At 38.0% G+C, this 60,948-nt stretch overlaps 3 protein-coding genes across 8 annotated transcripts in view; all 3 read left to right on the plus strand.

Moving 5' to 3' along the window:
- The window catches only part of bod1l1 (biorientation of chromosomes in cell division 1-like 1), a 14,776-nt gene extending 12,104 nt beyond the window's left edge, over positions 1 to 2,672 (plus strand). For all 4 annotated transcript variants that reach the window (XM_017307248.2, XM_017307249.2, XM_017307247.2 and 1 more), the window contains exons 29-31: positions 58 to 190; positions 441 to 512; positions 1,775 to 2,672. In XM_017307248.2, coding sequence (XP_017162737.2) covers positions 58 to 190; positions 441 to 512; positions 1,775 to 1,895 — 326 coding nt within the window. In that variant the 3' untranslated portion in view covers positions 1,896 to 2,672. The remainder of the gene's footprint in view (positions 1 to 57; positions 191 to 440; positions 513 to 1,774) is intronic.
- Positions 2,673 to 12,004: 9,332 nt separating this feature from the next.
- On the plus strand, positions 12,005 to 15,581 carry nkx3-2 (NK3 homeobox 2). Its single transcript, XM_008420529.3, has 2 exons — positions 12,005 to 13,909; positions 14,492 to 15,581. Exons 1-2 carry the CDS (start codon positions 13,537 to 13,539, stop codon positions 14,914 to 14,916), a joined length of 798 nt encoding a protein of 265 aa, XP_008418751.1. The 5' UTR covers positions 12,005 to 13,536; the 3' UTR covers positions 14,917 to 15,581.
- A 5,020-nt stretch (positions 15,582 to 20,601) lies between these two features.
- rab28 (RAB28, member RAS oncogene family) lies at positions 20,602 to 59,291 on the plus strand. Of its 3 annotated transcripts, XM_008420530.3 has the most exons (9): positions 20,603 to 20,788; positions 20,905 to 21,048; positions 31,306 to 31,402; positions 34,621 to 34,709; positions 36,555 to 36,684; positions 51,646 to 51,749; positions 51,836 to 51,913; positions 56,742 to 56,843; positions 57,974 to 59,291. In XM_008420530.3, exons 2-8 carry the CDS (start codon positions 20,974 to 20,976, stop codon positions 56,835 to 56,837), a joined length of 669 nt encoding a protein of 222 aa, XP_008418752.1. In that variant the 5' UTR covers positions 20,603 to 20,788; positions 20,905 to 20,973; the 3' UTR covers positions 56,838 to 56,843; positions 57,974 to 59,291. The 3 variants fall into 3 exon arrangements, with proteins under 3 accessions (XP_017162725.1, XP_008418752.1, XP_008418753.1); XM_017307236.2 differs by having other exon boundaries at positions 20,602 to 21,048; XM_008420531.3 differs by lacking the exon at positions 56,742 to 56,843 and having other exon boundaries at positions 20,605 to 20,788.
- The last annotated feature ends 1,657 nt before the right edge of the window (positions 59,292 to 60,948 follow it).

Consider the following 60,948-nt stretch of genomic DNA (forward strand, 5'->3'; position numbering starts at 1 on the left):
CGTCTCTAAACTGACTTTTGCATGTTAAGCTTTAAATTTTAACAATTATTTCTATAGTTAAAAAGGAGAGTGAAAAGGAAAAGGAGCAAAATGATGAAGAGGGGGAGGAAAGCGACAACAAAGAAGACGGGGAGAAGGGAGTTGCAACCAAAACAACGACTCGGTCTGCAGCTCGCCTCGAAGCCGAAAGGTAATTTTAAGTTTTCTCTAATAAATTAACTGTAAAGATCAGCCTCAGCCATGGGTCCCTTTTTCTTAAATCTGCTGGAAAGAGCGAAAGCAAAAACGGACCCGTTCATCTGTGGTGGTACACAAATATCTGATCAGTGAAGGTCTTAATATCTTCAGACTGAAGAACCCATTGACGTCGTTTCATCACATTTAATGAGAGCAGGGAAGATTTAGCACTAAAGCAATAATTTTGTTTTACTGCTCCTCAGAAACAAGCCAAGTAAACCCTCCACCCGGGCGAGTCGACAGAGCGGTAAAGAGGAGACCACAGCTGGCACACGGTGAGTCCGTCTCATTGAGGTTCAGCAGCACCAACGAGCTTTCAGGAGCAGGCGACCAAAAGTGACTGCAACCGGATGCCGTTTCTCCCTAAAAAGAACATTTTATTCAAACGCTTTCCTGGAACCTCGCGTTATTAGTTCCCAGAATGAAAAGAATAAATCTGTCCCGTGAACTGTAGGAAAACAGGTTAAACCCGAGCCGAATTTTTTGATCGGCTTGCTAATGCTTTTTGGAGTCTTTCAAGTGAGAAGCTGTCTATTCCTGTTTTTTAGGGAAAAGAAGTCAAAAATTATTTCTTTTGAGTTTTTCCTGAATTTTCTCTCAGGGGAAAAACCCGCTAATCTTAACAATTATTTGACGCATTCATCTTCAAGTTCAGCTTAGAAACATTAAAAAAGTTCAATACTTAAAAAAAAAAGAAGCAGTTTTTGTTCCAATATTTTTCCTGATTTATTTATTTTATTTTTGTCATACTTTTTTTTACATTAAAGTTGTACATTAATGCTGGAGTCAAGACCGATTTAGCTACTATCAAGATGTCTGACATTTATTTCTTCTTTTTATTCAAAGAATTAAAAGAGTAATATGAATCCAACATGTAATAAATTGATCATAGAAGGTGTAGAATAACAACATTCAGTCAGAAATGCATACAAAGTTCAGGATTTTATGCAAAATAACAGTTTATTGGCATTATTAGGCCATCACTTGTATTCAAACTAAAGTTTAAAATAAAGACATGAAATGAAGAGGCTGTGTGTTATTTGCATTGAATGCACTGCAATAAGGCATGTTTTATGCAGGTCTAAGCATACATTGAAGACCACTGCATTAAAGTCACATATTTCATTAAAACTAAAAGTAGACTTATTTCCTCACGTCAACAAAGTCAAAAAAATATTTTTTGTCATTGAAGAAACTTTATGATTCTGGTTGTGATTGGAAAGATTGCATTTTTATGGTAAAATACATTTTGATTATGTGATTCTTTGTGTCTTTTGAGATTTTTTTTTTTCTGCTGGTTTTTAGAGCAGATTTTTATTTTCTTTATCACAGTTATCTTTCTTTACTCTCGATCTGAAACGGCTTCTTTGAGGGAATTGGTTTCTGGCAAAACTTTGTTATTGTTGTTGTTTCAGTCCATATTTTTGGTGGAAAGTCTTCAGTTTGTGTTCATGTAGCAGGTACTGAGCGACTTCTTCACAAATAACCGTTGAATTAACAAACGTACCTACACTCCGTCCTTGTTTCCCTCCTGCAGCGGGACGAGGGCCCAGGGTTCAGCCAAGGGGGGCCGTAAACCGGAGACTAGCCCCCCTGCTGTGCGAGCACGGGGAGGACAGAAATCAGAGGAGCCCCCTTCGAAGAGAGCCAAACGCTGAGACCTCTGACAGCGGTGGAGCAGCGCACCCCCTCAGTGTTGTTTTTACTCCGCTTATTCAGAGACTTTCGCAGTCAGTCGGCGTTTTGAAACTGTTTGTGCTTCATTGACTGTCAGTATCGAAAGCCTCTGGATGTTATTATGCACTCTGCTCTGATGGCTGAGTGTAAACCAGAGGATCAGTGAGGAATCCCTCAGAATGCTTTCTGCTGCCGCGCGCCCATATGGTTCGGATCACACTCATCATTCCACGGTTTATTCAGTAATTCCCAGTGAACCGGAGCATTTCAGACCAATCAAAGGCCTAATGTGCAGCCGAGCTGAGCTTTGAGATAAATAGGCAGCATCAGAATTAACTGTCAGTCAGCAGAGAGGCCACATCTCAGTCAGACGTCTGTTACCCCGACACACACTTGGTGCTAAAAGCACCCAATCTTTGCTGTGCGTTTTATTTCTTGTTATTCATTCTGTGAATGAAAAGTAAACAGATTTCCCATCACTTTTTTCTTTCTTTCTTTTTTTTTTTTTATATAGCCACTAAAAAAAAGTATTAGTAAAAGAGAGCTGCAGGAGTTTTGATGTAACTGTTGGCATTTTTAACAGCTGCTGCAAATAAAATACAGTTTTTATGCCATAAATCCCAATAAACACATTTGTTTCAGGATTGTAAAGTAGTCGGTAAGAGATTTGTTTTGGTTGTTATGTATATTCACTGTTTTTATAATTTTTTTAGTTGTTTTGTTTTACAATAAATTCTCATCTGGACCTTTTTTGTGAATATCTGCAGATATTTACGTAGTTTTCTTTTTGTATTTATTGTACTAACTTAAGAGAGAAAATATAAGCAACCACTCTATTCACAACATTAACATATCAGTTTATGTTTGAAATGGGATAGGAAGAAGTGCAAAATTATTAATTTCTATCCAAGTATCTCAAAATCAAAGTTGTTCCCGTCTCATCGTGTTGAAGGAGCCATCAGGCATCCTACTTGTTAAAACATTCAACATTGGTCTTAAACATGCCTAACTTTAACATGAAATTACAAGTGACATTTTGTTTTCCTACTGCAAAGAGACATTGTACAACAGACACAAACATGACATGTCCATCAAACCCCCAACTAAATGCCATTTGTAGTAAAATGTCTTTAAATCTTATTTTAAAGTGGGTGATGTTATACATTCCTGTATTTATAGACTGAAGCTATTCCCCAGTATCACTCCACAGATGCGTTCAGTCGTGTATTTCTTTACACACATCAGACAAACATCGCCTGATTAGCTCATAAATGCCTCATAAATTTTCACTGAATTCATAGTTTACAATGCCAAAAGCTCTCGTATACTTTTGAACTTCTCCGTGTTTTGTCACAAACTTGAATGCATTTTACTGGAATTGGATGTGAAAAACCAACACAAAGCTGTGCACAAACGTGAACGGGGAAGAAAATCATATCTGGCTTTCAAAATTTTTACTAGTAAAAATCAAAAGGGGCACATTTATATTCCATCCCATTTAACAGATATATTGATGAAACATCCTTCACAGTAACTACAGCTGCTTGTTTTGGTTTTATTGTCTCTGTAACAGGACTCTCCCCCTATGTGTTTGCAGTGTTTCCTGCATGACTTGTGGCAGGCAGACAGCAAACAGGACTTCTTAGAGCCCTGGATCAGCAACAGTTTTCCTCTTTGCACTCTTCCACAGCGGTTGGGCTTTTAGTGGTGAGAACTGTGGTTCTTTTGAGCTCCTACGCGGTCTTGGCTTTCTCTCTCATTGTCCAGCCTGTATGGAGTTAATTTCCTGCCAAAATGTTGCAAACTAATAAAGCATTATAAACTGTCCTCAAACACTACACACACATAATAAATTTTCTGTTGTAAGATTACCTAAGTCTAGTTCTAATAAAACATATTTCAAATAAAATGAAATATGTAGAACATATTTTATTTGTGTGCAACATTTTGGCAGGAAATTAACTTTGTAAGCCTGTCTGCTTAAGCGGATGTGAGATGGTATGTAACTTTTATTTTTTTTTTAAAGAAAGTTTAAAAAAAATATTTGTTAGAATTATCATTGTCGTAATTGTACAATATGAGACAAATCTGTGAAATTTTTTTAGCTCTTCTGCTTTCTCCTTGTAGACCTGGTGTTAACTGAATAAATACACTGCTATATCAGAAACAACCAATCGGAGCCAGTGGGTGGGTTTTAGCGCTGTCACTCACACTCATGTACGTACTGCTCATCTTCCTTCCCCTCAACCCCTTCTCTCTACTGCTGCAGCTTTTCCATGTCGGCAAAGCCTACCATGAATGCTAAAGCTAGCTGTCCCCTGATGACGGCTGATGAAAGGTTCTCCTGTAACTGTAAGTTGCTTCTCCGTCATTGGTGCGAATACGTGAGCTTGATTGACAGCGATGAGACCTTCCTCTTGGTTCTGATTGACTGTTTTTGACTGGAACCGGTGTATTTATTCAGATGGAAATAGTCACGCTGGGAGGAGGTGGACAGCTCAATCAGTCCACCTCCTCCCAAATGTTGCAAACAAATAAAGCACAGATTCAAGAAAGAAAAGGGAAAGAAGACCACACATTATTTTCACACATTATCCCTCTCCTGTCATGATATAGTGACAGTCTTAAAATGTAAAAAAGTATATTTTCGTAAAGATTACATACTGTAGCTTTAAACTACATACTGCAGCTGTTTCTGATGCTGTTCAGAACAAACCTCAAAGACTTTCACATAAGAGATGGATTTATACAAATTGACTCTTTCCTGATTCGGTGACTTCTGATGGCTATCATTAGCACTGGGTTTTATTTAATGGTATCAGATTTACAGGGGCCGCCGACTACATTTGCTTGAAAAAGTTAAAGGGGGCTTATTATTACTTTTATGAAGATTTAGTTTTTCTCTGTGAAAAGATCAAACGGCGACGCTGATTTATTTTTATTAATTTGCCCTCATTATGTCTGAAACATTATACTCTGTGTTTCCCCAAATGGCTGTGCTGTGTGCCGTGTGCAAATAAGCAACGACCTTAGCCAATCACCTCTGTGCAGAGGAGAAGAGAGGACATTCCTGCCTGCTAATGGAGGATAAAACTGACAAACTCCGAGTGAAATATTCCACCATCATTAACACATTAGAAGCCTTTAATCGCTGCACCTGAACCTTTAGGATCCAGGAGGGAGGGGATGAAAAGCCAGAATTGGACGTTTTTTCCAGCCATTCCTGTGGGCTTGCAGGTTTTTTAGTCGTTAAAGGTGTACCTCTCTCAGGTATTTCCTGATTCTGCAATCCAAGCTCTAAAATATCAGACCAACAAATTAAATTAAAAGGCTTGGATTAGGTTTTGCTCAACCACAAGGTTTGGCAGACAAACACTGCACCTTTCACTCACTCATGTCATTACTGCACGTTATTTACATTGTAGTCCAAATTTTTTTTTGGATTTTTTTCTTTGTCATCCTTGCCAAAGAAGGTTTTCTACACCTATATTTAGGGCACACAGACAGATTTATGGGTCACCATTTTTATAAATGGATTATAAAAGGACCTCACAGCTAGAATAGGATTTAAAGGGGAGCATAAAACGCAGCAAACCGGGACCAAAATATAAATCAATGAATTTAAATTATTTTCTTCAGACTGGAGCTACTTTGTAAATGTCGATTCCATTTTTTACCCATTCCAACCACAAACTTCTATGAATTTTGCTCAGATCTTATGCAATAGACGCAGGCGGGGGACGCTCAAGTCCTCGAGAGCAACCACTCTGCAGTTTTCACGTCCATCCCTTCTCCAACACGCCTGATGCATGTGGCCTGCTAACGAGCCACTCGTCTGAGACAGGCGTGTTTCAGAAGGGATGCATCTGAACGCTGGAGGATGGTAGCTCTGCAGCACTGGACCAGGGCAACCCTACAATAGAAAAGGATACGTGGATCTCAGTATTTTAGTTCATGCAAAACTGAAAAGTGTGGCATTCAGCGAAGTCAATACTTTGTAGAATCATCTTTTGGTGCAATTGCAGCTGAATAAAAAAATGCCTCTACACTTTTGCATTACTTGAGACAGAAATAACTGCCCATGTCTCTCTTTTTTTTTGTGCAAAATAACATAGTATCAGTCAGGTTGGACGTAAATGTTCTGTGAACATCCATTTTGAGTCCTGCCACAGATTCTCAGTTGAATTTTGGCCTGGAGTTTGACATGTAGATCAATATGTTTTCATCATAACCATTCCATTGTGTCTCTGTAAGATTTGACTTGTTAATTTCCTAATGAAAACAACAATCTCTGCCACAGTCTGAAGTATTTTTAAGCCTCGAACAGCTTTTCTTCCAGGACTGCCATGCATTTACCCTCGTCCGTCTCCTGATCAACTCTGACCAGCTTCCCTGTCGCCTCTGAAGAGAAGCATCTGAGGTGGCATCATGATGCTCGAGATGGTGTACCGAGAGCAAACTTTACTGTGATGTGTGGCTTCATTTCAATGAAGGTTTTCTTCTCACCACTATTTCAAAATGGCCACATTTGTGGAGTGCAAGACAAATCATTGTCCCTGTCAACAAACTGAGGTCTCTGCAGCTCCTCCAGTTACAATAGAGCTACTGGCTGCCTCTCGGATTAGTGCTCTTTTCCCCTTTTAATTCAGAACATACATGGGTATGCTCTTTCCAATTTCACCTGAACTACAACGATGGAAACAGAAGACAAAGTGCAATATTAAACAGAAGAAACTGCCTCACAGCTCTTTCCCCTCCTCAGCAGGTCTGCAGGTGGTAACTGTATAGTTTATGCAGCAGAGCTGTGAAAAGATGGCGGTTTCGCATGGCTGTCAACTAGAATCGAGCTAACTTTTGGTTTGAGCGCCGGGGATCCCCGAAGGCGACTGCAGGGGGAACAGAGGGGCTCTCTCCTGCCCCTGTTTGTCTGCTCTGGGAGTGGTCTTTCCTCTACTGGGGATTTGCCCCAGCCCACTGGCACTAAATGCACTGCTTTAACATGGAGCCACTCCTCTTACAAAACATAAAAGTTAACAGGTGTTTAATGTCAAAAGAGTTTAATACACCAGTCTTAGAAATAGCCAGCGACAGGCAGCAGGGAGGAATGGTGACGTTGAGGTTTTTAGCTTCTTTTTTAAGAAGTAAAGAAGCACAGAAAAATACGTTAGAATTTTGTTTTCTCACGGCAGTGTGGAGTGATGTTCTATGCAAAGTGTCTGTAACTTTTCTTTTTACAGTCGTGTAAACAATATGTGTTACTTCTTTGCTTCATAGTTCATAAGAAACGTATTATTTAGGCTTTTTTGTTTTACTGCTGCTGGCACTTTCAAATGCCATTTTCAAATGCTTTATATGTTTTCTATTAAAGCCATTTTCTTTTCAAACACAAATTTCTTGTTTTATTTTACTCTGGCCAACTCAATATGCAGAGTGCAAAAAAATCTATTAATGGAATAGATTGAATTCAAGCAAAAGAACTATGCATAAGATGGAAAATGAACCTGAAAACACCCTGCAATAAAGAAAAGTTAAGAATTTTCTTGAACAGTCTGTTCCAAATTTATGGAGAAATCCAGGAGAAAAAACAAGTAGTCCATTGGCAAATAACAAAAACATTACAAAAAATAAATTTTGTAGCACAAGTGTTTTTCTATTGATAAAATGCAAGAAAATACTCAGAGATCTTGTAAAATGCACATATTTTATTGCTTTTAAATTGAGAAAAACTGCAGTTCTATATCAGTTTTGGGCAAAGTTATTAAGAGACTCTTCAGAGGGCTTGAAGGGCCACATGTGGTTCCAGAGCCACAGGTTGAAGACCCCTCATAAAACCATAGCTGCAATGGTTTAGATTACAGCATATTCATCTGAGACAATGTCCTAGTCAAAGCCTAGACCTAAATTTGGTTGAAAATCTGTCGCACAAATTGATATTTACAGAATCTCATCATCCAACCAATGTGAGTTGAGTTACTTTGCAAAGAAGAATGAAAAAAAAAACCCACATATGCCAAAAATATTAATTTGGAAACATTTTTGAAAATTATATATGATTGGCTGTCTACAATTATGTTCTACTTTGTTGGCCCCTCTAATATGCATTGCATGTGGTCATAATGTGGCAAAATGGCAAAGAGTTCATGTGATATGAATCCTTTTGCAAGGCACTGTTTGACATCCTCAGATTAGATCAATTCTGCAGCAGCGTTGTTAGTCATGAATAAATGTTTAGTTTTCTTGTGTCTTGTTAACTCTGCTGTATCCGAAAAAAGGAGGTGAGTTGGCTTCAGCAAAAAGTGAAAAATGATCAAAACAAAACAGAGACAAATCTTCACCTGTCATGTTTCTGTTTTGGACAGCCTGGGCAGGTTTAAACTTTTTTCTTCTTCTTCTTTCTGCATTCCACAGAAAAGGTGATTAATCAGTTCCACAAACTCAGTCCCTGAATAAGCAGATCGAGGCGCTGCTGTTCCTGGGACACTTCTGAGAGAGATAAATGCAGCGCTTGCATTCATGAAACAAAAACTGCAGCTGCTGTCTCCGACTCCCACTTCACAGTGTGAAAAAGAAGAGAACCTTAATATCTCAAGAATTTCTAAATGGCCCTTGAAGTATCCATAACCACATCCACTCCCGTGCCCAAGAGTGATATTTTTTTTGCATGTGACATGAACCCGGTGAAAGGATTTGAAGGACATCTTTATTTAGGCGTGAGCGGAGGAGAAAAGAGTCCTGAGTAGGCAGCCAAAGGCCCTTCAGAGCCCGGGAGCCTTTCATGATGTGCTTGAGCTGCATGCATTATGTGTTGCATGCCAGAGTCTGATGGGAGCTCGTTTGTCAGCACGACGGAGGTGAAAATAAACTATAAATCATGCCTGTGCTATCTACACACATTAATTGGACTGTAACAGTGAGGAGCTTCTGCTCTTGTGTCTGCAGTTCTGCAGCCATTGTTGGGCTGCTTTAAAAAAGCTTCCAGGAGACAGAGGATCCTTCTCTCCGCTTGAGTCTTGCTTCCATTTGCTGCTAAGTGTTCTGTCTCAAGTGCTTTGCCATTTTAAAGCTCGGTTGCATGCAAGGATCATTATTTCTTTAAAAAAAAAAAAAAGAAGCTTTGGTCGTAGCTTCAGCGACTAAAACTGCACTTAGAGCTGGCAGTAAGCCCCCACTTTCCAGTGCTGAAGTTGATCAAGTGTGCGATCAGACATCTGATGAGAAATCTAGAGGGCGTTTGGGAGCATTTACTGCAAATGACTCCTGGCACTGCCCTCTCTAATATTGCTCCATCTGATCACAATTTGGCATCAAAAGGAAGAGGGAGGCTTGGGTATAATTTGGGGCATTTCTCCTTTCTTTTTTTTAATACTACACAAGAGGAAAAAGAAGAAAATCAAAACCTGTCATAAACACAGCCTGAAGAGGGGAGGAAACAGACATTACCAGAGTACATGATGTGCTGCTGCATCGGGTGAGATTTTTTTTTTAAATCAGAGGATTAAAGTTAACAGAAGTGACAAGAAAACATGAGTCAGGATGGCAGAGGTGAAAGTAATGGCGTAATTTGCCATTAAAGTTTATTTCTTTACTGGAAGCGTGGCAGGAATCTCACCTCAGAGTTAAACTGAATGTGAGCAGCCAAAGAATCTGGAAATATCAAAGGATTCATGTCATCAGTGGTGGCGGTGGGGGATAAAATACACAGTTTCCTGGCATTGCCATTATGAAATAAATGTCTAATGTTTCCAGTTTCATTCTACTGTTGACGTTTCTTATTCCTACCACCAGAGGGAGCCAGCACACACAAAAGACCCAGTTGGTTCAGGTTTTCTGGAGAAGGGACCTCAAGAATTTCTCAAAAGGTTTGGGTGGTTTATATTTTTTTTTCCACTCTTACGTATATTGTTGACATTTTTGAAAGATTTGAAACTTATAGCCTAATAAAAATATATGTCACTCCATTGTAAACGATGCGGAATCTTTTTTCTAGAAAGATAAAATTAAATAAATTGAAACATGACAGTGAATAAATTGAAAATATATGTTTCATCTTAGCAAGTGTTCGTCGTCTGTTTCAACTACAGAACAAAAAATATTACTATACTTATAATCACGGCTCTCATTTTTGGTTTTTAAGTAACATAAAAACGACATTTAAAATCACAATAAATTGTTTAAATTGCTGTAATGTCATAAATGGGAAAAAAAGAAAAGAACATTATTTGTGGCCATTTAATAAATATATGCAAATCACACGCATTATCATTAATAATAAAAAATGTATGCCATCACAAATCTTACAAAAACGTGTATTTAAATAAGAAAAACTTGATCATAAACCAAAAAAAGTTTTATTTATCTTTTACTGCTCCATTTAATGTTTAACATAAATATACAGTGTGTTCCTGTATATTTACAGCAGTGTTCCTGCTCTGCTTTTATTTGATGTGAATATTTAATACTGGAAGATAAGTCTGTGGTCGGTGTGGAGGAATCTCAAAAATAGATTAAACGGGTGACGGTAACCATTACATTTTGAAATTAATTCATAAGTTTTCCAATGAGAGTAAAACACTGTTGGCTCATCCTATCATCTGATTAAGACAAGAGAGCAGCGCGACATTTTTATTATAATTATTTTTTTAAATATAAATTGATTCACTATTTAAGAGAAAGGGGAGTGATTGTTGGAAATACTACAATAAAGCAGACAGTAAGCACCATGACGTTTTTAATTCGGTTTACACTGAACGGCGATGCCGGCTCAAGAGAAGAAGAAGAAGAAGAAAAAGAAGAAGAAGAAGAAGTAGAAAAAGAAGAAGAAGAAGAAACCAAGCTGCTGTTTACATTTCCTGCCACTTACTGCTGCTCTTCCTCGCAGTGAGGTTCAGCTCAACCAGCGGTGCTCTGCTCCACATCACCAGGATGGCCTCACATTGTTGGACATCTCCCACTTTTCCCAGTTTATAAAGCGGCGGCGGGTCAGGGAGTCTGGGTTTAGAACAAGAAAAAACAAGAGTATTGCATTAAAAAAAAAAAAGTGTACAAAGAAATGACCAAGAAAAAAAAAATCTAAGCATATTCCAATAGTGGTCAGTAGAAAATGGGTGTGATGTTGGCCTTGGACGGGATGAGGAGTTCCTGATAGAACAAGGGCAGGGTGTGTGAAGATGTCCAGATGTATCTGCGGTTTGTGTTTCCCACCAATTTCAGTTGTATTTTTTTTAATTTTTTTTATTTTTTATGTTGCGGTGACAGACTTTTTATTCCCAAGGAGCCTGCAGTCCTGAGACAATGACTCACAAATCTATGCACCATTATAATTCGTGTTTATCCCACACAGGAATCCAACGTAATATAATTATTGTTTATATAAGAAGTCTGCCGCTGATTTGGAGTGAAATTTTCACCATCTGGGATAAAAAAAATGCAAAGTTAGTTTTACTATGTCTGGTCAGACAAGACATTACGGACGTAAAAGATGTCAGAAAATAAAAATCAGAGAGGTATATTATATTGAGTGGCCACTAGATGGTATGATCTGTCGGCTTTGGACGAGCTGACCTCAGATCATTTTCTTTGTAATTCAGCATAAATTCAAACTCAGCACGTCTTATTATCTATTTAATTCCCATGAGTTTTGTGCAGGCTATGGCATCAATGTGATGCCGACTTTATTTAAGGAGTGCTGGGTGTTTTTCCCCCTGAGATTTACGTTTCAAAAAACTATTTAAAATATTTTCTAAAAGACGAGCAGCAGGAAACGAATTAACATCATTTTTTGAAAAATTTACAAAACATTTGAAGAACACAGACGGTACTATTGTGTCAAACAAGTGTAACATATATACAATTTAATTTAAAATTGTGTTGTTAATAATAATAATAATAATAATAATAATAATAATAATAATAATAATAAATAATAATTTTATAATTTCCCTCAGTTTAATTAATATATTTCATTTTAATCAAACAGGTCCAGGTTCTGTTTGTATGTGTTAATAAAGGCTTAATAAACAAAACTTAAATGTGGCACAATAACTCTGAATAATAATAATAATAATAATAATAATAATAATAATAATAATAATAATAATAATAATAATAATAATAAAATCATTGGCCTCCAAACATGAGGCCAGAAATGATTCGCCTAAATCAAATGCCTTTCCAGAAAGGCGTGAATGAAGCAAAGCATTTGGATCCTAATTATGCGGTCATTTTATTATGCACTGCGCACTTACACAGGGAAACCCTGCGGTTTGCAAATGCGCCTAGTTTTTAATCAGACGCGTCCTGCTGTAATTTGGTGGCGGTTTAAGCTGTGAAGGGCGGAGAGTGGAAGGTCTGGATGTGGATCTTCAGGACAAATATTCACATTTCTAGATTCCGGGATGTCGCTTTAGGCAACATATAATGTATTTGTATATTCTTATGTTTATAGTCTATTAAAAAACTCTGTTTTTCCTCTTTCTAAAACATTTCCTCAGTGCGCATTTTTACGCATCTTTGGGTCGCCACTTATGATCTGACGCTTTAATGATATTTCCCCCTCCTTAATTGAGACACCCCGCAGTCTACAGCTGCATTCAGGCCCATATTATCAGTGCACATGTTAAGGTCTACCTGTTTTTTTTTTGTTTGTTTTTTTTTGCTTGTTTTTGCAGCAGCACTTTGACTGCGATGCAGGTTAAACAAAACACAACAGACACCGAGTAATCCGGAAAGCATCTCCCGCTTTGTTGCGTCAATTCTAGACTTGCTTCCCAGTTTAAAGAAACAGTCATATTAGGCTACCCACAGCTGTCAAAATGATGAAGTGAAAATCTTTCACAATAATAATAATAAAAAAACTCCTGTGCGTTTATTGTAAGAGTGATGTTGGATTAAAGCGATGTGGAGAAACCTGGATAATGCTTTCACATATGTTTTATTATTTTATTGTGATATTTGGATTGTTTTATTTTTCTCTCTGAGCTTTGATGTGTCTATCCCATAAAATGCTCAATTCTGACAATTACTGATTGTTTTTACATGATTTCAAAAATATCCAAACTCAACCAACAAGCAAAATCCATTCCTGCAAAGATATAGTTTGATCGCTGATTTGGAGAAGTGTTTTGTTAAAGAAATAGATGAAGATCCAGCCTGCTAGTCACTTCAGGGTCCAATAATTTAAAAGAAAAAGCTTCCTTTAAACTTTTCTTAACTTTCCCCCACCCGAGTGAAGGCAGCATGACGTCATGTACGCAGTGACCAATCATTAAAAAGGCTTTCCTCCAGTTTAGCCAATAGCCGTCAGAGGGGAGTGCATGTGAGTCACAGGTGAGGCTGTTTGGTTGAAAAAATGGGCAAAAAGGGCCGGAGTCTGGAAAGAGTCTGAGCTGATGGCAGATCTGTGCGGTGGATAAGCATCGCGCCAGCGGGTTTTTTGCAAAATCTCCTCTTCTTCTGCGGGAATGAGAGCGGAAAGCAGCGCTGGAGGGAAACAGTTCAGCTTGAGCAGAACTCTTGCGAGGGAGCAGCCTAAAATGTGGATGAACTGACATTTCCTCCTCCGCCAGGGCTGATTACTCAACTTAAAACACCGAGCAAAGCGTCGCTCCCCTTGGAAAAAAAAAAATGGCCGTTCGTGGCAACTCGCTGATGCCTTTTTCCATCCAGGCCATCCTGAACAAAAAGGACAGCAGCAGACACTTACCAGAGCTGGACGTATGCTTCTCCAAAGCGGCGTGTTGGAAAATATTCGGAGAGATGAACGACGAGTCCGGGAGGACCGACGAGGCGTCCTGTGTGCGGACAGAGCAGAAAAGCTACGACTCGGACTCCGGACTCAGCGACGACAACGACGGAAAGACTCCGGCCATGCGCAAGGCGGAGAGGGACGGCGAGCCGGGGTCAGATGTGCCGGAGGAGAGCCTGCAGGAGGAGACGGACCATGAGTCTGCGGCTGCGGAGAATGCAAAGAGTGACAGTGAGCCCAACAATACTACGGGTGGGTAGGCCTTTAGAAGACGCGCATACGTGCGTAAAAACACCTAAATGTGTCACAGGGGCTGTTTTTGAGTTAGAAGCTGCAGATTTTGAGTCAAACTGCGTAACAATTGTTAATAATAGATGTTTTGTTTTGTGGGCAGAGATGAGTCGACCACGACGGTCGTTTAGGACACTGAACCTAATTTGCAAAGACTTCTCCACATCCTGCTCGCTTTTACGCACGAATTCTTCTCTGTTTACGCTTGATTATAAATGGGAAGTCTGGCACATTTTTAAGCCTCTCACTATGATATCTATGTTTTCTGTATTAATATTCATTTATACTTTAAGATAGAATTGCGGAGTTCATGAGACGTCTTTTTGTATTATTATAATATTCTACAAATCTTCTGGATTAATTGGAGATGTCTCCTTATAACGGAACAATCTTAAGATAATTCAATTCAATTTAATTACCTGAAGTCAAATCATTTGTTTATTACAAAAAAAACACACACACACAAAAAACAAACGAAGGACGTAAATTATTGCTGAATATCAGAAATTACATGCACGTCCAATTTGTGCGTCTTCTCCGCAGACTCCAGCAACACAGACGAGAAGAACCTGGAGCAGCCCAAGCAGCGGAAGAAGCGCTCCAGAGCCGCCTTCTCCCACGCACAGGTCTTCGAGCTGGAGCGCCGCTTCAACCACCAGCGGTACCTCTCCGGGCCCGAGCGGGCGGACCTGGCGGCCTCCCTGAAACTAACAGAGACACAGGTCAAGATCTGGTTCCAGAACCGCCGCTACAAGACGAAACGCCGGCAGATGGCCGCAGACTTGATGGCATCCACCCCGGCGGCCAAAAAGGTAGCGGTGAAGGTTCTAGTGCGGGACGACCAGAGACAGTACGGCCCCGGGGAGATCCTGCGGCCCCCGCTGCTCTCCCTGCAGCCTTCCTACTATTACCCGTACGCGTACTGCCTCCCTGCGTGGACACTGTCTGCGTGTGCGGGGAATCAGTGAGAACCCTGAGACTTTTATTTATTATTCATTTGTTTGCTTCTCTTCCCGGGAACCAACATAACTTTACGGTTTGTTTTTTTGACAAGAAGAAGAGCCCTGAGGGGAAAGTTAATCAGCTCTGCGTCCCTGATTTGTCATCGGGTTGTTCCTAGACTTTTTTTTACACTCTCAAATACTTTAAATAATATTTTAGTAAGAGTCTGTGTCTGATCTGCAGATGTACTTATAAACTGTCTGGAATGATATGAAAAACTGATCTATGTCATTTTATCTCGATGCTGGGACCCCCTCAAGAACCATACAGACTTAAAATGACACCTTATATGATTTTACATGCGCCTTCCTACCTCTGCAGTGATTGGAAATAGATATATTCCATTGACATTTTTTAAAACGAGCAACTCTCTGTTAGAGATTGTGTTTGGGTTTTTTTTTATTATTAATTTTTTGCTGTGTTTGTAAAGGTAAGATATTTAAGCACTTTTGAGCATATATGTCATTTTTCTTCGTGTAAAATGCATGCAGCGCGCATGTGCGGGTTCGGACTTAAAAGAAGGGCTTGTTGGGCCTGAGAGTGGCGCGAAGCGACTTCTGACTGAAATTTGCATGTTTTTGTGTTGAATGGTTGTTTAGATCGAATAACATTAAAACATATCAGGCATTAATTATTGAATCTGGATGCGATTTTTTTGGTTTTGCGTTCTTTTACTGGGAGCAACGTAAAAAACAAGGATGTTTTCTAACATTTTGGAGCGTTATTCCATTTTTACGCACACATTAATTTGCAACGTGGTCAGGTAAAATGTACGCATGATCAGTAATACTAATTACCAGTTCTCGACATTGTATTCTTTAGTTTATTCTATGCCCATCTGAGGTGACCAGGGCATTGAACTGATTTGGTTAAATCATTTTCATGCCTTGAACTGGGTTTTCTGTCTCCTCCAGGGGAAACTCCCGGGGCTTGATATTAAAAACAAAACAAAAACAATGATTTACTTAGTAAATAAAGTGTAATTTATTTCACTCTCTCGTCTCTTTACAACACAATCCCTCAGATATTTTATTTCACCTGAGCCATGGTGGCTTTCCTCCTGTCACACCATGATGAATAGCTCTGCAATTCCTGCACAGGCCGAACTGACAGCTACCTTTACGGCTCTATGTCATCACAAGCAGAGGAGTATTCCGGGGTTAAGGAGGCCCATGTCACTTCCCCTACATTTAAGAACAAAGAATAGGTTTCTCGTTTTGCCCTTTGATCGCCCCCCACCCCCCACCTTTATGATAAAGAAACGTTTAACCGCCTCTTTCTTCGCGGATTGAGGTTTTTATATTGGAACTGAAATATTGCAGGAGTCGCGTAGGCTTGTTGTTTCGAGTATATTTACAGCCTGGGTGTTAAGTTGAGGTCAGAAGGGAGCTGCCGTGCAATACTCCCTCATCTTTGACCTTGTGAAGGCTTATTCAATCCCCTACTGACGCTACTTGAGAGCATTGGACCGCAAATCAGTCAAAACGTACTGAAATCCATTTAATATCGCCTGCTTCAGATGGCTGCGTATCAACCGTTTTCCTTCATTTTTGTTGCGCAACAGTCTTAACGCACCGCTGATCTGTTTGATGCAGGCATGCGATCCAAAGCAGCCAACGCATCCTTGGTTGCTTCGGATTTCGAAATGACACACAGTGATGATAGTGACGAGTGGACCGTCCCACATATACCATGTATATGTACCTGCATGTCTATATATATGATACAGGGGGACATATAGGAGCTGGTATTCCTTTCATCCTTGTATTTAGGAGGGAAACACCCCTGTTGGTGTCCATTAACATCCTGTCTTCCCATTGTTTCTTTATTGCGTAAGAATACTGTGGCACAATAATAGCCCAATTTGGACGATAAATGTGCAAATACTCTTACAAAAAAATTATTGGCCGACTTTAATTCCTGCTCAAAATATTTGGGATTTGTGATTATTATTTCCTTGTTTCGCTGCGATACATATTTGTAAAAGAAGATGAAGAAGACAAAAATAAACATTTACACCCCAGGGATCAGCTCTGGTTTGGTTTATGTGTTTATCTTAATTGCCCCTCTGTATATAAAAAAACCCCGAACCTCCTATGAAACCACAAATTCCATTTAAATACTCCAGGTTCAGTTTAACGTGCGTAATTTGGCGCATCATGAGCCTGGGGTCGCGTAATCAAAATTGTTGCTCCATATAAATTATGAACGAGGGATTTAAATCACATAATTATTTTACTGGTCATCATTATTTGATTTTCTTCAACGTTGTTTTTTCAACACAGAGGTCATATAGTCCCGGCACGAATCGGATTGTGAATGTCTTCTTTATCCTGGTGCATATAGTTACGTCTCTGTCTTAATAAGAATCTCCATCCATTTTCTTTCACCCTTGTCCCTCAGTGGGGTCGGGAGGGTTGCTGGTGCCCATCTCCAGCTAACGTTCCGGGCGAGAGTAATAAGAATCTAATTAGTGAAAATTATTAACACTTCTTTATGCTAACTTATATAAAATGAACATATATAATCAAGAGCCCTGGACTTGGGAAGGAGAGCCGCCGTCAAGAAAAATCTGAGAGAAAAGGCAGTCAAGTGTGAAATATTTTTTGTCAAAATGTTTTATCTACATACATTTGAAATATATTTTGATCAGCTTTGAATATTTGTTTGCATTTATAGAGTCATTTGTTTGTAAGTATATCGGTTTATCAGATAAAATAACAACAAGCTGCAGCAGAATAATAGATTTTTGAAATTGAGTCACAACTAATCTTTATCAGTCTTCGCAAAAGCCCATTCACTACAAATACTAATTTATTATTTTATCTAATTCTTACTTCTTTTTTTACTGCAAATTGTTGTTTTATTCCAGATTAAAACCTCATCACGTTTTGAAATGAGCTTCTAAAAAGCATGCCATTGCGCGATGACCTTTCCTTTCCTTTCCTTTCCTTTCCTTTCCTTTCCTTTCCTTTCCTTTCCTTTCCTTTCCTTTCCTTTCCTTTCCTTTCCTTTCCTTTCCTTTCCTTTCCTTTCCTCCTCAGCCATGTGCTTCACAGTTGAGCAGGAGGAGAGTCCTCTTCATCCCCCGTGATTCAACCTCTGGACCACATGGATCACAATTTCAAACAACACTGTCTGCAAAACAGCTGGAGGCTTTAAAAAGAGTTGCACCCAAATACCTCGACAGGACGGACTGTATATTTTTATTTTTAATTCTGTAAATTGGAGGAAAACAAACCATTGGTGGGCATCACACATGGAGTTACAGTGTTATTATTTCACAGCTTGTAGTTTGATAAATTTTGGAGTCCCAAATATAATATTTTTAAAGATTTAAAAAAAAAACTTTTACTAAGGATTAGTAAAAGAATTATATGTCCAAATTCAAATTTAATTTGGACATCTATATTTGATATGATTTGCACCTGTTTATCTTGTAAATTGCCTTAAGAGGGTATACACTGTAATTTGCCACTATATAAAAAGAATAAAGATGGAGAAAATGGAACCCTGAATGCTGTTTGGAGTAAAAGCTGGATTTAAATCAACAAAGCAATTTGTGAATTGTCTAAAATTATTGTATTACTATATGAGAATTTTTTCTTAAGTTAAGCTGCTACAAGTTGTTGCAAAATATTTGTCTTTGCAATGCCAGAAGGATTTATAAAAACCTCTGTATATTTACTCTCTATTGGGCTAGAATCCTTCAGAAAAGCCTGTGAGTTTGTTAGTTCCCTTTAGACTTAATGCTGATGTGAGCCTGTGTGATTCCATTGACATGAAGCAAATCCTTTTTATAAACAGCAACCCAAAGAATTTCTTCTACAGCTTGGGACCTGGTTTCACAAGCAAAATGATTACTTCAAGACTTTTTTTGACTGTCTACATTTTGAGTTCAATGCTTACTTTACAAACTTATTTTGTCACCAAAACTTGATTTATTTAAGCAAAAATGAAACCTGAAAACGCAATAATTCATCCCAGTAAGATTGCTTGTTACATATCACGGTGTCAATATCCCTTAGTAATTGTTTATGTTAGTTAAATATACACTTACTTAGTTTGCAGAGTGATAATACATTTCTGAAAAGCAGAATGCCTGTCTGAATCAAATGTCTTTTTGAATTAAAAGGTTGATTTCAACAGCATTTCAACAGCATGCATAACAGTCATACACCTTTGCAATGGTTCAATGCAAAACCTCAATATATTACTGCCATGTGTGCCTCTGATAGGTTTTCAAATGTGGTGCCCAGATGGAGATCACTGATGGTCCAGGGATGGCGCGCCAAAACCAAACATCCTAACCCAAATTACAGGAGTTTTATTAAGACGTTGTCATTAATGGGTGAGTGGGGGCTTAGGTTACAGTAGGAATGAGTGACAAGTACTCAAAACGTCAGTGCAGGGGGACAAAATAAATAAATAATAGTTGTGTGGGGGAAGCCTTCCCCTCACATAACTTCTCCAGCAACTGCAACCAACTTTCCCCAGCAACTATAACAAACATACCGATAATACAACTGTTTCAGTCCACCCATTTCTTACCCATTCCACCTTGTTTCCATCAGGTTAGGAATACACAAGCATCGGGGCACATACCCTTATGTGAATTCCTCTTATGCACTGCAGCCACTTCCATAAAAGACATCATTTATTTAGATTGTTTCAAGTCTGCTTTTTGGGTTAAAAGATTATTTTTTTTATAGAAGACCCCCATGACCCTATAAAGTTAAGCAGGTGTAGATAATGGATGGATAGATCACTTTTTCAAACATTTTATTTGTATTTACTGAATTTATTGATTTTACACTACCATGATTTACTACACAATACTGAGAAGTTCAAGAATTTCATTTCAGTACTATTTCTTGTACATGACAATAACTTTTATTGAACTGAACTGACTTGCCAAAATGTGTTATTTACAAAGTCAAGCTGAAATGTATCCCTCAGGGGCACCCCGAGTTTTCAAAAGGAAAGACAAAGTGAAGTTCACATTAATAAAACCAAAAGCCATATAAGAATTTCTAGGGCTATGCTACATGCGCTTCCAAAGCGGCGTACTAAAACAAATAAGAAAGGGGACACAGAAAAAAATAGAAAAATAAATTCTCGATTTTTCCTCACTTGTCTTCCATCTTAAAAATCTCATCCATATTAGACTGACCAGCTGGGGCAGTAAATTTACAGGGGTAGCCATCCACCCAATGTCCCCTTTGGTTGTGCCACTAATAGGATTTTCTATTTATTTTCATATTTATTATGTTATTGATTTTTTTAATCAGTAAATGCATTTTATTCCAACACTTTCACCAATAGTTTGCGAAGCCGAAATAACAAGCGGGTAAAAACATTTTATGATGTACATTTACTTCTATAAAGACAAAAGAGTTGTTACTGTGGTCTATAAAACGCTTATAATTTGGTACTTTAATGTTTTTCACGGCACCAAAACTTCATAAAACGTACCCTCCATAAATAGCAAAAATGTATTACAGTTTGAAAAAAAAATAATGATCGAAAATGTGAATTGTAAAACAACTTAAAATCCTGCAGGCTGTAATTATTTTAAGTATTTCTTTGATTTTTAGGTTTTCATTTTTCACTCCCTTACTTTGTCTGGCGTTATCATGGCAACGACAGCACGTCACACACAGCACAGACTGGACCGCACACACGCCGGAGGATTCTGTTTCCGGTTCGAACCGTTTCCTGTGAACACAAAGGGGTTCATGGAGATTCTGACCGTGTTTACAGACTGACATGCCAAGCCGTGGCTTCGAGTGTGTTTCTCTTGTAGTCTGTTTCAGGAGGGAAACGGTCGGGGCAGCGGTACGTTAGTGGATGATACCGAGGGGAGAGCAGCTGCAGTCTGCGTTTGTGAAGTCAAAATGGCGTCTGGTTCTCCAGTCAACTCGGCTTTAATCCATCTGTGATTATTCCGACAGCCGGACAGCTACCTGTAACTGGTTACCCGGGCGTTTCGGACTGACGCGGGTTGGAGCACAGGCAGTGCCATGTCGGACTCGGAGGACGACAGCCAGGACAAGCAGCTCAAAATTGTGGTGGTTGGAGACGGAGCATGTGGAAAGGTGAGACCCATCATAAAACGCACACTGTACCTTTCCCACATTCAGCGTCAGGAAAGGAGGCTGACTTGTGTTTTATTTTCACTCCGACGTGTTGTTTTTTATCGGTAGCTGAACGTTTTAATCAGCATTCAGCTCGTGCTCCCACCGACGCTGCACTGATCACCATGGCGACCGACGCTAACTTAGCTTGACAGGCTAAAACAACGAAGCTAACAGCATTCAAGTTCAGATTAAGCTATTCAGTATGAGGTTCTGTTTGAGATTTCTGTCTCTATAGTCCAGTTAATGCTTAAGATATACGACATAAACTGTCTAAAACATATAATAGGTACAAAATAAAATGCTGGCACAGTTCTGCTTTTGTACCACTTCTGTAAAAGCAAAAGGCAAAGTTTAGCTTTCATATTATTTAATTCATTTTAAATTGACAGCACATGCAAAGGATTTCACCATGTAAATCTGCTAGATTTGGCTACACAGGTTTATTTGTATTCATAATCCCTGGAAGATTGATGGCATAGCAAATAAAAAGAACGAGTGGATAGATAACTCTCATTCATTTATACACAAGTGATAAATAGCAAAACAAAATAATAAAATAAACATAAAGACGATCATGGAGGTACACACTGATTATTAATGTTTAGATGTAATTTGGTTTTTTTTTAGATGAGCTGTAAAGATGGAATAATTAGAGGGATCTCCTGAAGTTGTTCCTAAACAATTTCAGTATTTACAGTTTTGGGCTCTGTTGGTCCAAACACTGTGGGAATAGATGGCCCTTACAGTCACCTTTGATGGTGTCCCCTCCTGTTGGCACTTCTAGACCTCTGACTGATTAAAAAAACATTTTAATAAGGCTGAGCAGGTCACAGTAAAATTCTATACATGAAACAAATGTATTTAAAATGAATAACATTCTAAACATACACAGTGTGTTACTCATGTTAAAATAAGTGGAATGTATTTAGTTTTATTTAATAAGTATTTCTTAAGCTGTCACCTGTAAATCAATTTACTTCTATCTAAACAGAAAATCATAATATGCATGTTGTGCAAAGCTTAAACTATCATTAAATGCAAGTGTCTACACTGCATTTTTGTTAACAGGTTGCTCAGTTACCTGATGCACATGAAAAATGTTTTGGATGAAGAATCTAGAGAGGGTAACAGCTCACTTGATGTTAACATAGTTTGCAGTGTTTAGTAATATGGACAGGATGGCAATAAAGCTTGTTTTTGATTATTAACATCACCTTTACTCAAGTAGTTTTCCATAAAATTAGTTAAGGCAACTGTATGTTTTACAAATATAAAGCCACTCATTTCTCTCAAATGGCTGATAGAAAGGTTCTAATTATCTAACCTGTATGTTTTCTACAATTAGTAGTGTACAATTACATTTTATTTTCTAAATATTTTGGCATTAAGCTAAACATGTCTTCTATAAAGGAATGATAAAACCTTTCTAATTTCAGGTTTTATGTGACATCAATTATGCAAAATGTGTATTTTGTGCCATTAAATCTTACTCAGATCTGTTGCTCTAAACCTCTTAAGTTTGTCTGACCCTTAATCCGTATTATATCCACACAAGAGGATAGTAAATAAGCGTCTCTTGTGCAGCAGTTAAAAAGCTATTACCTGCTTATGTTAATTGTAAAGATTCAATTACCTAAATAAATGTATATTTGACTCGTCAAGCTTCATTTTTAGAAAGATTTTTAAAGTAATGTGTTTTAGCCAACCTTTTTGAGTAAAACTCATGCACTATGCAGTACTACTTGCTGTGTGACAGCTGATAAAGACCTCAGTTTGCTGGGCCCAAATCCTGCAGCTGGTGGTTGCTTTCCATCAGCGGATCTCCTGGCATACGCACATGCAAACTCCATATGCATATGGCCGCAGGGAGAGGCCTCATTTAAGAAAATTCATGTTGCATCAGTTCTTGTGAGGAAATGCCTCTGTTTTCTCTAATTATGACCAAAAATTGGATGGCATTCATAGACTAGTTGTATTAGTTGTGCAAGTTGTTAACATGTATGGCTTATGCTTTTAGATAGCTTTTATTTTCTAAAGCTTAAAAATTTTAAATGCCGTTGTTATGTCCTGTTTAGATTTGTAGCTGATTCACTGTGTTATGTTTAAGCCTTGGAAAAAATAGCCAAGCCTACATTAACAACAGGGGATTTTTTTCTCCTAGTGACATTAAACAATTGTTTGCAGTAAAGCGAGGAGGTTGTCATGACAATTCAGCCACATTTCTTCTTCACTGCATCTCGAATCCCAGACTGAATGTGATTTTAAGACAGGCTTGTCAAGTGCTTTTTTAGCCACACATCCTCTTTTGTGACTAATTTGTCCTTCCTTTTGGGAGATAGAAAATGAGCGTTGCTGTAAAGGCGAGACACGAAGAGAAAAATTAGTGTTCTCATTCCAGAAGGTCGACATTTTCTTCTGGGAGGCACTGCGTTGAGTGGGACACACACACACACACACGCACACACACAACTCCTTGTAGATACGCTACATTAATAACCCCCGCTCACATTGCTCCCAGGTGTCAGCTCGTCTCTGTCTCAATGACTTACCTGCTTGTCTGTTTTGGACAGAAAACAGCAGCCCTGCCCCCCCATTTTGACTAGGCACCCCTGACTGACATCTTGAATGCCGTTTCCCCCCTTATTAATGTCAATTTGCTGAGCAAATTGCAATCGGATCAGTTTTTCTTGGACAGCGTTTTCAGTGGTATTTTAGCTTGCGGTTTGTTGTCCGTTCAGAATATGGAGAGATGTGGAGAGACTTGTGCACCTTAGCGAAATGTTTTTAAAATATGGAATCTCAGATATAGCCAGACTTTTAAGACGCAGGGCTGAACTTACACACTGCTCCATTTTTCAACCTGAGTTAGAAGACTCAGTTTTTCCTCAGTATTTGCTGCTCTGTGATCCATAGGATTAAAAAAAGGAACTCTAGGCACAGAAGAGTAACAGAAGCGTAAACTATTAGCTAGACAACATTTCTATCTGTTGTCACTGTTTGAAAAGTGAAAAGAAGACAGTTTTGTTGAATCACATGATTGTTGTCAATGTTCCATGTTTTTTTTTCTCTCTGCAAGTTTCTGCCTCCAGTTTCCCGGCACTGGTATCATTGGTGACCCTGTGCTGTTCTCTGTCTGTGTGTCAGAATTACGCCAGCTATTGCATTTGCCGGTTAGTTCCATTTGTACCATGAAAAAAAAAAATTAAAACTGTGTTGAAGGAAGAGAGGCAAGCTACTGCAATGCCAAGAGAAATGGCCAAAAGGCCCAACATGAGCATGTGGAATACATTTCTGCAGTCCAGGCTTGTTAGTCTTATGTTGTCACTGATTGTTTGAGCTACTTAAACGGCTGATTTTCTCCTTGTTACGTCAGTCACTCCTAGCAATTTCTTCTTTACACTTGAGACTGAAACACGTTCTTCACTGGGTAGTACTAAAAAAACAACCAGCAAATGTTTTCCAAAAATCAGTGAATAAATATTTTACATTAATTTTAATAGACATATTACTTGTGAAAACTCAGTATGGGCGAAACAGTGAGACTTAGATTTGAGATGCGCTGATCCGGCTTTTTACTGCTGACATTAACATTTTGCTTTCTTTGAAGCCTTGGCCTATGGAGGACCAAAACTGACATAATAATAAATAAAAGAATAAATATATAAATAAAATAATAAATATATATATCTGATATATATAAATAAAAGAATAAACATATCAATAAAAGAATAAATGTATATCCAACATAATAAATAAAAGAATAAATATATTAATAAAAGAATAAATATTTTGATAAGAAATAAAAGCATAAATATATATTTTCTTTTTCATTTCCCCTTACACATGAGTTTCCGTCAAGAAAAAAAGATATTTTGCTTTGATTTTTTTTTTGCTTCTCCCTTTTCTGCTCGCTGTTTTTCCGTTTGCTGTATTTTTGCTGTATTATTTGCTGTTTTATTTGCTCGCTGTATTTCTGCTGCATCGTTATGTTAATGAGGTTGGCTGCCTTATATTTCCAGCTCTTCTTCTATTGGTCAATAAACAGGAAAGAGAACGATCAGTGTACAGATCGATTGTGAATGCCTACCTACTTGGCGCTTTCGGCTTCAGTTCAACAGTCCTGAAGTAGTTAACGCTGTTTCTGGACTCTAAAACAGCTGCCACAAATACGGTATAAAGAGATATCACTATATGCAAACAATTTTTCTTCATCAACATAATCTAAACTGGACAAATTCCTCGCTGATTGATACCAGTTTGACTACGAAGGTACGTGTTTTGGTTTTTTCTAGCTGTTAGTTGATATGCTAGGATAGCAATAGTAATTTGTTAGCTGGCTAACATTACGTAGCCTTTCTGTTTTGGAAATAGAACGTATTTAGACTCTAATCTTAATCAGATTGTTATAGTATAGACTGGGGTTGTCACCCGTCATGTAAAATGCATGATCATATTAAACCCTCCTCACTTACGCTAGTTTCACCACCCGCTAAGTAGCGACATTACCTGTAGCCACAAGTCCAAAACTTGACAGTTAGGCCACATCCGCTGCTCCATCACGACAAACTCTTGCTACGATCAAGACATGAGGAGGAAGACGCTGTCTTAGATAGGTAGATAGATAGATATTAATGTTTCATTGGAGAAATGCGACCTACCTACCTACCTACCTACCTACCTACCTACCTACCTACCTAACTAACTAACTAACTAACTAACTAACTAACTAACTAACTAACTAACTAACTAACTAACTAACTAACTAACTAACTAACTAACTAACTAACTAACTAAAGTTGTAAACCCTGAGCACATACCTGAGCACATACTGTTGAAATAAAATTGATATGCCTTTTGTAAATAAATTTTCTCTATCAATGACTTAAATTGTTAATTGTGGTAATCATGTGTAATGTAGTAGCCATGTACAGTGTTTAATATAATTATTAAATAGATGTTTTAAAGAAACAGCCACAAACCTTATGTCTTTGGTCCACAATGACAGCTTTAATTTTAGCATTTACTCTCCTCCACATACTTTGTTGCCAGATGTGTAAAATTTACAAAAATAAGCAATTTAAATGTAAAAGTTGCACATACAGGTACTTCTAAAAAAATTAGCATATTGTGATAAAGTTAATTATTTTCCATAATGTAATGATAAAAATTAAACTAATATATTTTAGATTCATTGCACACCAACTGAAATATTTCAGGTCTTTTATTGTTTTAATACTGATGATTTTGGCAAACAGCTCATGAAAACCCAAAATCCCTGTCTCAAAAAATTAGCATATTATGAAAAGGTTCTCTGAACGAGCAGTTAACCTCATCATCTGAATCAACAAAGTAACTCTAAACACCTGCAAAAGATTCCTGAGGCTTTTAAAAACTCCCAGCCTGGTTCATTACTCAAAACCGCAATCATGGGTAAGACTGCTGACCTGATTGCTGTCCAGAAGGTCATCATTGACACCCTCAAGCAAGAGGGTGAGACACAGAAAGAAATTTCTGAACGAATAGGCTGTTCCCAGAGTGCTGCATCAAGGCACCTCAGTGGGAAGTCTGTGGGAAGGAAAAAGTGTGGCAGAAAACACTGCACAACGAGAAGAGGTGACCGGACCCTGAGGAAGATTGTGGAGAAGGACCGATTCCAGACCTAGGGGGACCTGCGGAAGCAGTGGACTGAGTCTGGAGTAGAAACATCCAGAGCCACCGTGCACAGGCGTGTGCAGGAAATGGGCTACAGGTGCTGCATTCCCCAGGTCAAGCCACTTTTGAACCAGAAACAGCGGCAGAAGCGCCTAACCTGGGCTACAGAGAAGCAGCACTAGACTGTTGCTCAGTGGTCCAAAGTACGTTTTTCGGATGAAAGCAAATTTTGCATGTCATTCGGAAATCAAGGTGCCAGAGTCTGGAGGAAGACTGGGGAGAAGGAAATGCCAAAAGGCCAGAAGCCCAGACATCACAGTCAGTGATGGTCTGGGAGCCATGTTAGCTGCTGGTGTTGGTCCACTGTGTTTTATCAAGGGCAGGGTCAATGCAGCAGCTATCAGGAGATTTTGGAGCACTCCATGCTTCCATCTGCTGAAAAGCTTTATGGAGATAAAGATTAAATTTTTTAACACAACCTGGCACCTGCTCACAGCAAGGCCGCTAGTATCGAAGCATCCTGGGCCTCCATAACACCTCAGCAGTGCCACAGGCTGATTGCCTCCATGCCACGCCACATTGAAGGCTGAAAAAGGATTCCTGACCAAGTATTGAGTGCCTAACTGAACATAATTATTTGAAGATGGACTTTTTTGGTATTAAAACACTTTTCTTTTATTGGTCGGATGAAATATGCAAATTTTTTGAGACAGGGATTTTGGGTTTTCATGAGCTGTATGCCAAAATCATCAGTATTAAAACAATAAAAGACCTGAAATATTTCAGTTGGTGTGCAATGAATCTAAAATATATGACAGCTTAATTTGTATCATTACATTATGGAAAATAATGAACTTTATCACAATATGCTAATTTTTTGAGAAGGACCTGTATGTAGATTACTCAAGAAAAGCTATTAAGTTTTTTACAGAACTCTACTTGACATCAATTCATTTATTAATAGATGCATATAGATATTAATTACAGAATAGATACACAAAGATTTCATTTCTAACACAGCTGCTAGCAGTAGTGAGTGTTCATCCAAGAAGTGTGACTTGCACAGGGAGGCTCTGTACTGGTTTGTCTCCTTTTAAATCAAGAGGCCCATGATAGTTTGACATTAGGCAGCAGATGCCCCACAGCTGATTGACTGAACCTGCCATCCACAGAGGAACAAGACCATCATGGTAGGTTGTTAGGTCGGCTACTGTTGAGAAAGATGGACAACAAAACAAATGGAGAAATTATGAATCACATCAGAATATGTAAATTATTTGGCAGATGGCGCTTAAATCAATATTTAAAATGCTTTTCTAAACAACAGTGTTGGAAGACGTAAGTGATTTTAGTGAAACTTTTAACAACACAGCACTGAAAGGCAGCGGTGTACGTGTATGTTTCCCAACTGTGGCTAAAGCTGCTGCTAGCTGGTTTACTCTCCGATCGGAGGCTGTTTATTATATACAGAGTGAGAGAATGGTGAATTGACAATGAGTAAGAACTGTTATCTAACACTTAAATGCTGTATTATTAAAGTTGATAAAGTGAATCTCTAAACGTTACAGCACTGACAGAGCGGTGTATATTTTTCTTAACTGTGGCTAAAGCTGCTGCTAGCTGGTTTACTCTCCGATCGGAGGCTGTTTATTTTAGAGAATGGTGAGTGTGAGTGAGAGAATGGTGAATTTACAATGAGTAATAACAGCGATCTAACACTTAAATGCTGGTATTAACCTTACCTTTTGTATCCTTAAAATAATGAGGATTCGTGAATTTTTCAGTCAGGTTTCCCAGGCAAAATCACACCGGAAGTAAAGATACACCTCTTCGAGTTATGGCGGCCATTGTCTGACGTCACTGTGAAGCGCAGGCATTCACAATCGATCTGCACATAGACATAATATAAGAATAGAGGCCTCATGGACCGCTCTCGCGTATTGTCACTGACGAGATTTAGGGCGGCCATCTTGGAGCGGTCCACCACTCCACTCAGCGTTATGTTTAAAGTCAGAATTCTGATTTTAATCTCAGAAGTCAGAATTCTGAGATTAAAGTCAGAATTCTGAGATTTAAAATCAGAATTATGAGATTAAAGTCAGAATTCTTTTTTTTTTTTTTTTTTCGGTGGCCCCAATCTTCTTCCGTAGCAGTGAATCCGTCTCTCTTTAAAGATATTTCCCTCTTCCTGACATCCTGTCTTTATGAAACCTTCAAAACAAAAACGGAAGATTTCGGACGTATCTTACTTTTGACAGAGTGAGCAAATTACATATAAATAATGGTCTTTACCACATTTGTAAACTTTGCTGGTGAATGTTATAACACATAAGTTTTATAATATATGTTACATTGTTTAATTTCTAATGTAGGCTATTGTGTTAGATAATCTAAGTCAGTGTTAGAGAATAATTAATTTTTTTAGATTTACGGAATCTCAGTTAGCCTTCATAGCGGGGCTGAACCCTATATTACACCAAACACTGTAGCTAATATTAGCTGGTATCTCGCCGGTGGACTTAAATACAGTAAAGTAATATTCTAATCACAAAATATACACAATAATATGTCCATCTTACTTGTGAAATGTTGTTTGTGGAGCCCTCACATCAATAGTCCATTGATTCGAACAACAATATCCCTCAGTGCTGAGGCGTCTTCTGTTGTTTTGGTTGAGCAAAGTAGGAGGGACGACCGCTCCAAGATGACAGCCGTATTTCCTGCGCCGGTGCAGCCAATGCGGGGTCTACTCTTATATTATGTCTATGAATCTGCACACGGATCGTTCTCTTTCCTTTTTATTGACCAATAGTAGAAGAGCTGGACATATAAGGCAGCCCCACCTCATTAACATAACGATGCATCAGAAATACAGCGAACAAATAAAACGGCAAATAATACAGCAAAAAATAACAGCAAACGGAAATACAGCAAACGGAAAAACAGCGAGCAGAAAAGGGAGAAGCAAAAAAAAAAATCTAAGCAAAATACCTATTTTTCTTGACGCAAACTCATGTGTAAGGGGAAATGAAAAAGAAAATATATATTTATGCCTTTATTTCTTATAAAAATATATATTTATTGTTTTATTTATTATTATGTAGGATATATATTTATTCTTATTTACATATTTCTACTTTTATTTTTATATTTATTCTTTTATTTATTATGTTGGATATATATTTATTATTTTATATATATATTCTTGTATTTATTATTATGTCAGTTTTGGTCCTCCATATTGATCTGCTATGACTCTTAACATATACAATACATTTTTTATTATACTAAAAAACATGCTTAGCAGTACACCCTATCCTATGGATTGAAAATGTTTGCAGTTCTTGATTTTTATGCATTTAATAAGTGAGGGACTTTTTTTTAACTTATTCTTTAATGCCATTTAAGGTAAGTTTTAAATTGAAAAGATAAATTTGCAGTGCTAGAAAACCAAACACATTTGTATAACTCTGAAAGACTTCAGTAAGCCATTTTAAGAGGCTATCCTATTTACACTATATTGTACTGTCTCTTTCTTGATTAATTTGAAAGACGTCCTGCCTTATTTGTAAGACCATTAGACTAAATCTAAACCCTTTCAGCTGAAAAGGACACAGGCTTAGCTTAAAGCTTAGCGAACTGAAAGAAAGAATCGAGTTTTAAATCCCTCAACTAGCAGTGATTGTCAGACATCACATTAAAATTCATTTACTGACAGTCATGAACTCTAAGGGAATCCCACTGCTTCCCTTCTCTGTTGTGTTTATGTAAGCACGCTGCTCTAAAGATAGCTAATAGACATCCACCTCTTCATGTTTTTTCTTAGGCTCATCCATCAAAATGAATTACAGTTGGCATGTACTGACTGCGCTATGAATTCCCACGGATTTTAGGAGAGCCCTTGACATGCTATTTTTCCCCCCTTCTCAAATGCAACAATGACAGTGATGGAAGTTTAATAATTGGGTGCAATTATTAGGTCTTCAGTCCAGAGACATGGCACATTCTCTGACACCTGTTTTTGTAATTTACTCTGATTTGAACTGTCACTTCTACAGCTGAGGAAGCAGACGATTACATCAGTGCACCTTTTAGTCAATCAGTTTCTGACTGATTTGAAAGATGAAACTTGTCGTAAAGGTTACATTTCTAATAAATTATGGCTGCATGGTTTCCTGGTGAAGAATCACATAACTGTAGTTTTCTTGAATTTTGAGAAATATTTTAAAATGCAATCATTCAAAAAAAAAAAAAAAAAAAACTGAAGAAAAACGAAACAGACTGGCGTTTTTTTTAATGGGACAAAATATCACCTTTTCAGGAAGTTCTTTAACATTATGTTTATTTTCAATAAAAAGGGTCCGATTTCACCCCTTTTCAGACTGTGATGCATAGACACTAAATCAAATAAATAACACACACTGAATAAAGGTATCCTGTATCTTTAAATCGTTTTTTGCACCCGTAGCTTTGCTTTGAATGGCATATTTTTAGTTCTTTTGATGACTCAAGAGATGTCTGGCTCTAATTCTCCACGTCTGTCCTTTTGTCATTCTGTTTCAGACATCACTCGCCACCAGATTTGCACAGGAGGCCTTTGGGAAGCAGTACAAACAAACCATCGGCCTGGATTTCTTTCTGAAGAGAATAAGCCTTCCAGGTGAGACACCTTCATAATCTTTAGGGAGTGCTTCTCATTTTGAGAGACTGCGCAGACATATGTTGCACAACTGCAGAGAATATGTATTTTCAAAGCTAGACCAGTCAACCTTGCTGGCAGAACACTGTAGATTTTGTATTTATTTTATATAACGTGAACTTTAATAGGAACGTCTACGACACAAAGGTGCCTGTTGTTCCCCATTAGTCTCTGTCCCTTATTTCTTCTCGTTTTTTCATTTCCCGACAGTTTTTCATTAACGTCAATGCGGGAGCTGAATGTGACTTTTCTGCTAGCTCCTCATTGTCGAGCGTCTGCCACTTCTCAGGCTTATTCGCTCTGAAAGCTCTCCTCTCTTGAGCAAACGGCACAATTTTTTATGCTCTGCACAAGTCCACTGGTCATATTTATGCCCAAAGTAACAATTCATGCCCAAGTAAATGCAATTTTTGTGTTTATATATAACCCACTTGAAATAAAAGCACTTTATATATTCTCATCAAGTCTAAAAATTAAATGTTTATGGCTTTTTGCTATGTTTGACAGAAAGTGCCCTGTTTTAAAGTCTCTCTTTCTAAAATAGAGATTTTCTGCATTTAAATGTATTTTTTTCATCCTCAGCCAAAGCCTAAGATCCAGAAATCTCGAAAGTGGCTCCATTCTTTCATTACTAATAAAACAACATTAAGCAAGGCAAATTAAGTGCTAAAAGTAAAAGTCATGCTGATTCGTGAGTTGGCTGAGGGACTCTGTTTTGATTTTGTGTCCGTTTCAGCTCAGAAGGCTTAGGAGAACTAAACCCCCAAAAATGTTGTGGTGGAGTCTGGTTGAAAAGAGCCAACTATCATCTCAGACTGTGCTGAGCTACTTAATGTGAATCTGAACAAATGCTGTTAATTGTATGACCTCTCCTCTCTTTTCAACGTTTTTTTTTTTTTCTTTTTCTGTTTGAAACCCAGTGATCCCTTCAGCATTAAAACCGTTGGCTCAGTTTAAATATAGATTACGTATGTCTATATCACTGGGGCGGTAACAAAGCTGGAGTCAACACCCGAGTTGTTAAATGGCCCATTTTCTGGGGAATTGGGTGTTGATGAACTGATGAAGAGGAGGGTGGCTCCTCAAGCTGGGTGGTCCCAAATTTTGTCAGGACCCCGGCTCGCCCTCGGTTTGGAGAGGTTGTGTGGGTCTCTATGGGGCTGTAAGGGCCTTCTGCAGCAGGGGGGAAAGTAGCATATAGCCAGCGCTGGCTCCTCTCCCCATGAAGGCCCAGCTTGTCAAACTTAATGTACATTTTCCAATGCAGGCAGAGGTGAGACGAAGCCGACTGGCACACAACAACCTCCTCTGTGTGTGCTTTTTATAACAATACTTCTTCCAGATGTCCCTGCCAAACCAGTGAGGTAAAGGCAGCAGACAGGGGCCTGACAGGAGCTAAATCCACTTGATAAACTCTGTCAGACCTATTGGGCCCTTTTCTCCTCATCAGCGTCAAATCCCACTAAGATAAGCGATATTAGCAACATGTTGTCTATTTGACGTTAACAATCAAATAGCTAGAGGACAAAATTTGACATTATTGGATCTGTAGGTGAAATAATAAGAAAAAATATATATATTTTTAAAAACTAAGACAATAAGCTCCACCATTTTTGGTCTATAAATACATCAACCAGCATAATATCCTTATTAAACTTTTATTTTAGTTAATAAAAAAAGTCAGACAAAGGATAGGTATATATGCTTTAGCATTTAAAAATAAATATTGTATTTTCTGAACTGCTGAGTCACTCTGCAGCATAAGCCTCAAAAATAAAAAAATGTACCATGAAGAGGAAAAAAAAGTATATGTTGCAGGACCAACCAAACCATAAAAAAACTGTAACTTGTACTCCTAAAAATATGGGAGCTTCATAATTCTTTTATGTTTCAGTTGAATTGAAACTTCCCAGCTCAGACAAATAATTTATGAGAATTTTTTGTACCACAAAAAATGGAATCAGTAGATCAGACCTGAAAGAAAACCATGTCGACCAGCAAAAATCAGATCGGTGCATCTCTAGTTTTAATGTTTCAGTCTTGCTCACTTGCAGAATGACAGTGGCTGTGTTGAGTCAGCACAAGCCTTTTTAAAACACAAAGAAAGCTGGTGTCTGAGCATGCTGGGTGGGTGGGGATGGCTCTTTATGACACCAAGGAGCTGTAATTCATTGCGCTCCCTCGTGTAACTTGACGTTGACAGTGTATAGTCTAGCTGTAGTGACTGTGAACCTCAACACTTCCTGTCTTTTATTTAAAAAGAGGACTTCTGAAGGGGTCGACTCATCCAGTCGTGTCCACAGCGCACGCTCTCATCCCCATCAGAGCTGCAGGCCGTCACTCAAACACAAGTTCCTCACTGTCCGGTCCTCCGTCTTCCTTTTTAAGCCCTTTTCATTTTCCAAAGGAAGAAAATATTTATTTGGTTTTTGGTCTTTCTCTCACTTCCCATCATTCAACTCTTCTTTTCTCTTTCCACAAGCATAAGCAGAACAGTCTTCTGTGTCTTTACTATTGCGTTTAATTATTGCTATTTCCCCTAACAGCACATAATTCTCCTCACTTTACCTACTTGGCAGGCGCTGGCATAATGCAAACAGGGAAATAAAAAGTCACTGAGACTTTTAAAATTAGAGGGTAAGCGGACATATTCATTCCCCTCTATCTCTCTGCTTGATATACTTGGATCTTAGCTACATATGAGCTGCCAGTTTAGGAGCCCCTAGCATGAAAGATTAATTACTGCTTTATTGTTTTCATTTTGTGTGAAAAAATTATTTAATATACCTAAAAAAAAAGAAATCTGCTATGCAAAACATAGGCTGTGGTGGAATCCATCCATCATTTCCACAGGACTACGGTGTTTACTGAAAGAGAATTCTGGAAAGAAATCCTTAAATGTCAGGCAGATCATATTGTATCCATTTTTTTAGCTGGCAGAGTATTAACAAGGTAACTTTGATCAAGATATTTATATCTTGAAGAATATTTGTAATGCTGGAGTAATCTATTTCTGACTGATGCATAATTTCAAGTTTTTTTTTTTTTATGTCTTTCCTGCCTTTTACAACTTTTTATTCGAAGAACTGTAACCGATAAGAAAGAGGTGGGCTGCAGGTTTATTTATTCTCTTGTAAATGTAATCTTTCTTAATGTTTAACCTTCTATCTTTATTCCAGGCAATTTGAATGTGACCCTGCAAGTGTGGGACATTGGAGGCCAAACATTAGGGGGCAAAATGCTGGATAAATATGTATACGGAGCTCATGTAAGTTCACTCTTATGTTGTTGATCTTTGTACAGTATGTTTCTTTGCTTTGAGTAGTTTGTTGAACCACTTGAAGCACAAGAAATATAACTATTAATTTACAATCATATAGTCCTAGATTTCTGTTCTCAAAACATCGTCAGCAGAAAATCAGAGCCTGTCACTCCTTTGCTAAATAATATATAAGATATAACATCTACAATGCATATTGACGCTCAAAAAGCATTTAAAAGGAACATTTCTGCTTGCGTAATAATCTAATAATTCATTTAAAACTGAACCAATATTTTGAGATTCTATATGTAAATAATTTTTTTCCCTTCTGTGTAAAAATGTAAAAAATATTGCAAAAGGATATACATTTTATTACAAATAAAAACGGAAACAAATCTGAAGAGGCCTCTGACTGAAGACTGTTGTTATATGAAAATCTCATGATTGTTATGACATAAGAACAGCTTGCTATCCAGGCAACAGTGATGATATTTCACAGCAACATGTACTGCAAACACTGCTAGTCCACCTGATTTGCTTTTGCCGCTCCTGTTTAAATCTCTATCTGGCTGTGTGGTTAGAAAGCCGGGCAGAGAGACGCTGGAGTCAGGGATTTGATCTTTGCCCATGTTGATTGACGGAAGAGACAGTTTGAACTTCCTCCCTCTCTCTTTGATCTTTGACAGAACAGTTGGACTTATACTGAGTTCAAAATACCCACAAGTAGACTATTTTCATATTGAGTGAGTTCTGAATGACAGTATGAATGCTTTTGCAAAGTGCTATTTCTATTGCAAATGCATCCATAATCGCATTTAATAAAGTGAGAGCCGCCTGTAGCATTAGGTGTCAGGATAAATATACACAAGTAGGGGGCCCAAATAATACTGTGAATGTTTAAAGTTTGTTCCAGTATACCAGCTATATGAATGTATAACTTTTCAACTAAACAAAGAAGGTGTTTTTTTTCTGCCTTGATGGGGGAACTTTCTCAACATTTTCCAAAGCATACTAAAAGTTTAATGATAAATCATGTATTTTTCCTGTTCTTTCCTTCTTGTCATACATCTTTGCCAATTTATAACACTTTGCTTACTTTAAGTTTTCTCATCAGAGTTGCATAAAACTTAACGCCTTTTGTTTGGCTCTGAATATCCTGTAATCAATCATGGCTGTTCAGAAAGGCTCTGGATAATTGTCGGAGGTCTAACCTGTCATCGCCAACATTACGTGTTGTGACAGTGCGTGTCAGTTGAACAAAAAGCAACAAAAAGCTTTTTAGTCATGTTGCATCATGCTGTAAAAGGAGAGTTATTTTCCGCTTTCCAGTTCTTCAAAAAGTAAAAGTTTTAGTATTGATAGCGATGGCGGAGCTATCAGTGTTATTGATCCTAATTTCAGTCAGCAGGTTTTGCAAGTTTTCTGTCTCTATAATTTTTACTTCATTTTTATGTTCGCGTAAACATCTCTCGACCTGACTGTTCACCCAAACATGAGTCTCTTATTGTCTCGTGACTTTGTTTTTTTGTTTTTTTCTTCTTTATTTTTTTTTACACTTTTCTGGATTACTGAGGGTGGAGAAAACTCTCTCTAAGCAGACAGCCTACATTTTTGGCCCAGAGGAGATGACCTAAATTGACCTCAGTGAATCTGAATCATGAATGACAAATTATGAAGTTCACTGTAAAAAGAGAAGCAGTGCCACCTACTGTTTCTATTTTTACTTGATATTTATCATCAATCTGGCTGAGATAAAGTCAAACAAAAATGTATGTTTTATTTCCTTTTTGCCATAATTTAATGCATGTTTGTCGAATCAAAAACTAATATTTTTTTCCTTTTCCGGTACAGGGTGTTCTTTTAGTATACGACATCACAAACTACCAGAGCTTTGAGAACCTGGAGGATTGGTTCAGCATGGTGAAGAAGGCAAATGAAGAATCTGATATCCAGCCTGTTGTCTTCTTGGTGGGCAACAAAAGTAAGTATAACATTCACCTACAGACACAATGTCTTGTAAAAGTATTTATACCCCTGTTTGTCATGTTGCAATCACAAACTTCAATGTATTTTAATTACATTTTATGTTATGGATCAAAATGAAGTAAAGAATTATTGGGAAGTGTAAGGAAAAAATAATGATTTTATATAATTTTGTTTTTACGTTCACTCTCCTGTACTTTAACCTGAAAGCCTTGAAGTCACCTATCAGCTATTCTTTGAAGGCCTCAGAGGTTTCCTAGAGAACGTTGGCTGACAAACATTCTCATAAAACCACACTGCTTAGGAAGGAAGTAGGTGAGGTTTTAAAAAAATATATTCTAAGCTTTGGAAATCTTATGAAGGACTGTTCAATCAACCTTCCAAAAACTGAAAAATTATGGGGAGACTTCACGTCTGTGAAGACATGGCTGTCTACCTAAACTGACAAGGAGTGATCAGTGAAGTGGCCAAAAGGTGGCCTATTGTAACTCTGGAGAAAACCCTTGGACATAGAATTTCATCCATGGAGTGATAGCAGCGTCATGCTAAGACGAGTCTATTTTGCAGCAAGAACAGGAAAACTGGCCAGAGCTGATCGAAAGGTGGATGGAGTTGCATGCAGTGAAATCCTGGAAAAAAACAGAAGCTGCAAAAGACGAGAGTGTGCCAGAAGTTCACCTCTCAATAGAATGGTGGCTCTGAGCGTAAAGCTACAATGAAAGATTTGCCCAAAGTCCAAACCTAAATCTAACTCAGACTTTATGGAAGGACCTGAAAATTGATTTTTTTCTCCACTCAATCTGACCGAGCCTGAGCCATGGTATCTGGTAGTGACATGCAACTCTAATTATATAAAATAGTTTTAAGCTAATAAAACCTTTAAAAAAATTCTGACTTTTACTTTGGAAAATATTTCAAAACTGTGTGCAGCTTTCCTTCAACTTTTCAATTATGCACTAATTTGTCTTATCTGTCATAAAAAAGCCCCTCAAGAAAGACATTAACGTTCAAGGGATTTCAGTACTTTTACAAGACACTGTAAGTTCAATGCTTCACTTTAAAAACTGCTTCATTTTGTTTATAAAAAAAATATTTCAATTAGTTATGACTAAAATTAGGTCCGATTTGTTAGGCTGAGCTTGTCTGGATGAATTTCTTTCTGATGCATATTTTTTGCATGTGTGTGTTTGCATGTGGAGGAGTGAGTGTTTTGATGGTAGCAGATGTGTTTGTTGGAGCATCCAGATAACTGATTGGTGTGATAAGAGAGTTTTAGAGCAATGGGAATGCTGGTGTTTGTGAACTCATGGGAGTGACTGACTATGATTTAATATCCCTCAGCCAACAGACCCAGGTTACCGCTTATCAGCAGCTCTTTCCCTCCTAGTTGGTACCCGTCTGCTCGACCCCGACACCCCCCACCCCTCCTATCCCGTCCCACGTAGTCGCTTAAGGTGAGGAACTCGATGTTAACCAGATGATTCTTCTCCTATCAGTCTGCACGCCTTCTCCTCCATCTCCAAAATGAAGACCAATAATGAAGACTCGTTTTAAACATCCTCTTGACAAATGTGGAGTCACGGCTGCCGCTGTGTTATTGTAAAGTTAAGGCGTTTGTGTGTGTGCGTGTAATGGCAACTGTCCACTTTCCCGAGCAATGATGAACAGTCAACAGAGCGGTGCCTGCACACTGAAAGCTCCCTAATGTTACTCAACAGGGACCATAGGTCATGCTTTAATTCAGCTGTCTGGAGCAGATTCTCTTGTCTTCACATCCGTTGCAACTTCGGATACCCTGGCTTAAGCTCTGGGCGCCTCTGTATTTAGGCTAGATTTTAGATGTGTGGGTTAAGTGTGCATACTGTAATATTTAGGTAGTCCCATCACTTTGTCAGGCTCTGTAGCTTCCAACCTACATTTACGCTCTCACCCTAATGGCTACGGCACTGCTCATGGTCCATGTTTGTTTTTTTCTGTTCCTAAAGGCTGAAAAAAGAAAAACAAAACCACACGCAGATTGCCCCTTCAGGAATAATCAGTTATTTTACAAGACTACACGAAGCTATGAACCCTGCCAAAGACTTTTGTCATTTTTCAGGGATCTTGAAGTTTGACACAGTGTCTTGTGATGTATGTGATGACTTGAAATTAACATTTTTTCACAAACCACAAACTTGAATAATTTTACAGGGATAGACCAACAGTAGGGCATAACTGTGAAGTGGAAGGAAATGCAGAATTTTCATAGTTGTTTGCAAACAAATATCAGACATGTTTGGAATGTTTTCCCAAAGCCATATAGGGACACAAGAAACATTTTGAAAAAGAATAAGCTTATGAGATCAAGATTTAACAATTTTCTCCACAGCATATAAAAAAACACCAGACATTGCAAACAAAAAGAACAAAAATGAGAAACACTAATGAAGATCTATTGACAATCTTCTGGACCATACTGCTACTGTTAGAGGCACAAGATAACATAAACTAAAAATACAGCTAAACTTAAAATAAAACTAAATTAGACTAAAGCTGAAGCTTAAACCACAATCCCAGAATGTGCTGTCTCCACAGTGAAACATGGTGGTGGTAGCATCATTGTGTGGGAATGCATTTCATTAACAAGGATTAACACGTTTCTTTTGCTTGTCAGAGTTGGCATAAGATAAATGGTGGTAAATGTAAATTGATCTCAGTACCTGTAAAACGCTAAAGAGTGGGAGATGAAGAGTATGTGAGACCACAGTAATCTGCCTACATATTGCCTACATATAGCATTGCCATGTAAAATTCAAGTTTATAACACCTGGAATGTATTAACCAACAATTTCTGCACTTTAAACAGTCCTTTGTGTTATGAATACTGCACACATGATGATTTCTTCCTAATCTATCGTGCAACCTAAGCGCAGTCAGACTGGAGGGCTGTGAACTAAAGTTGTTTAACAAATGGGCAAACATTTTTAGCCTTTACATGTGCAAATTGGTACAGATACCCTAAAAGACTTGCAAACCGGTAAAGTCTAATTGTGGACTCAAGAATTAAAATCAGTAAGGCACAGGCAATGAGGCTATTTCATGTTGACTTCTTCTATTTTATTCACAATGTACGCTCTCCAATTTCTTTTCTCGCTTCTGCGTCTGAGTTTTTATTCTCCAAGAATTGTAGCTTTGCTCTGCCTCCAACTTCTATCCTTGGCAGACATTAGCAGTAAGTTGGGCAAATGAATACACCACATTCTTTTTCAAGCAAAGTTTAGATTTCAGATGGTTCCCATGATGTTGCACAGAGAGAGGCAACATGTTTGTGACTGCTGAAATAGAAGTACAGCCATAACAAGGAGCTTAGCAAAACACTTCAGATTTATGTCTCTGTGAGGGCTCCTATCTGGGGAGATTGTGGTGTTTAAACCACTCAGGCTGTTTTTATAGGCTTTTCAATGAGTTAAACGTAAGGAAAACATTGATTGTAGATGGTATCCTCTTAGTGAGACTTAATGAACAAGTAAAAATACATAGTTTTATGTGTTTGAGCGTTTTCTGGAGTTTTTTATGGGGCATTTTAAGGGGTATTACACCATGGTGTTTTATTACTGGCATTACCTCTGCTAGCTGATAACAAATACATTTCCAGAATAACTGACTGCAATCTGGTTTTTGTAAATCATTTCGAGTAACTAAATCATCAGTGTCATTCTTGCCTCTAAATGCTGGCTTGAGTCTTTTGTTAAATAACGGCACCACTTGTAACAATTCAGACTGAAGCAGATTTCTGAGGGAACATGTGTGTGGACACCATTATTTATGCACATGCATCAAAACGTTCACACACGCTTTGGTAAAAAGACACTTGTGAAGTTTCTGAGAACACATTAGTAATGGAAGAGTGCTCAGTTTATCCAAACATACTACAAATGTGCTTACAGTGCTGCTTCATGCAACTCCATATGATACACAAGAACTTTATAGTCAAGTAGGCATAGACCACTGTAATGTTTTTTAATGTACTGTAAAAAAATACTTAGGATTACAGTACTTATCCAGAAATTAAAAACAAAACTGTAATATCATTAAAGTTTTTATTTAAAATAGACTAGCAACAATTATTCCTGTTGCTACTTGAATGGATAAGATATATTTAGCATTTTATTTTGTTGATACATGCCCTGCGACAGACTGGCGACCTGTCCAGCGTGACCCCGCCTCTTGCCCGGAACGTTGGCTGGAGATAGGCACCAGCAACCCTCCCGACCCCACTAAGGGACAAGGGTGTAAAGAAAATGGATGGATGGATGGATGGATGGATGGATGGATAAATGGATGGATGGATAAATGGATGGATGGATGGATGGATGGATGGATGGATGGATGGATGGATGGATGGATGGATGGATGGATGGATGGATGGATGGATGGATGTTGATACATAGAGAAACAGAAGTATGCCAAGATAATATTGTATATTCACCTGAAACTATCTTGTAGCCTTATTTCAGCCTACTGACTGGCAATGCACAGTATCAGGTGGGGGAAAGTCTTTCTATCCCACATAAAGTCAGGGGGAACACAGAAACATCAATCTCTCTGGAATCTGATTGAATGAGCTTAAAACTGTAGGAATTTTATTAGGAAATTTTGATCAACTTTGAATCTGGAACTTCTCAAATCTAAGTGTACTTTTCAGAAACTGGATTAATATATACAGGGGAACTGTGGTGTAGTTTTTATTTATTTATTTATTTATTTATTTATTTATTTATTTATTTATTTATTTTTATTTTTTTTACAAAATTTCCAAAAAGTTGGATTCTGTCACTCTTCATGTCAAAAGCATTCTGCTTATTTTTGACTGCCTATTCAGTCAGATTATGACTATAAAAACACATGGAAAATGTAGTTATCATTGGAACTCTAAATATAAACATGCATTTATATCTAGCATATTTCTCTTACTTATGTAGCATACCTTTGTTTAAAAGGTTGAGTATTACTTCGAAGTGGTTACATGACTGCTCAAACTTAGTTTACATATTTCTTTTTGGACATTAAGCCTGTGTCCTTTGTCAGCCCAATTTGTTTTCATTAAGTGGCAATCGCAGGACCCCTGGCTCACTCCCCACCCATCACCATTCCCACTGCCATGCTCTCTTTCCCTCAGGAACTCTGGAGCATCTATCACAGGCTTGCACAGTCCTTATTTGGGTGACTTAAATGGGTTCAGTTCTCTTAACCCCTCCTCATCACTCATGTTTTTTTTTGCTCTGTGGTTCCATCACTGTTCACTGGCGATTCACTCAGGCCTGCCATGGGAAATGCTATCTGAGAGATAAGGACTTGGCGCTGAGAGAATATGCACCCTTAAAGATGGCTTACCTTCCTTTTTCTTTTGCTCTTGTAGTTTCTTTTCTTCCTCAAGCTTCTATCTGTCATCATCTCTAAGAACACACTTGCGCATTCATTTTCATCCTTGTGCAAACACAGACTCTTTCAATCACGCGCTTCTACCCACTCTTTATGCTTATCTCTCACAGGGGTGGACTAACACCTCAGTTGTTGCCGCCTCTGCTTACAGTAATGTCTTTTCATTGCTCTGTTTCTCTGTTGTGTTAAACAACATGCATGTGTTTGTTTTCTACATGCTAAGGCAGATCTCACAGCATACCGTTGCCCGTTGCACTTCTCTTGCCCCAGGTTTCTGTTCAGCTGTGTGGAAGTTCAAGTAAAACATGGATATCCTCTAACTCCACATTTCTCACCAAGCATGTCTTTGCCCAACAACATTGTCAGTCTTGAGTTGTTTGTCCTCTTGGCTTGGCCTTTGGTGGATTTGAAGCCCACCCCTCTCCCTAGCTCTCCCTACCCTGTCACCTCTTTGCCCCTGTAAAGCTGCCACAGTTCCTGTCTGTTCAGTGTAGGCCTGCACATTTCTTAATAGAGAGATGCTCAGAAGTCCAGGAGTGCAGAGGAGCTCAATGCACTTCTGTTTTTGGTTTAGCTCAAAAATGTTTTTTCTGGCTCAACCCACTCGTACTTAGGTCCTCTTACAACAAACTAAAAGGTCCTAATTGCCCCCAGGGGAAAGGTTTAGCCACAATAGACATGTGGTGGGACAAAAGCCCAGTACTCATACCCACCAACCCCCCCACTCCAGATAGGAGGGATGAACACGTCAGCAGTGTCTGTTTTGCTCTGTGGGCAGCAAGACCACAGGTTCGACGCTGTAAAACATTATATATACAGCATATAGACCCAGTAAGGCGTAGTGTATGGTTGGGTAGAGACCTGGAATGTTTACAGTTTACAGCAAATCCAATCTTTCCTGTTTCTCTTCACATTTTATTTAAGGTAAAGGGTCATACTGAATGTGTGTATCAAATTTTCTTGCTAACCGCACTGACTGTAGGCTGCTGTCTGTCTGCAAATCTGGAAAAGATGGGAAATGGGGATTCGGGTTACAAGATGGAGAGAGATGAATAAAGAATTAAAGCTGCATTACGCTGTGGGTTATAAATCAGTGTAAAATCACTACTGCAGAGACTTGTACTCATCATTAATTAAGACATTGGTTCTATTTTTGGGATTATGAGGGATTGACAATGTATTGGCAGTTTTTCTCATTTACAGCTCTGCTCTGTTTGTCCATGCACAATAATGTCAATGCTGGGATTTAATTGTAAAAATTTTTTGACCCTGCATTCGTCTCTTGATTCTTACGCCTGTTGAAACATGGAAAGTCCTCATTCATTCTAGCCAACCATAAAGCAAATATTGTTGCACATGCAGTAGATGATCAGTCTTCGAATAGCTTCTTGTGTGGTAAGTCATGGGCCATTTGAATTGCACAGCACAGCTTAGCCACCTGACCGAAGTGCAGCCTGGAACCCTCATCACACTCAGCCTATACTTTATTTCTTCACTGCTTCACAACATTGATATGGAGGAATTCCTGGAAGGGCCCGTGCTGACACAGGACTGGGCAAATAACTGATTGATGTGAATCCACAGGCATATATTATACATGTATGCGAAAAAGCAACAGAGGTATTCCAGTTTTTTTTTTTGTTGCTATATTTGCTAGTGCTTCATGATTTTAAATATGACATCATATCTTTGAAACTAGATTCTGCTTCATATTTTAACTTTGAAGCTGTTTATTCAGGCAGATGTGATCTGAACGCTTTCCACATTAGGGTTTGCTGCAGAGACATCTGTGGCCAGTCTAACGCATCGATGTCCATGTGGAGACTTCATAATCACAGATAGATGTATGGAGATGAGATGCATATAATCTTGAAAACCTTCCCATGCCCTGTATAATTATTATAGTTATGGTGCCGGCTCACAGAGGCAACCGTTACTGCTCTCCCATAAAAGTCCACTTAGTTTAACAGCAACAGGAGAGAGCAGAGGACATGGCCAGTGAAACCCCGGGCTGCGTCTTGTGCGGTCGGCTCAGAACTGGGCTTTTTGTTCACTTTTCATGAGTCCTTGGAGCCCGTTAACCCAGCCTGCGAGGCCCTTGGCCCCATGTTTTACTATACCAGTGACAGCCCGGCACTCCAGCTTGCTCTCCGCCTGCAAAGCTACCACTGGACGCTTTGCTATACATTCCCTCACCGGGGAGGAAGACCGCATTGTTTTAATAGCCGCTGTGAAGTATCTGATTATGCTTTAAAGTGTGAATTCATGTGCATGTGTTTGCACGCGTGTTTGTGTCCACACATCATTTGGCGAGCAGCGATCGAATGACGAGATGATCTGTGATCAATGAACTGTCGACAGAACACTTCTGACCTAGAGAAAAGCAAGTCCCGCGACGGTGCTGGCCCGTTTCAGGCCACCGGGGCAGGGGCACTGCTGCACAAAGAGTGCTCTGTCTCTGTCAGGAACCCCCCGAGGACTCCTGCACGGGCCTCGCTCTCCTCGACAACACCCAGCCTAACTAACAGCACTTCATCTGTCTGTACTCATTCAGAAAAGCCAAGATAATATTATCAACTTACCTTCACACTTAAACATACTGATTATTATTTCTAATAATTCTGCTGCGAGTTTAGATTAAGTAAGACAATGTCTGAAGTCAGAGAAAAATTGTTACCACATTGGGCAGGGACATTTCTGCTCTAATTTTACTTTCCTCTTCTATAACTGGCTGTTCGGGCTATACTACAGTAAGTTTCAGATTCTCCTGCAGTAAATTAAGTGTTCCAGCATTTTAAAAACAAACTTTAGACAATACCTACACTGTTGCATTCTAATGAAATGGACTCTTATTTGATTTCTGAAAAGGTCCTTAGTCTGAAGAAATCAGTGAAACTTCTCGTAATTTCACTTCATTTCTCAAATGAGAAAATAAGCACCAGTGTGTAATTTTCAGAAGGGGGAAAAAAGTTGCCATTTTTTGCATTATGTTGCATGTATTATATGTTCAGCATCATTCTGCTCTGGGTATAAAAACCACAGTTTTAAGAGCTCTCTTTGAGTCATGTTGGACTCAGTCATTTAAATGCTTCACATAAAATCCAGCAGTTATTTTGTTTTATTAGCCGCATGTGCTGTGAAAGTTAAATCAGCGTCTAATTCAATCACACATCACATCAGGATGATTTATTATACTTTTACTGACTTTTTAAACTGTTAAGCATTTTCCTGTATCTTCTACCAGAAAGTTTATTGACTGAATAAAATGCCGCTTACAATTAATCTTACATGAGGAAAAATGACTCTTGCTTCTTTCAGACCCCTGCAGTTATATACGAGTGTGGGTTACTTAACATCCTAAGTGACCATGTACTCATTGTTACGTTTTGTGGCTTTATAAAATGTATTGAAGTATGTGGTGAAATTTAAGAAACTTATGCGACTGAATGTGTAATTGCAAAGTTAGTTACTTTATGTTCCACTAATGGCTCTTAAAATGCATACAGACATAGAACTTCTTTAGTCTGTTGTATTAACAAAATCTTTTGATTTTAGGTGTTTTGCATCACGTTTTACTTTGAGTGAATGATTTTATATTCTCATGGTATGATTAAAAATAATTTAAAACAACATACTTTTAGTGTTGCAAGGGGATGGAGAATTTCTTCTGAAATTTCTGGATTAATTATTCAGTTAAGGTTATTCATCATGGATAACCCTGACTGCTCTTTTCACACTGGATGAACCGAGAAGCACATTTCCAATTCCACAGCTGTAGCAAATGGAAATGTTTTCCTCTTCAGCCATTACACTGTACAAAAAAAGACCTCTGGCTGTACTGCTGACTATATGTTTTGGAAAGTCGATTTCTTGCAGCAAAGTTTTGTTTTCAACTCTAAAAGTCCTTTCGGCAATTATTTATATTTGGGGCATATTGTGCATTCGACTGCATACCTTGTACTTTTAGTTGTTTATATTTATGTTTTAATGTATAGTGTTCATAGGTTTTTTATAGTATGCTTGTTGTTTGTCTGTTCATGCAACAAACAAACTTTCTGATAGACTAGTCTAATTGAATTTTTTTCCCCCTAAAAATATCCAAGACAATTTTATTGTGGTTTAGTTTTGAAAAGCATAATTTGTAATTTATTAGGTGTGACAGGAATTGGAAAAATGAAAATGGCATAAGACACCATAACGTACAAAATAGGTTCAAGTGGCAACTCCTGCATGAGGGAATAGAGTGAATAAATAAAATAGTCCCAATATTTTTTATTTATTTATATAAAAGCCTTAATATTCAACATGTAAATGCCAAATATAATAACTGTTCTTTTGATTTTATTTTAAAACCATATTGCAGTACAATAAAGGTGATAGGTAAATAGTTCCAGAAATACCAGTTGATTTTATTTATATTTATTAACAGTATAGTAGTCTTAAAACAGCCACAAATAAACAGTAACCTGAATAAAGCACATTATTACAGGTAAGCACAGCATTGATCGAACAAATCTTGGTCCTTATTTTTGTTTGAAGGTTTCTTCATAGGAAAAAAAAACATTTATTACAAAACATGCAGCTTGTAACCTGGCTGATTTGGTATAAAAACACCTATATCTTCATTAAAGCACCTTTAGTTCCAACACTGTTCTTTGTGACAATAGATATAATCAGACAGGCAGATTTGTTGTTGTTTTTTATAGTAAGGAGCAAGGGTCTCAATCTTGTTATTATAAGCTAAATGGTACCTAGCAGTAGCAAGTGAGGCAGGACAGTGCTGTGTTACTCTATGCCCCAAACGGCTGAGGAATACTTCAGTGTCTCTGGCACTTTCCTAGACATTTCATTAAAGGAACTTTGAACTGTACAAATGGTATGATAGAAAGTTTCAGCCTTTTAAAAACTGGAGTTGTTGAGGCCTTGATATACCTTGATACTGGTGACCATTCCATTCCTAGTTCCAAGCACCACTAAGGAATATATCCTATCATTAAAATCTGTCTTGAAAAAAAATAATACCATGTAGTGAAATGCTTATTAAGTCTAGAAAATTCTCCGAACAATGTTCTTTGCATATTTGGAACATCTAATAATTCTATACAAGAACTATACAGCTCTTTTAACCTTTAACAACCACTTAATGGTTAATGCTGCCCTTAAGGTTCACTGTGCCATATTAAACTGCAGAACTGGAGATTTGTCAAGAGATGTTTTTAAAGTCAATGGTCCATGAAGATTTAAGTGAAGAATTGGACTGCAACATTGTAAGTCTTTCCATTAAGGTCTGTATTAAAGTTGATTATCCTTGCCTATAGATTCATGGTTGATATTTTTGGGAAACTGAGGCAACAGGGTTTTAAAGGCATAGTGTGAGGTAATGTTGGAAGTGATAGGGTCTCCCCTGGGGTTGATTAAGCTCAACCTTGTAACTTTCACTTAATGGGATATGACCCTGTAGAGCCTCGAGACTGACTGCACACTCACAACTAGCCATTACTAACGCACACAAACACATAGGGGCACACACACTTCATACATTCCACCTTAAGTCCTCATAACTCCCTAACGCACCAACTGCTGTTTGGTTTAAAACTGGGCTGTCGGCAATTAACTGTGTTATTTCAAGCTTATTCTCTGGCTGTTGCTCACTGAATAAACTGTTCCAATTGCTCCCCAGCAGCCAACTGAGCAGAACAGTGAGTAGGTGTTTCTGTTATCACAGAGTGCTTTTGAATAACACACTAAGGATTTCACAATCTAGTCCAATTCACTCCATGATTTCAGCTTGGTTAGCCAATGTTAACCTATTATCTGGTAGTTTTACTAAAGCTGGATCTGTCAATGTTTTTTTGATTTAAAAACACAGTATGCCAAACTTGGTGCCAAACTTTCATGCTAATTTATCTGATCAGCTGAAGATGGCTCTAAACCAGACAATTATCAGAGTAACATAGACCTTATGAAGGCCTAGATTAAAAATGATAAATAAGACTTTGATGGGCTGCTGATAACAGTAGTTTTTACATCTTAACAATAAAATGCTAGATTTATATAACTGTCCCCAAAACATTTTTCATTATATTATAAGTGGAGAGTAAATGGAGCTTTGCAATATTTGATGACTGGACTGAAATATTTCTTCCAGCACAGTGTAGTGGGTAATAGCTTAGTCAGATATTATCATCAGCTGTAGCAGACTGAATAGTGATATTGCAATCATAATTTTTTTAGGCTTTATGTCTCCATCATACAGTTTCAAAGAGAGAGCCTGTAGCATTAGCCCCACAGCTCTCATGTGTATACTATGTATACCATTCATGTATGCTTCAAGTTCATCTGCAGCTTGCATATTAATCTCATGCAATGCAATCACTCTTTGTGACCTAATGAAGACTGACTCACCTCAGGATGACGGTTGCTTGACAATAAAAGTAAAACTAATGTCATTGACACTGGATATTTAGATTTGTTATTTACTGTTTTTCATCTACTTACAGTTGTGCATGCCCAACATAATTCATGCCCTTGGCAGGCTTAAGTTTAAAGTAATCTTTTAATTTGACCAACATATTTCTTGTGATTTGAAGTAATATTAATATTTCGAAGTGGCAAAGACAGGAGGCTTTCCAACCTCAATTAAAATTAAATATAAGACACATCTTAATGCATCTTGGACCTTGTTTATTATCTTTTGACATAGGCGTGTCTCATTTCCTATCAGAAAGAAACTTCTTTGTTGAATAAAAATAATTTTCCAAAATAATTTTTAGCGTACCTATCAAAAACTTGGTGTTATCTATGTATGGGTTTTAGTAAAAATATTGCTACAAATATGATCCTCTTGTCTCTTTTTCTACATGATCAAAATGAAAGAGACAATAGATTGCTTTGTCTTTGTCTGATTATTCGGATCAGTAGTAATCAGGTTATGAATCCTCTTCATTTTCTAAAATTCAACAGACATAAAAACCTGTATCTGTGTCTGCCGGGTTTCAGGATAATCGGCTCTGCCAGAGAGTGGATTCTTTCCATGAAGGAGCTCAGCTGAGATCAACATTAGACTAACTGGTGGAGGAGATATTTTCCTCTCATTTGGTCTTACCCTCATTTAGTAGGTCGCTGCTATAACAAACTAATTATTTACGGTAAAAGCCTAATTCATCCAGCAGATATTAATCTCTAACCGTTGTCTGGTAATTCAGCCCAACCACAGAAAGACCGTTTAAATAAACACTGATGGTGACCAGAGAGAGGGAGGGCAATCGCTCATGACGAGTGATGATCCTCTCTACTATCTCTATTCGCTCGGAGGCCTAAACAGTTTATTTCGTGTTTGCAGTCACTTCCTAGAGGTTGTTAAGCTGATGTACAGTTTGACAGAAACGGAGGGAAACCAGATCATTGGAGGAAGATTGTTTTGACCTGATAAGTAGAGAAGGGTACATTAGGGAGAAAAATGGAGTAAAACACTAAAACTCTAGGATTAGCCTTGTATTCAGTTTACACAGACCACGATGTAGAAAACATTTTACGTACAAAAGTAGATATTATTCTCTGACTAATTGGAGCTACATAAATGTTTATTGGTTGTGATCCTTACCATTTACAGACTCTTGATGATAGTCTAGTTAACTTGTCCATCAAGATAAACAGTATTTTGACAAATAAATCTCACCATGTACAAGATTAATAATTCACAAAGGTTTGGAGAAATGTAACTTTGAACATGTACCTTTTTACAATAACTCGCTCCTGAACAGTAACTTTATTCTCGTTCTAGAGCTACATATTCAACTTTCTACTATTCTACAAAATATAATCTATTGAGCTACTTTTTCTTTTAAAGTTGTACATTTTTATGCAGAACAAAATTGTTGGTATAAAACTGTTGATATCTAATAAAAACGCTAATCCTAATAAAACTGTATTTTCTAAGCTCTTTGCCTGAAACACTTCACACAAGACAATGTCAAATTTAATTTAAAATGTTCTCTTAATTATTATTTTGCAGAATTATCTCCTGTGTTTTCTTCTCTTTTACCATAGCATGTGAGTGTAAAATATAAAATCTTTTCTGGATGTTTTATAAAATCAGATGAAGTACTAGTTTCACAATTTCTCTGCAGCTTAGCTCTTCCCATCGATGCTCACTTTTGTGGGTTGAATTTACAAACACTACTCCATTTACCCAACAATGATGGTCTTCCCTAGCTCACAGACTGTTAATGTCGGTTAATCTGACTGCGACAAATGATGAATAACTCTTCCCAAGTGCACAGGATCCAAAGGATCAACACCGTTTACTTCTTGTTATATGCTGGGTATCTCCTCTGACAATGACTAGAATTGATAACCTGCTGTGAGAGGCAGCAATGTTTATTCACAACTAAACAGTCACATTGAGTAGTTATCAGAAAGGTTTCATGGGCAAAATTGTTCTTCATAGATTATTTGACTTTGACAAAGACATTATTATGAAATTATTGCAGAGCTTACATTTCTTGCCTTGCATCAACTACCCTTCTGAGTTTATCTTTATTCCCACCATCTTCTCATACACATATTCACAAAAACTCTGAGGGGCATGAGAACGGGCTAAATCCTTGACAACTTCAATGAAACCTCACACAAAGACTAAAACTCAGAGCCTGGGCGAGAGAAATGCAACACCTTACAGTAGCCTGACCTCCTCCAGGTAACACAGACATGTATGCACCAGACACCGGGCGTGGCCACCTCCCTGCACAAAGCCAGAAATAAAGAGCGAAGCTATTGCTTTCAACTGCAGGACCCCCGGGTGACCTTCCTTATCGACCCCTGCATGACCCCCTTAGTGAGGGGAGAAAGAGGAGGAAAGCTCTCGGTGTCACTGCACAGAAGTTAAAGACACAGGAATATCTTGACAATAACTATAAAGGATGCTGTCATTATGCCTTCTCACTGGATCAGTGTGTAGGTAATGGTCTCAGCTCTTGGATCCTTGCGCCCACCTTAAAAGCCCAGGACGGTCATAAGTCAAACTCTTTTCTCTATCTACTCTCTCAATATGAGTGTAGCCTCAAGTCTTTGGTCATTCATGCATTGTTCCTTATGTTTTTCTCCACAGATGGGCTGCTTTTTCTTTCTCGGGTCAAAAAGAAGTTCATGGCTTTAGGGTAGAACCGTGCTAAACTTACACCAAGGAATGTGTCACATCAAGCTTTAACACCAGCTGGGAATGGGAGCTCTGGGCCACAAAGTTTTTCATTCCCTTTCTGAAATTTCTGCCATAAATAATTTCAAAGCCCTCTACAGAAGATGACTTGGGTTGAACATAACTATTGGAATGTGTTTTGTTTTGCAGTGACTTTATGTGTACTACCTCTGTACACTAGGCAGACGTCTTCCATCTTAACTCATGTGTAAACAGTTATCCTTTCTGTTTATGTTCTGATATGTTACGGTGAACCCGGTGAGAGTGCTCTATAACTACTATATAAATCCATCCATCCATCTTCTGTAAGATTTCTCACATTAGGGCGTCTTTTCTCTGCAGTCGACCTGGAGCACATGAGGACCATAAAGGCAGACAAACACCAGCGCCTGTGCCAGGAGAACGGCCTCATCAGTCAGTTTGTATCGGCCAAGACGGGGGACTCGGTTTGTAAAACCGTCCTTTGAGTCATGCTCAGTGTTTTTTTTTAGTAAAGTTTGTATGTTTTATTTTTATTTTTGTCTTTCTCCAGGTTTATCTGTGTTTCCAGCGAGTAGCAGCTGAAATTCTTGGTATCAAGCTAAATAAAGCAGAAATAGAGCAGTCCCAGGTGAGCCATTAGCATTTACTCCTGAGTAATTCACCAAATCTGTTCATTCTTTTTCCAAATATGTCTTGTACTTGAATACATTGCATAAGCATGTATTTGCTTATGCACATATGAAGTACAATATGTACTTCATTAAGTACATATTGTGACTTAATGAAGTCACAATATGTACTTTGGTACATATTGTGACGGTACAACCACAAACTGGACTTCATTAAGATTTTGTGTGATCAAGGATCCTACTAGTCCTTAAAAGTATTGAATTTTATATCATTTTTCAGGCATGTGTGAGTATGAAAAACCAGATTTCTAAAATATAAAGGGCTTTTCATGATTTTTATCATTTAAAAATATTTTTTCTAACACAGTGATCATTTGCTTTTTGAGTTACTGACAAACACACTCATTCAGAAATTAAAAAGAACAATTACATCAAAGGTGCTTTAGCCGCTAGATTCTTGGGTTTCAACCGGAGACTGGGTTATTGGACTGGGCTTGGCTTGAATGTCAAACAAAGCTATACATTTTCAACATTTTGGAATGCTATTAATTAATGTATCATCGAACACAAACTACAATTGAAAGAATATGTGTTTAATATTATATAATTAGTCCAGATTCTTCTAAGTGTTTCAGATTTTAACGGACCTAATTTTGTCAGGATGTCATATAATGGTGAATTGTCCCTCTAGTTCACTCGGAAATCAAAAACCAGCTTCAGTATTGTATTGTTTTTTGATTTGTTGGGGGAAACGATAATAACATTCATGGATGACCATAAGGTTATAAAACACCCTGGTCTGCTGCCCAGGAACCCTTGGTGATAGATTAAAGCTAAGTAGTTCATAAAAGGGAGTTAAATGAAAAATGATAGCTGGTTTAAAAAAAAAAAACAACCAAAAAACCTTTGCAAATAAGTCTGAAGAATATGGTTTGCTGTGCTCTTGTATTCATCCTTCTTTACTCTGATACTGCTAAATAAGATGTGGAGCACCTAGTCACCTAATCGTAGAATAGCGTACACTTTTGTTTGTTTTTCCTTACTAAAATTAATATTTTGTTTTATTTTCCTTTATTCAACTAGGTTTTCCATGGATCTATTTTCTAAGTGACAGTAAATTTTAATAACAACCATACAAATGAGTAGGAAACTGCATACAGACAGTCACATAAATAACACCAAACTGCATTATTTACTAATTAAGTGTAGTTCTTAAAGCCTGTTGGTTTCACTGGCTTTTGTTTTACAGTATCAGAGTAAAAAAGAGGCTCAATAAAATTCACATTTAAGTTGTGCAAGAAATTTGAAAAACATTCATCATTTTCCTTCAACTTACGAACTATGCACCACTTTGTTTTGGTCTATGAAATCCCTCAAAATACATTAAGATTTGTTGCAAAAACATGATGAAATGTAGAAAAATTAAGTGGGTATCAATACTTTAGCAAGGGGTTGTGTATGCTGTGTTATGCTTGAACTTAAGGGAGGTCACAGAGAGTGTGTTAGGTCATCAAAGGTTACCACACCCTGACTTTTTGTGCTTTTTGTTGTGTAAACATGAGTTTGTTACGTCTGCTCCTCTGTGATGGTCTTCCTACCATTGACGCGGTCCTTCTGTAAATAGAACCACGCTGACCGCATTAATGCATGAAGTCCGGGGTCAAAGGTAGGCAGTTGTAAGGGTGAATAGGTGAGGGCGGGTTGTCTGATTTATTTAGCTTATCTCCCACCGTTTTAGGATGAAACGGGGTCTCCGCTTGCCAGTCAGCCCAAGGTGCCCAATGGCGCTAGCTGTAGGATTTACAAGGCCACCTCCCCCAGAAGCATTAATCCTGGGTCTGATATGAACGGCTGGAGCCACACTGGCTGGGCAGTGGTTGATGAGCATGGGGGCTACAGAGAGGTCAGGACCCCCAGAGAAGGGAGAGCTTATAGAAGAAGGACTGACCAAATTCCCAAGATCCACTCCCATCACCAACAGGGTTGCTGACTAACAGAAAATGGCTACACACTAATAGAGCTGTCCATCTACTTTCCTCTCCCAGCCCTCCCTTGATAGTTCTGTCAGTTAAGAAAAGTGCTTTAATCCAGACTAATCAGGCTGGGTGACTGACTGAATCCACTTTACACCTTGAGGAAAAGGGTTGAGATGATCTGACATGAGCCAAAAAATTGAGCATGTCAAATAAACTACTATAAAGTTTAAGTCAAGATTACTTTTATAGCCAAATATTTCTAAAATATGAATGTGCCACAGCAATTTGAGGTGAGGATTCCTCAAACTGAATATCTTAATCAAGGTCTTTTTTTTTTTATTGAAAAAGAAGTTCTTAAAAAATTAGGACAAAAAAAGGAAACATATGTAGAACATCATACTTTTTATAAATGAACACTCTAGAAACCACTTCCGTATCTGCTAGACTTAGAGAAATGTACCAAAATAAAAGAAGGGGAAAGGTGGATGGGTTGGGGAGTGGGTGAAATTAAGCAGAGTTACATAGAAAATGACATTTAAAAACATATGTGCACACATTATCATTCAGAGACAGCTATTGTCCATCTTTCCTCCATCCATCCATTTTCTTTACACCCTTGTCCCTAGGTGGGGTCGGGAGGGGTGCTGGTGCCTATCTCCAGCTGACGTTCCGGGCGAGAGGCGGGGTCACCCTGGACAGGTCGCCAGTCTGTCACAGGGCAACACAGAGACAAACAACCATGCACACACACACTCACACCTAGGGGCAATTTGGAGAGGCCAATTAACCTGACAGTCATGTTTTTGGACTGTGGGAGGAAACCAAAGTACCTGGAGAAAACCCACGCATGCACAGGGAGAACACACAAACTCCATGCTGAAGGACCCGGGCCGGGAATCGAACCCAGAACTTTCTTGCTGCAAGGCAACAGCTCTACCAACTGCGCCACTGTGCAGCCCCGTCCATCTTTCCTTTCATCAGTAAATGTCAGAAATTGTTGCTAGGCAGTGTAAAAGATGCACTGCACAAACACAAAATCTTATCACGTATGATTTCTTAGCAGATTTTTTTCACTTATGGAAAAAATCTTTTGTTAAAAGTGAAAAATCGGCCAGTGGAATTAGTACTTTTTTACAATCGATTTTAAGGAATTAGTGACTTAAAACATCCTCCTGTACCATACTGAAAAGTTACTTGTGAGTTAGATTTGCCTTATTTCAAGTGTACTAACATATTTACACCAGACATTAGAAAACAAAATACTTTCAGATGTTGTGTTCTGTCAGTGTGGACATGGAATATTTTCTGCATAATTTCAGTAATCCATTGTGAGCATGAAGGAGGCAAGGAGTCTTTCCAATGCAACAACACAAATATCCTGGCTAGGAGAGTAAAGAAGGAAAATCTCCACAAAAACCAGTTCAATTTACAAATATCTGTTTTATGGTTAAGAGAAATATGTTTACCAGTTGTTAGATTTTCAACCCTTTTTTAAAATGTTGATCAATTTGAAATAATTTTATACATTTAACTAATGCAATTAACTTATGTTTATGCATTATAGAATTAATCAATGTTATTCCAAGTTACTTTGACACAACCAGGTGGCATCCATTATCGATTCAAAAAACCAGTTCAAGTACGTAAGATCCTAGGTATATTATAGTACACTCGAAGTCAGTTCATTATATAATAGCTATGAAAAGTCTTTCTATGGAAGCCCAGCTGGTTGGAATGAATTGTTGACCTTGCAGCATTTGGTGTTTTCAGTCGATCACTATTGATAAAAAACATATTTCTTATTGCTGAATAAGAAAATGACAATCTTACTAAAGAACTGTTGCACACTGAGATCTTTGTTTTATTTGGGAGACACTGGAGTGAAATAAAATCAATAGCCATACATGTTCTGTAACATGTATGGTGCACATTCCACATTAAAAAAGGAATGTGCATTGTTTCTCTTTCAAGAAAAAAAAAAAAAGGAAGTATAAGCATTTTTAAAGAACGCCAGAGTTTAATGTTTGTGTCATGCATCCAGAGATGAGGCTTTGAGCAGGTCATGGCCCTGGTTGTAGCTATAGGCCCAGCAAAGCCTCATTATCAGCTGTCATGTTTAGAGAGCTGAACATGAGGGTCACAACCCCCAGACGGTATTATATCTGCCTGGCAGCTCTCTCCGTCTTGGTTCTCTGTCTGCCGGATCAGATAGTGAGGCTGCAGATCACTCAGTAACCCCGACACCAGGCTTCGGCGGCTCATTAATCAGAAAAGCAGCCGGGAAATTCAGCAGTGTGGACTGATCTCCAGTGGTCATGCACAAAAAAGGGTTGACTTCTGTAAAACTGCCATCAGATATATACTCATTTCAATAAAAAAAATAATGACCCTAAAACTCAGCCTGCGTCAGTCCAAAAACTAAAGTGAATTGAGAAGCAAATAAGTCATATGTAATACCTGTCAGCATCAATAACAATTGAGTTTCAAACATTTGTTAAAAATGATTAGCCAAATATATTTTAGATCCTGTTTCTAATCTGAGGTTCTTTTTTATCCTGGTTAAAGTCAATTTAAATTAGTTTAATAATCTTAGTTTAATAATTATTAATTTAAAACCAATGTACATTAGTGCGACAGACTGGCGACCTATTCAGGGTGTACCTCTCCTCTCGCCCAAAAAGTTTGCTGGAGATAGGCACCAGCACACCCTTGTCCCTAGTGTGTTGACCCCACTAGGGACATACATGGATGGATGGATGGATGGATGGATGGATTCTTCTCTTTCGTACTGTGCTCGCTGCCATTTTTCTGTTTTTCCATCTTTCCTTCTCTGCATTCATCCACTGCTTAGAGGATTGTGAAAGCTGAGCTGGTGGACTACCCACATGATGAAGGCCCAATTAGAGAGGACAACGCTCAGCAAAGCAAAATCTGTTTGCTTCAGTAACTTAAAGTATGTCACTTCAGTTACTCAGTAGATCTAAACTCAGTCTAGATCACAGTAGGTCGGTAGTTTGTAATCTAGTCCCTGTAGTTCATATATGACCACTAGAAAAATATAACAGAACCTGATTACTCATTACCTCTCTGCCATTATGTTACAAGTGATTCAATTATATTTTACTGACCTGCCTTGATGGTAACTTCAACTTCCAGGTACCTCCAGACCTTTGTTTCAACCAGAGTTTTAATTTCTGGCTACATGCTGAGCCTTGTGTTGAAGAAACAGCTCAGCAGTTTGAGATCATGCTTATTCAGAGTCGGACCATGTCTGCATGCTGCATATGTTCCCACAGTCAGCAACTGTAGTAAATCACTCTGTACACATTTAAAACCCCCATTAAATGTTATATTTTACAATCCCTGTTCAAAATTACGGAATTACTTTGTGTGAAAAATGTGCAGTTGTTTTACTTTGCAGCAAAAAAAAGAAAGAAAATGCAGCAGTTTTATTAACTAGCTGAACATTCTGTAATATGCATTTCTAAAACAAATACATGCACAGATCTGATAATGCAAATGATGCTGCAGATCAAGGACGGAACTTGAAGATGTTACTGAGCTGTTGAGCCTGCTATACCAAACAAATATGTAAACAGTACCTGGAATGTTCCTGCTTATTGGCGAAAGGAACCGGCCAGGTGGCAGGCATTACCTTTCCAGTAAATGGAGAGGTGGACAATTAAATTTTAGATGTTTTTTTTTTCTTTCCATTTTTTATGATAATGATTTTTGTCAGCCCAAATGTTATAACCAAATCATGCTGTATAAAAGGCAGATTTAGCAAGTACTAAGAAAATGTGCAGTATGTACACTTCTTTACTTAAAAATAAAAAATATATAATAATCTCACATTTTTCTGGCATTACGCAAAATAGAAATAATTTTTGTAACCCTAACTGGCCCACAAAAGGAAACGCTAAGTCTGATTTAATGTCATGCTGAAAAAGAGAGGTTCCCTTTTGAAGTGTGCAAGTTCATGGTTTTAACTTCTCAGTTTTTAGATTCCTTTAGTAATGGTATCTGATGAAATTGTTGCAGCAGATTTTTAACCTGCTGCTGCTTGTGTTTCCATTTTTACAGCGTGTCGTGAAGGCGGACATTGTGAACTACAGTCAGGACACCGTAGCCAGGACAGCCAACACCCCTCGCAGCTCCATGTGTGTGCTTCAGTGATCCTCTCAAGCACAAACACACACACACACAATAAGATGTAAAATCGATCGTCTTCAGACAGTATTAGAACTTGGAGTGAACTGGATGAGAAAGTTTTCGGAGCGAGGTTTCTGTGTTCCTGTGTGTCAGTCGTATTGCTGGGATGAAGTACAGACTGCGTGGCTCTGAGGCCTTGGCATGTAGTTCGGATATTTAGCAGGAATTAGTTCTTGGGTGGTTCACCAAAAAAGAAATGGGACCTCAGTTTTTTAAGTTTATGTGCAGCTATCAATTTCTTTTACACCTTTAAAGCTATTACCTGATTTATACCTTAGTGTGAAGCTGGTAATTTAAAGGAGCAACATAGCAACTGAAAACAATGTTATAGACATTTTCTTTTACGTTAGCTTTTAGTTTGATAGTCTGCATATTTCAGCTTTTACATATTTTCAGTTTGTTTTTTTTATTGAAAATTGCAAATAAAGGACAAGCAGAGGTGAAATCAATATCTTTCATACTTTTATTAAGATCTTTTCTTCTACCTGTGCTGTTTACCTGCAAACCAGAAAGGCAGAGTGAAAATGCTGCTGTTACTGAAATAAAACTCCAATTACTGTTTGCCAATTAGGTGGTTGCTTGCTCAGTGTAAACAGTATGCTGTTATTTCACTTAGAGACATTCCAAGATTTATTCTTCAATATTTTTTTTCTCCTGATCCAACAGTAAGTTAAAACCAGCAAAGTAGTTCTATCCAATTCTCTTCATATAATTTTACATTTCCACTCTCATTTTGTTAGCTGTTGAAACATTGATAATTCTAAAACAGTATATCTGAGTATATCTGAGTATATCTGAGTCATTTAAGCTTTTTTTCAGATTATTTGTTGGACTTTCAGTTGTAAAATAAATGTTCCTGTTGGAGAATGACAATGACGCATAAGGTCTTAAATTTGCTATCTTAAATGCCTGTTCTTTAGCTTGTCTGTCCCTTAAATGTGTTCAATTTTAAATGTCTTCTTTCCCAATCAGCTTCCACATGATGCTATTCGTCAGCATGCTGTTGAAACTTGAAACTGCATTGTTGATTTCTGTGTATTGGTACAGTAACTCATCTAAGTGGTCAGAGAACATCTTGCAAATGCTGAATGTGTAAACAAAACATACTTCTTGAGAATGTAGAGATATATATACATTATAAAGCAAGAAAGATTTGTTTCCAAATAAAAAGTTGCAACATGGAAAACAAGATATGCTCGTGTCCCTCTGTTAATACAAAAGCTGTTCCATATGGTGAGTTTTGAAGTTTTCAGAGTTAGGTTTTATTAATAGACACTGAAGTTGCATACACTTGAGTAGGATCACTTGCTTGCATCATTTGTATTTATGATATCTTACAAATAATACCACTACCTACAGTATGGATGGTTGTGAAATGATGAGCATTCTTAAAACATTTAAAATTTTTTTTGGTTCATGTCATTTTAAAACTCATATTTATTTGATAACATTTCTTTTTTTGATGCATGTCCCATTACTGGATGATATTGTAGGACTCCTCGTCTTCCAGGGTTTTTGATGGACTTGCTTTGTTGGCCCCCAAACCTTCACCTTTCCATGATCTGCATCAGTTTTTGCAGAATTTGGTCATTTGTAGCAACCATTAGGCTGTGTCCACACCTGATAGTCTGGTAGACTCTCACTGATTGGGTACCAAGATTGCAACATTTGATTACATTTCCAGCTGGTTTGTTTCATTTTCACACTGCTCTGTGTCAAATGAGCCAAACGCTGGAAAACCCTGTTCACCCATTTACCTGTGGTGGCACTGCATCACAAACCACTGGAAATTACAAGAAAACCTCTGAAGAACACAATGAGCGCAACTTCTTTCTTTACAAAATAAACAAAAATGCAGTGCTGTCCAGTTTTAGTTGTAGGATTTCACTTAAATTGTTGGTAAAAGACCACGTGCCACTTCTCCCTCTAGCAATGGACATATGCATTTGCTTTGGTTGTAATTGCTCAGAATACCCTGCGCTATATTTTGTTTCCTGCTTTTGGAGCAGCCTCTGGTTTGCCTGCATTGACATATGGATTTGAATCACACCAGAATTCAGTTCAGCCAAATTGAGACCCAGATTTTTAGGTGGACCAGAGTTTGGTGCTTTAGTCCACATCACACCAACAAAGCAAACTTTTTGATGATCCCATGGAATCTCCTTCAGGCCTTCATTTGTCAAATTTACTGCAGAAGAACTCACCAGAGGCATGTTTCTTGCTTCTGAATAGGCTGAATGGCAGATTAAACGCTATGATGCTAATCAAAACATCCCTTTAATTCAAGGATTGATTGTCTCTTTAAATGTGCCAGCAAATCATTCCACTCTATTTAGTACTTCTTTGTCAATTTTTAAACCATGTTTGTTTTTTTATTCTGTCTTTAATGGCATGGAGGATTGCACTAGACAACTCCTTTTAACAAAATCACTTTTCAGGATTAAGGATATACTGTCAACAGAATATTGTAGTATTTATAGAAATAGATTGAAAACTGAATAGGCACATTTTTCCTTTGCTCATTATATGACTTGTATTACAGTGAAATGACTCTTAAATTATATTTTATTTGGCCTTAAAAACTAATTTGTTAAACTTTGCAGAAACCTTGAAACAGCAAGTGATGCTCATTTGAGAGGTATAGTTTTACCATCCTCAATGCAAGCGCTGGTGAATGTGTGCAGACTTTGTCATTACTCAACCTTTGTTAGCTTGTAACAGATTCAAGGCTGGATGTCACTGCAATATTTCACTTCGTGCTGAGAACAAAATCTAAGAGGAAGAGGCCCCCGGAGGAGGTCATGTGAGCAGCAGATGACGGGATCTAGACCGTTGCCAATGAGCGC

The sequence above is a fragment of the Poecilia reticulata genome, chromosome 10 (assembly GCF_904066995.2).
Source record: "Poecilia reticulata chromosome 10, P_reticulata-male-v2, whole genome shotgun sequence".
Classification (NCBI taxonomy): Eukaryota; Metazoa; Chordata; class Actinopteri; order Cyprinodontiformes; family Poeciliidae; genus Poecilia; species Poecilia reticulata.

Coding starts and splice junctions, on each gene's coding strand:
- nkx3-2 (XM_008420529.3), top strand. CDS start 13,537: ATGGCCGTTCGTGGCAACTCGCTGATGCCTTTTTCCATCCAGGCCATC. Junction 13,910..14,491: donor TGAGCCCAACAATACTACGG/GTGGGTAGGCCT, acceptor TCTTCTCCGCAG/ACTCCAGCAACACAGACGAG.
- rab28 (XM_017307236.2), top strand. CDS start 20,974: ATGTCGGACTCGGAGGACGACAGCCAGGACAAGCAGCTCAAAATTGTG. Junction 31,403..34,620: donor GAAGAGAATAAGCCTTCCAG/GTGAGACACCTT, acceptor TCTTTATTCCAG/GCAATTTGAATGTGACCCTG. Junction 36,685..51,645: donor CTTCTTGGTGGGCAACAAAA/GTAAGTATAACA, acceptor TTTTCTCTGCAG/TCGACCTGGAGCACATGAGG.